This window comes from Myotis nattereri (assembly GCF_964212035.1).
Source record: "Myotis nattereri genome assembly, chromosome: 12".
Taxonomy (NCBI): domain Eukaryota; kingdom Metazoa; phylum Chordata; class Mammalia; order Chiroptera; family Vespertilionidae; genus Myotis; species Myotis nattereri.
The window spans coordinates 77,151,706-77,209,926 of record NC_138087.1 but is presented as its reverse complement, the minus strand read 5'-3'; the positions used below and the strand labels follow the sequence as shown (position 1 = coordinate 77,209,926).

General features: G+C 57.3%; 3 protein-coding genes across 5 annotated transcripts; 1 reads left to right on the top strand and 2 right to left on the bottom strand.

Annotated features, from left to right (window-relative positions):
- Window positions 1-5,806: 5,806 nt before the first annotated feature.
- Window positions 5,807-35,393, top strand: ENG (endoglin). Of its 2 annotated transcripts, none has more exons than XM_081103905.1 (15): window positions 5,807-6,206; window positions 14,700-14,842; window positions 23,812-23,952; window positions 24,958-25,117; window positions 25,738-25,903; window positions 26,198-26,324; window positions 26,753-26,933; window positions 27,188-27,327; window positions 30,598-30,735; window positions 30,960-30,998; window positions 31,677-31,793; window positions 32,120-32,371; window positions 33,009-33,060; window positions 34,048-34,149; window positions 34,391-35,393. In XM_081103905.1, exons 1-15 carry the CDS (start codon window positions 6,140-6,142, stop codon window positions 34,705-34,707), a joined length of 2,142 nt encoding a protein of 713 aa, XP_080960031.1. In that variant the 5' UTR covers window positions 5,807-6,139; the 3' UTR covers window positions 34,708-35,393. The 2 variants fall into 2 exon arrangements, with proteins under 2 accessions (XP_080960031.1, XP_080960032.1); XM_081103906.1 differs by having other exon boundaries at window positions 34,276-35,055.
- FPGS (folylpolyglutamate synthase) lies at window positions 35,385-42,923 on the bottom strand. Of its 2 annotated transcripts, none has more exons than XM_081103907.1 (15): window positions 42,709-42,923; window positions 41,282-41,410; window positions 41,138-41,191; window positions 40,992-41,056; window positions 40,475-40,601; window positions 40,249-40,329; window positions 40,069-40,130; window positions 39,878-39,980; window positions 39,487-39,564; window positions 39,154-39,301; window positions 38,614-38,703; window positions 37,746-37,890; window positions 37,542-37,617; window positions 37,066-37,132; window positions 35,385-36,260 (listed from the first exon to the last, which is right to left on the bottom strand). In XM_081103907.1, the coding sequence occupies exons 1-15, from the start codon at window positions 42,844-42,846 to the stop codon at window positions 35,851-35,853; spliced, it is 1,773 nt and encodes a 590-aa protein (XP_080960033.1). In that variant the 5' UTR covers window positions 42,847-42,923; the 3' UTR covers window positions 35,385-35,850. The 2 variants fall into 2 exon arrangements, with proteins under 2 accessions (XP_080960033.1, XP_080960034.1); XM_081103908.1 differs by having other exon boundaries at window positions 40,475-40,589; window positions 42,709-42,903.
- Window positions 42,924-52,331: 9,408 nt separating this feature from the next.
- CDK9 (cyclin dependent kinase 9) lies at window positions 52,332-56,738 on the bottom strand. Its single transcript, XM_081103902.1, has 7 exons — window positions 56,212-56,738; window positions 55,671-55,752; window positions 54,822-54,912; window positions 54,295-54,461; window positions 54,015-54,186; window positions 53,709-53,857; window positions 52,332-53,244 (listed from the first exon to the last, which is right to left on the bottom strand). Exons 1-7 carry the CDS (start codon window positions 56,649-56,651, stop codon window positions 52,879-52,881), a joined length of 1,467 nt encoding a protein of 488 aa, XP_080960028.1. The 5' UTR covers window positions 56,652-56,738; the 3' UTR covers window positions 52,332-52,878.
- Window positions 56,739-58,221: the final 1,483 nt, after the last annotated feature.

Sequence of the window (58,221 nt, the reverse complement as noted above, 5' to 3'; positions counted from 1 at the left end):
GGGAGCAGAAGAGGCCAAGGCTGTCGCCTCCCAGCCTCCAGAGGGGCCTCGAGTAAACAGGAAGGCCTGGCGGCTCCACGGTGGGGGGGCTTCGGAGGGTGGGGCCAGAGCCCGCCTGGACCTGCACAGCCTGCAGCCTAGAGCACAGGGCCGCCTCCTGGGGCAGCAGACGCAGAGAGGTGGTGTGGCTCCCCCACCCCCACCCCGTCACACAGCGAGGGGGAAACGGGGTCAGAGCCCCGCCTGCCTCTCCTGCTTCTGCCCCCCTCCTGGGTTCTGGTGCGGGGTCTCCTGCCTCCGAGGTGGCCTTCAGGGTCCCTCGACCTTGGGAGTGGGTTCCCCAGGCAGGCCCACTTCCCCAGGAGGCAGCAGCTGCCGGGCCACCCCCTGGGGAAAGAAAGGGAGCCTGTGGGGGGGCTTTGCTCCTCTAGAACGGAGCCGGGAGGGACCACTGACCCCTGTGAGCTCCCTATCCCCGTGGGGAGTCATTCCCCCTCTTCAGAGACCCTGTCCCTGGGCTCAGGGGCCCCCAATACCCACACCTGGGGACTCAGAACCACAGCTTATGTCACCTCAAGCTGTGCAGCCCAGTGGTTAAGGCGTTCATTTATCGCATAAACATATGGAATGCCTACCAGGGGCCAGGCACTATTCCAAGCAATGGGCCTTTGGAACTTCTGTGAGAGAGAGAGGGAGAGAGAGATAGAGAAAGAGAGAGAGAAAAAATAAACAATATATAGTATGTGAGAGGGTGATCTGGGCCATTTGTGGAGGAGGGAGAGGGCTATTTAAAATTCTGTGTTCATGCCCTAATGGTCAGCAAACTGCGGCTCGCAAGCCACGTGCGGCTCTTTGGCCCCTTGAGTGTGGCTCTTCCTAAGCCTTAGGAGCACCCTAATTAAGTTAATAACAATGTACTTACCTATATAGTTTAAGTTTAAAAAATTTGGCTCTCAAAAGAAATTTCAATCGTTGTACTGTTGATATTTGGCCCTGTTGACTAAATGAGTTTGCTGACCACTGCCCTAACCAGTTTGGCTCAGTGGATAGAGCGTCAGCCTGCGGACTGAAGGGTCCCAGGTTCGATTCTGGTCAAGGGCATGTACCTTGGTTGCAGGCACATCCCCAGTAGGGGGTGTGCAGGAGGCAACTGATCGATGTTTCTAATTCTCTATCCCTCTCCCTTCCTCTCTGTAAAAAATCAATAAAATATAAATAAATAAATAAATAAATAAATAAATAAAATTCCTTACTGACCATGTGACATTTGATCTGCAACTTAAAGGGTGAGGAGCAAGCCCTGTGGTTATCTAGGGGGAGAGCATTTCAGGGAAAGGAAACAGCAAGTGCAAAGGCCCCGAGGTGGACGTGTGCTTGGCACATCCAAGGAACAGCAAGGAGGCTGTGGCTGCGGTCGTGCAGGGGGGTCAGAGCAGAGGGGGAGGTTGGTGAAGGGAGGGGGAGCCTGGCTTCTGTGCTGAGAAGTTGCCCGCACAGGGCGCTGAGTGAGAAGGGATGGGAATTTTGGGGAGCCGCCCACAGGATTTGCTTGTGGGTCAGATGAGGGGTGTGCGAGAGAGAGTCAAGGTCACCTCACCCTCAAGGCTTGAGCCGCGGAGGAGGGAGCTGTCAGTGTCTGAGATGACGGACTGAGGCAGGAGCAGTTGGCGGAGAAGGAGTAGAGCCCAGAGCCCAGTGTTGGACGCGTGGAGTCTGAGCTGCTCACTAGACATCCCGGAGCCAGGAGCCCGGAGGAGTCCTGGCTGGAGTGCTGTATCTGGAACATAAAGTTGGGAGCCGTCAGTAAATAAAGGGAGTTAAAGCCACTTGGACGAGGCACCCCGAGCAGCACTTCTCGGACGGACGTTGACGTCCTACCAATGCCCTGGAGATCTGGCTAAGACGCAGGCCTGGGCAGGCCCGGAGAGAAGCTGCCGAGACCACCCTTTGAAGACCACGGCCTCAGGCATTGCATTGTGCAGCCAGGGCCTCAGGGCGCGTAATGAGCTCCACAGAGGGGCTGGTGCTCAGGATGGAGAGAAAATGGAACAGGTCGGGCTCATGTCACACGGGTATCCATCGGGTCACAAAACCTTGTTTCGGTTATTTGAGCCTGAGTCCCGGGGACGCGATGTTGTCATGGTCACAAAGGTTTGAGAAAACCTGACTTGGGGGTGAAGGTAGCAGAGACGGGGGGAGGCCCAGGAGCCAAGCGTGAGAGGATGAGGAGGAACCGGTGAGGAGGCAAATCAGGCGACCCGGGAGGTGGGAGGGAAACCAGGACAGAATGTTCTAGAAGCCAAAGGAGGAAAGAGGCCTGGATTTGAATGATCCTCTGCTTCTCCCCAGCCCTGTTGCCATGCCCATCTGAGCCTCCGTTTCCCCCCTTGTGAAATGGGGCCATGACAGTCTCAGCTCGTTGAGGTGGCTGTGAGGTGGCACTTGGCGTGGGGCTGGGCCAGCGTGTGAGTGGGGGAGGGACTCCCGTTCTGGTCCTGGGCTTCGAGCTCCGCCAGCCCAGCAGGCTGCCCTCCCATTGTGCAGATGAAGAAGCTGAGACCCAGACTATGGAGGGGTCTTGCCCGAGGCCACTCAGGGCAGAGCCGGGAGACCCTGACTCCCGGCGATGCTCTTCCTGCCCGTGTGGGTCTGACCCTGCGGTGCTCTCCGGCCCTGGCTCCTGGCCTGTGCTGGAGCCGGACAGCCGCCTGGGGGGGTCCCTGGGGGCCGCCTAAAATTCCTCCCATGGCCAGTGGCCAGGGTGGACGTGCTCCGCGCCTTCCTGCAGCCCTGGCCTTCCTGGCCAGCGAGCGGGAGGAAGAGGCAAATTAGTGCACCTGCCCGCTGTGGGGTCCAGGCCCAGGGGCCTGGCCACTGGCCACATGTCTCTCTGGCGTGTGGGTAGGCGGCACCTGAAAGCATCTGGTGGCGGGAGCCCCGCAGGAAACAGATGGCACGCTCCACTGGGGTCGGGAGGGTTTGATGTGGGGTCTGTTTACACAGGTGCGGGCCGGGGTGGGGACGCCAGGGGGACAGTGCTGAGTCCCCGGCGGGCAGCGGCGGGGTCGTGGCCAGGCTCAGCCGGAGGGGCCACGTGGAGAGGGCTGGTCAGGGCCATGGCCTTCGGTGCCCCTGCAGGGAAGGAGCCAGAGGAATGAATCCTCCATCCCATCTCCCTCCTTCCCCTCTGATCTGTGCAGGGTGAGGGGGGCTGGGAGAGGTAGATGCGTCCATCTGGGGAGAGAGTGCATCCGGGTGGTAACTTCCTCAAGGTCTGCCCCCAACTGTGAGACCAAGTGACCATCAAACTTTCCGGGGACAGGCGGTCCAGGCTGGGAACCGGTCCCTTCACTGGGGAAGAGGAGCAAGGTCTGCCTCTCGGTGCCTCCGGTTCCCTAGGCCTCCATGGGCCCCAGCTCTGCCTGGCCTTTCAGGACACCGCATGCTTTCGATAACTGTATCTCGAGGGTCATAGGGTGCTGGGCTCTGTGGTAGGAACACAGCTCTGCGGAGGCATCAAAGCGGGGAGGCTCACAGAGCACGACCCCACCCAGGCCGGGGGTGGTGCGGGTGGCTTCCCCTCCACCCCTGGGGCCCCGATCTTCTCCTTCCTCCTCGGGGTCTCTGGGGGCAGCTCCAGGCTCTCCTGTGGCTCCTGTAGATGTTCTCTCCCTGGCCGTTTCCTACACGTTCGTGGGCATGTCCACCTGCAGCCTCTCCTCCTCAAGAGAGCTCAATGGGCCTTGCTCACAGCACGGGTGGGGATGGGCTGTGCAGGGTGGAGGGAAGGGGAGGGCGGAGGTGGGAGAAGAGCTTCCTAGGGGATCCCTGTTTCGGCCCCAGGTGCCCTGACTCCCACTCTGGACAACAATCCCCCTCATCCTGTGACACCCACAGCCCTGGCGACCTCTGTCCTCATGGTCAGCGCAGGGGGCGTGGCAGAGAAGGAGATGAGCCTGGAGGAGGCAGCCCTGGGGTCTCTACTCTCCACCCCAGGGGTCTTTCACTTTTCAGGGAGCAGTGGGTTCCTCCTGTGAATGGTGTAATGGCCCCGGCCTGCAGGGTGGCAGTGAGGATTCAGAGCTGATAAGGTGAACGCCTAGGGCGGGCCTGGTGCACAGGGAGCGGTCAGCGCCTGGGGCTGGGTTAACTGTCCCAGTCTGGAGCCTGGGGACACCTCACAGCCACCCCTTGTCCCCCGCGGAGACCATCCTCTCCTTGTGGTGCCCCCTCCCCTCCTGCACCCACAGCAAAGGGCAGAGGACCTGCTACATTCAGGTGACGCCCTCCATCCCATGCTGGCCTTCCCGGCCAGCCGGGCATGGCTGGATCTTGGATCTCCTGTGACCGGGAACTAGCCGGGCAGCTACAGGGCTGGGCGAGCGAGCCTTCCCCAACTCCCTACCCAAGGAGCCACACCGGCCCTTCCCAGCCTGGGGCAGCTCCTGGGGGGGCAGCACACTCCTGCCCGCTCCTCCCAGAGGCCCCCAGGCCTCCGGCCTTCGCTTCCCTCCCTGGCCCTGGATTTCGCCATCTGTGACTCAGGACAGGTATGACGAGAAGGACCCCCTGGCCCCACCCCCTCTATGGGTCCTGCCAGCACACATCAAGGTTTATTTTCTCAAAGCCCAGCCCGGCCAGCACCTTCTGCTCCATGTGTCCCCTCCCTGACCCCCTGTGGCCTGAGGATAAAGTCCTGGCATTCAAGGCCCCCTCCCAAAGCAGGCCAGAGTCTGCCTCTCCAGCTTCCTGTCCCCCCCACCCCACTCACCCAGTCTTTCAAAGGCCGGGCCTAAATGCCACCTCCTCCAGGCAGCCCAGGCCTCCTCCTCTGAGCTCCTTTGGGCCTGACCCTAGGTGCTTCCCATAACGAGCACCACGATGGACAGAGTTGGCACTTACTGTTTGCAGAATGAACAAGGGACCGTTCTGGGCTTGTCTCCAGGCTCAGGGAGCACTGCTGAGGAGCACTTCCTGTGTGCCAGGCCCAGGGCTCAGCGACGAAGTGCCCCCACCTCTGGGAATCTCACAATAGCCTGGCGAGGAAGGCACTGTTGCACCCACTTTACAAACAGGGTGACCGGGGCTTAGGGGGCTTGTTCAGGGTCTCATAGCTCAGGGAAAGCAGGCAGGATTCTGAACCCAGGGCCATCTGGGTTCAGAAACGCCATTAGAGTGAGTCCTTTCATTTGGGGCTGCCTTTTGTCTCTGAAGGATTTTCCGCCTGTGGAGGGGACAGGCACAAAGTGTGGATCTCTGGGCAGCTCCCCAGTTCTCTCTGGGCCTTAAGACCCAGTCCCAGCAGCCATGCCAGGCCATGTGCCATGCTGGGCCGCAGTTTCCCGGCCGGATAAACAAGGACAGCCGGTGTCATGCTACGCGTTAAGCCAGCTTTGGTGCCTAATGAGATCTGTTCGAATCCCAGCTCCACTGTCTTTCTGGGCCAATTATCTGACTTCATTAGGCCTCTGTTTCTTCATCTGCAAAATGGGAACGCTGACTTCACCGGGCTGTGAGCTCCACCTGGAGCGCCTGGGCGAGGGCCTGACTCCTGAGAGGTTCCCTCGGTGGGCTATTAGGGTGATTGTTTCCATCTGCCCCGGGGGCTGCCCGCCAGCCCAGGACAGGGTGGGATGGGAGGGTGGGGTGCATGGGGAGACAAGACTGGAGCCTAGGCCCTCCCACCCCACTGCCTCCCCCCTCCCCAGGGCCCCCCACCCAGCGACAAAGCTCAGTGGCACTTCCTCTCCCGCCTGGCAGGCCGCCTGGCCCAGCCCCTTCTCTAAGGAAGCGCATTTCCTGCCTCCCTGGCCTGGCTGGATGAGCCAGGAGCTCCCCACCGCTGCCGGCCAGACCCCAGCCTCCATCTGCAGCCCGGACCGCGGCCGTCCACAGGAGCCCAGCAGCCCCTTCCCACTCGCCCCGCGGCCAGCGACGCCCTGCCCGGCCCTGCGCCCTGCGCCCACTTCTTCTGACCAACTTGGCCGCCACCTTAGAAGGCTGGAGCAGGGACGCCGCCGCTCCGGCCGCCTGCTCCCTTCGGGTCCCCGCCTGAGCCCACGCCGGCCCCTGCTCCTGCCCGCGGCCCTGCCCCTGGACACCGGATAAGGCCCAGCGAACGGACCCCCGGGCGCACAGCATGGACCGCAGCACGCTCTGCCCGGCCGTGGCCCTGCTGCTGGCCGTCTGCAGCCTCAGCCCCACAAGTAGGTGCCCAGGGACCCGGGGTGGGGAGGCCATGCTCGTGCGCGGTGGAGCTGGCCTGGGGGTGGACAGCCCACAGCAGATGCCATAGGGTGACCACCCTCCCGGCTTGGCAGGAGCAATAACTTCCAGCCCTGAGAGTCTCGGGCGAACGGAAGTGAGTTCTGTCCCTTACCCCTGGCCTCCGGCCTCCGGCCTCCCGGCCTCTCCCCAGGAAGCCCAGCGCGCTGTACAGCCCCCGGGAGTCTCCTGCCCTCTCTGGGCTGCCGTCTCCCACCGGAGGACCGTGTGGGAAGGAGGGCGAGAGGCCTCATGTTTGGATCGGGCTCTGGGCTGTGGTTAGTTCCTGGTGGTGTGATCTTGGGGAGCTACCTCGGGCCTCTGAGCAAAGTGGGGATGGTAACAGACTCACTGGCTGCTGGGAAGTCGGCGTTGCGTTGCGGCAACGCCTGTAGTGAGATGGCTCAGCAGGCTGGCTGCTCCGTGCTGTTTTATTGCTGCTGTTTATTGCTGCTGTTTTATGATTAGCCTTCAATCAATCCTCCACCCTCGCCTTTCCTGGGGCTGTGAGCCGCCCCCAGACCCCTTCTGAATGGAGGGCTCTCCCGGCTACTACCCCTGCTCTACTTCCCAAGAAGCCTGCAGGTGGGGGTGCAGTCTCAGATGAGGGTTTGAGGGGGGAATCCTTGGCCTGAGGGCTTTTCCAGGGGGTCATGACCTCAGCTGCCTTAAACTCCCCATGAGGGGCCATGGGGAGTCTGCATCCACTTGCTGTGGACGCCCCTTCAGCCACCGCGCACCCAGAAACTCCCAAGGATCTGGGGCCGGTGAGAAGTGGAGCAGCGGCCTCCCCTCCTCGCCTTACCCCATCCACAGCATTTTAGAGGCCCCAGTCCTTGGTCTCTGAAGTTCTTATCGCCGCCTTGGCTGGCGTGGCTCAGTTGGTTGGGCCTTTGTCCCGTGCACGGAAGGGTCATGGGTTTGATTCCCAGTCAGGGCACATGGCCAGGTTGCGGGTTCCATGCCCAGTCTCGGTGCCTACGGGAGGCAACTTATCAACTGATCGATGTTTCTCTCTCTCTCCCTCTCTCCCTCCTTTTTCTCTCTCTCTAAAATTAAGAAATATTTCCTCGGGTGAGGATTAAAGTTCTTACCAAGGCCTCACTGAGAGACAGGACCCGAGGAACCAGAGCCTCAGACACTCAGTGACTTAGCAGGGATTTGACCCCAGGCCTGTGGCTCCGTGGAGCTCTTGCTCCTAACCAGGGGGTTACAGCAACTCCTTTGGATACAGCTCCCCGTCAAGATGGCTGCCATTATGGCCCCATTTTACAGGACAGTAAGTGGAGGCTGAGGCCCACCAAGCTCACACAGCTGGATAGGAATCCTACTTGAGCTCTCCGGGAGCTGCCCGCCTTTCTCCCGCAGCCCCCACATTCCTGGCTTCATGACATTCTCTTCCTCTTGGTCGTCAGAGAAAGATCCCTGCAGATCCTTAGGGCCTGGTTTTATAGGATCCAAGGCAGTGGTGTGATGGCAAATAATTAGCAGGGAGGAGGGGCAGGGGCTAGCACTTGTTAATTCCTGTGGCTGATTCCAGCTACCAACTCACCAAACTCAGAGTTGGTCCCAGGTGCCCAGAGGGCACCCTTATCTCGTATTTCCATCACAAGCGCCAGATGTAGATAACCTCAAAAGCACAGATCATAGTGAAATGGAGTAAAATAATTAGGAAGTAAGAAATTTGATATTTATTGCCTTTTAAAAAAATACAACTTATTTCCTTGTAAGCGTATTAAATTTTAATACTGTTTGACAGCCAATTGGAAAATCTCTTGATAATTTACCAGTCTGCTCCTGCGAGCAGGTGCTGGTACCCAGGGTCCCAGGGCCCCAGGGCACTCCACAGCATCCAGCCCAGCTCCTGGTCTGGGAAACCGAGGCCCATGGAGGGCAGATGGGGGTCTGGCCAAGGCATGGAACCCAGATCACCATCCCATTCAGGCTGGAGGGGGTGCAAATGGGTCCAAACCAGGTCCCGCCTTCTGGGGACACAGCTGGGCAGAATTAACTTGTAATAACAGCCCAACCTTCAGAACTCAGCCCTGGAGAGGTCCCTGCCCGGCTCTTTAAGGATGTATAGTGCCCAGGTAGCTCAACAAAAACTGGAGACGGCCCAAATGTCCATCAGCCTGGGCCCCGTTAAATGAATGATTACGCCGTGGAACAGCCTGCAGCTATTGTCAAGAAAAAGCTAGACCTGTGTCTACACTGCTGGGGATAGGTATCTGGGACACATGATTCATTTCCCTAAGGGGAAGACGGCAATAACGCACAATATACGTAGAGGACCCTGAGGTCCCTGCGGTGCTCGCTAGCATCAGGATTTCACCTTCATGACACACGTTTCTGTTATGTTGGAATGTTTTGTTTTGTTTTGTTTGTTAGTCCTCGCCCTAGGATATTTTTCCATTGATTTTTAGAGAGATGGGAGGGTGGGGGAGAGGCTGAGAGAAACACATCAATTGGTTGCCTCCTGCACATGCCCTGAGGGGGGCTGAGGATCAAGCCTGCAATCCTGCAACCGAGGTACATACCCTTGACTGGAATAGAACCCGGGACCCTTTAGTCTGTGGGCCGATGCTCTATCCATTGAGCCAAACTGGCTAGAGCTTGATGGAATTTTTTTTTTAAATATATTTTATTGATTTCTTACAGAGAGGAAGGGAGAGAGATAGAGAGTCAGAAACATTGATCAGCTGCCTCCTGCACATCTCTTACTGGGGATGTGCCCGCAACCAAGGTACATGCCCTTGACTGGAATCGAACCCGGGACCTTTCAGTCGGCAGGCCGACGCTCTATCCACTGAGCCAAACCGGTTTCGGCAACATGTAGAGATTTTAAAAAGCAATTTAACTATATATTCACTTCCATTTGCTTCTCAAAGGAAATAGATAACGGAAAAAAAAAATGTTAGCATGCTGGTGTTTCGCTGACTAGTTTTTCTCTAGCTTTTAAAGGTAATTTTAATGCAGGCAGATTAACATTCAGGTGCCTTGTGTACCCCTCCCATGTCCCAGAGGTTTCTATGTTGCATGTGGACTCCATACCCATCCCGTTGTGGTCTGGAATCTTCTCTCCCGTAAATGTGCTTCCCACCGTTGACCTAATAAATTCACTGTTGTTGAATATCTAGGTGATTTCCCCTCTGGGGCTAATTATAAATACCACCTCCGTGCACATTTTTGGTACATGCACCTTTTCCTGTATTTGGTAATATTTCACTTGGATAGAGTCCCAGAAGTGAGGGTGCTGGGACTGTTGGCCCATGTTGGGTGGCTGGGATCAAAGGGTGTTTTTCTAAGTGTGGATGAGTGTTCACTGGAGGACAGGCCAGAGGCTGGACCTGGAGACCCCGGGTGGGGGTCGGGACTCTGGAGAGGGGGCTAGTGACACAAGACAGAGACCACACATATCCATGTCTTAGGGGCTGCATTCTGTGGCAGCTCCCCTTTTTGTTTCTTTCTTTATATTATTATCATTTAATCTTCGCCTGAGAATATTTTTTTAAAAAATTGATTTTAGAGAGGGAGGAAGGGAGAGAGAGGAAAAAACACATCGATGTGAGAGAGAAACATGGATCGGTTGCCTCCAGTACAGGTGCGGATGGGGATCGAACCTGCAACCTGGGTATGTGCCCTGAGTGGGAATCGAACCTGTGACCCTTTGGTGCACAGAACGTTCCTCCAACCAACGGAGCCACTCTGGCCAGGGTAGGCAACTTTCCTTTTGCCAGGAGGAAAAAGAGGTTGGGACAGGAACTGTGTGAGCCAGGACAAGTTAGGGCCCTGGAGCCAGTGGGGATATGGCCATTAAGACTCTCCCCTCAGCCAGGCAGATGGTGACACTGACCCAGAGGGAAAGAGAGAGCCATCTCTCAGGTCACAGAGGGGTCAGTGCTGGGCCCGCTGAGGACAGGCCTGGTCTATTTGCTCAAGGGCGAGAGGGAGGGAATCACTTCTGTGTCCACAGTGCATCAGGCCGCTCTGTCTGCAGATCCAGTTCACAGATGAGGACACAGGCTCGGGGCCAGCGACAGGTTCAGATTTCTTTTTCTTCATTTTAATATGTTTTTATTGATTTCAGGGAGGAAGGGAGAGGAGGAAGGGAGAGGCAGAGAGAGATAGAAACATCAATGATCAGAGAGAATCATTGGTCGGCTGCCTCCTGCACGCCCCCTCCTGGGGATCGGGCCCACAACCCGGGCATGTGCCCTTGACCAGGACCGAACCGGGGACCCTTCAGTCCGCAGGCCGATGCTCTGTCCGCTGAGCCAAACCTGTTAGGGCGACAGGTCCAGATTTCAACCCCAGACTGTCTGCTCCCAAGCCCGGCGTCTTTTCTCTGCATCTTTTTGTTTTTTCTTTTTTCTCTGCATCTGTGGGGGCCTGGTGTGGGGAGAGCTGATTGCCCCGGCTCTGGGCCCTCTCCTCCCAGCTCCAGCCCAGCGCTGGGCATCAGCCCTGGAGGCTGAAGAGGACCCTCATCCAGGCCTCAGCTGACGCCAGTGCCTGGGATAGGATTGCGGGGAAGAGACAAATATAAGAGCCCGCATGGATTCAGTGCTTGCTGTATGCCAGACGCTACTCTGTTACGAGTACTATCAGCCCTTGTCAAGTTCACAAAAGCCCGATGATACAGGCGCTCCTGTCTCCCCCATTTTACAGCCGAGGAGACCGGGGCACAGGCCAGTGAAAGTATTTGCTCGAGTAACAGCCCAGATATGAGCCGCCGGGGCTTGAGCCCTGGGCCTAACCACCGTACACGCTGCCCCAGGGAAGGTGGCAAGGATCTCTCTGTTGCCAGGTCTTCTCACCCTGGGCACTCGGTCCCTTTCCTGCTCCTACCGTGGCCCTCCCACCAAGAACACAGCTGGGTCAGTTCTGATGAGAAGGTTTTCACAGCAGGGTTTTGAAGGATGAGTAGAAGTTGACTAAGTGGTCAAATAAAAGGAGGCCATTGATTTGGGAAAGGGCACGATGACAAAGGCAAAGAACCAAGTCTGTTTGAAGGCAAAGCTCACATCTACCCACTGACTGGGCATAAATAATTGTGACCCCAATTGCCAGTTCCTGCTTAGCACTGTGCACGTATCCTCTTAACCAACATTCTCACCAACCCCGTGAGAACGGTATTATGATGATCATTCCCATTTTATAGACAGTAACACTAAGCCATGGAAAGGAAGCTGGAAGGTGGCGGAATCAGGATTTAAACCTTTGACATCTATCATATCCCTGTACTTTAATAGATATATTGATTTCAGAGAGGAAGGGAGAGGGAGAGAGAAAAAAACATCAATGATGAGAATCATTGACCGGCTGCCTCCTACATGCCCCACACTGGGGATTGAGCCCGCAACCCAGGCATGTGCCCTGACTGGGAATGGAACCGTGACCTCCTGGTTCATGGGTCAACACGCAACCACTGAGCCACACCAGCCAGGACAGAGCCCTGGAGTTTTTAACTCCACTTTAGGTTGTGGGATGCGGTCCTGCCTCACTGGGGAGTTATGAGAAAGATTGGAGAAAGGTGTGTGGAGGCCTTGCTAGTGGCCAGGCCAGGGGAGTGGTTGAACTAGGAGCTGGGGAATCTGTGAGGGTACAATTGGGCCCTGAGAGGAGCAAAGGGTGACTGGGTGACTGAAGAAGAAAACGGCAGAAAAGACCTGTCATCAAGGGTCTGCCCTGATTACTCAATAGCCACAGACCACTTGCTGGGTACCGGCTCTTTACATGGGCTCCTCACCTTGCGGACACACAGCCTGCGAAGTGGGTGCTGGGTGCTGGGTGCTGGAGCCGGGCTGCCCGGGTTCGAATACAGGCCCTGCCACTGAGTGGCTGGGTAAGCTGGGGCTCAATCTTGCACCTCCCTGAGCGTCAGTTCCCTCGTGTGTCAAATGGCTGTAATCACAGTACCCACCGCGTAGGCTGCTGCGCGGACCGAACGAATGGGCTCCTGGGAAGCCTGGGGCAGGGCGTGGCCCGTGCGCACGATGGAAGCTGCTTTGCAGACGGGGAAACCGAGGCTCAGCAAAGTCAGGCTTTTGCTCAGGGTGGCCGGCTTGTTAAGAGGCAGAACTGGGATTTGACCCGGGACGTCTGACCATTGTCATCGGTGGCCTCCCGGGGTTCTAGGTGTGGCATCTGGAAAGCCCGTGGGTCAGGGAGCACAAATACCCACGGCTGCCGGTCAGGGAGGAGGAGGAAGGGGACAGAGGTGGGAAGGTAGCGCCCCAGTTTCTCACTAGGCGGGCGGCCCCCCAGGCCCCCAGTGGCGCCTCCTCCGGCGCAGGTCCCGGGAGGCCCAGGAGTTTCCCTTGGTGCCAGGGGATTGTTTTCAGCTCTGTCTGGGCCCGCCTCCGGCTCCAGGAGACAGGCCTGGGCGGCACACTCCCTCCTGTCTCCCCATTCTCGTCTGCGGGGTGGGGGCGGCCAGGATTCGAATAGGCCCCAAAATAAATGGGCCTCTTATCTGATCTCCCGGCCTGGACTGTTATCTGATCATTACATAATGGCCGTGCGCTGACGGCATGGAGGAGGTGGAGCAGGCGGCCCCGCAATCGGGCAATCGGCAATCTGGGAGGAACTGGGGTTCCTGGAAGTCTGGGGAGGGGGCAGGGAAAGTCCGAAGGGAAGGAGGAAGGCGCTGTGCTAATCTGCGGACCAGACCCTGGTCAAGTGGGGAGAGGTGGGTCCGAGGCCCAGCCTGGTCAGCCACGTGCAGTGCGGCTCCGGCACCGTTAGCCTCCCGCGCCTCAGTCTCCCCATCTGTACAATGGAAACAGCCAAGAAGTGTGCTCAGTGATTGGGAAGGGAGAGGGTGGGGAGCTCTGGGAGGCTTGGTGGGTCACGGGGGTGGTGCCAGGGTTGAGGCTCCTGGGATGAGGGAGTTGGCTGGCCTGACTCCCCCATCAGAACCTCCTGGAGTCTCTCACCTGCAGGCCCCCCCCGCCCCCCCGCAACCCCCACCAGAGAGTCGATTCTCCAGGGTGAAGTCACTCAAGTAAATGTGATAGAAGGGCGAGCAGATGCTCTTTCTCCTGGAGTCCTCCCGGCCTCTCAGGTCGTGTTTTCTCTTCTTACTGTCCGTTCACAGACAAGGAAACTGGAGCCCTAAGTGGTGAATTCATTCACCACAGCCCCAAGGCTATTGGGCCTGAGATTCACACCCAGGTCAGCCTGGCTCAGGGGCCTTGCTTTTCACCAAAACGCCGCGTTCCGCAGGCTCCCTGGCGTCCCTGGCACAGGACAGGCCCCGGCAAGGCCCCGGCAAGGCCCCCGTGGTGGCCAGATGTCCTCGTGTGGTCGTCCCTTCCCAAGCCGCTGGGCAGGTGGCTGCGCGGCCCGGGGGCCACCCATGTCCTCCTCTGACCCCTGGTGGTCCTGAGCCCCCGCGGGCGGAAAGGTGGGGGCGAGGCGGGTCGGCCGAGCGGCTGATGCAGAAGAAGCCTCCCCACTCCCTGCCCGGAGCTGGCGTCGGCTGGACGGCTGGACGTGCGACCAGTCCCTCCTCGCCCAACTTTGATCTCCAAGAAAACAGGAAGTGAGCGCGACAAGATGGAGACACAAACTTCCAAACAGTCTCCCCTCCTCGGTCCTCCTTCCCTCCCCCGGAGCCCCCCTTCCCCCGGCACATTCCTCAGGACGAGGTGTAGGGGCCTCATTTCCTCTTCCTCCTCTGCCGGGTCGGGGTGAAATTCCATTCCCGTCCCTCAGGACCCGCGCTTCCGGGCTGCCCCGTGGCAGGCCCTGCGCCTCCCCTACCCACAGCCGCCTCCCCTACCCACAGCCGCCTCCCCTACCCACAGCCGCCCCCCCTACCCACAGCCGCCTGCAAACCTGGGCGGCCCCCCTGCCTCCTCTTCCCCTGGGGCCCAGACACTCTCTGCTCTCCCTGGCCCATGCCTCCTGGCTCCCTCGAGGCCAAGAGGGGACGTTCTGTGTTCCCATCTCAGCTCTCGCCTTCCTTCGGAGTGAACAGGACTGCAGGCTGGGGTGCCAAACGCGTGGGCCCCCCGCAAAATTAGAGTTGCCAGGTGTAGCAAGTAAAATATAGGGTGCCCCGTGACACTTGAGTTTCAGATACACAGTGGAAAAATTTTAGGGGAAATACATCCCATGCAATATTTGGGATATGCTCATACTTCAAAAAATTATTCATTTTTTTACTTACTCAACTCTAACTGGGTGTCCTGCATTTTATCTATCAACCTTACACCTAGGAGCACTGTGACTTCAGGCAAGAGACTTTTCCTTTCCGAGCCTCCATTTCTTCATCTGTGGAATGGGTATAATGATATCCACCTCGCAGGGTAGCTGTGAAGATGCAATACAGCCCTTCGTCAACGCCAAGCACCCAGTAGGCATTCAGAAAGTGGGCGGCATCGTCACCACCTTGTTCTCACCTGGCCCTCTCTCGGCTTCTCTGACAGGTCTTGCAGAAGCAGTCCGTTGTAATCTACAGCCTGTGGACAACGAGGTGACATACATCACAAGCCAGGTTCCTCGGGGCTGCGTGGCACAGGTCCCCAATGCGACCGTGGAAGTTCACATCCTCTCCTTGGAGTTCCCGAGAGTGAGTGCCCGATGGCAGGGCCGGGTGGGGACTTAGAGGCAGGCCCCCGCCAGTGGGACGAGGGGGGTCTTCCTTGGGGCTGTCCCTGGAGCAGTGGCCGAGGGGACCCTGCCAGGAGGGAGACCCGACCATCTCACAGGGCCTGGAAAGGGGGCATTTCTGGGGCCAGCGTTGGGGCAGTCCTCTGGCCGTCTCCACGAGGCCCAGGTAGGAAGGGCTGGGTTTGGCCGGTAATCGAGTGGAGAAGAGCCAGGTGGGCAGCGGAGTGGACCAGGTGAGTTGTGGTTCATGTGCCCCCAGTGCTGGGAGCTCCTCAGCAGACACAGCCCCGCTCGAGGCAGCGCTGACTTTGAGAAAGTTCTTTCCTCCGTGGAGCCTACATCTCCCTCCCTGGAATGTCCTTCTCCGAACACCTGTGGCCTGGCAAGCAGCCACTCGCAGACTGGCAGCCAGTAATGCCAGCGTCAGAGACTCTCCCCCCGCCCCCACCCGAGAACCCTCCTGAGGCCCACCCCTGAGTTCTTCTAAGTCCCTCCGAATAACACACGTACCAAGTGTTCACTGTGTTAGGTACTGTTAGGCCTACTCTGCACAGGAAGTGAGTTCACAACCATGATGTATATCAAATCTCCCACGGGCCCATCTGGCAGGGTCTGCTATATGAACCCCATTTTTCAGAGGAGGAAACTGAGGCAGGCCTAGAGAGGTGAAGCAACACGTCCAAGGCCGGAGTTCACACTAGATCCCCAGGGACTCCAAGCCAGGCCGTCACCTGGCTCCCCAGAGGATCTCAGCGTTCAGGCGTCGTCTGGCCGCTGGGGCTGGTGACCACACCTGGCCGATGCGGCCTCGGGTCCTGATAGCGATTCGACGGTGTCAGCTCAGAGTGAACTTGTGGCCAACTGGCCCCCGAAACTGTTAAGTTGCCCTGCGTTTGTGTGATGATAAGACAGTGCCCAGACCACCAATATCGGGGGGCCTGCTCCCCACCGCCCTGCCTGCCATGAGGACTGTGGGGCTCGATAATCCCCAAACAGCAGATAGTGCCGAACACACGTTATGTGGTTTTCATGGCCATTGTAGTTTTTTTCAAGTTGGTGATGATGTGGGAAATGAGGTTGCCCTCTGCAAGTTCACTGTGCTTGTTCTACTGTTCGGGTCTCCGTGCCTCCTCTGGGTGACGGGACTCCCCCTCCTCCGCCTTCATCAATCCACGGTGAGCCAGAGCCAGTCAGAGAAAGGCCACCTGCCAAGCACCCAGGTCTGTAGGAGGCAGACGTGTGGACAGCCAGCCAGGGCCCAGGCGATTGATGCCTCCTTGGTCAGCACAGGGCAGGGGTCCCCCCGGTGCTGTGGGGTTAGGGAGGGCTTCCTGGAGGAAGCAACAACAGTAAAGCGGCCAGAAGCTCAGGAGAGAAGGAGGCGGAGGGAAGAGCAGAGGATGCAGTGAATGCACAGGCAGGGAAGTGGGCCGAGGGCATGTGGTTCGCTGTGGCAGGAGCATACAGTTCGCCTCGGGGCAGGGCTGGGGAGATGCAACAGGCCCTGGCGTCGCATTAAGGAGTTTGGTCTTTATCCTGTGGACAGTGACAGTCATTGGAGGGTTTGTAGGGGAATGGCCGGGTGCCCCTGTAACTCAGGTCATCCGAGAGCTCACGACAACAGAACCTCCCTGGCCCCCCCTGCCTCTTCCAGAGAGCTCAGTGCATGGGACGTCTGGCTTCTGATTCCAGGGGCCGGGCTGCAGGCTCCAGGACTGCCAGGCATGTGCGTTGGAGGGGTGGGAGAGAACTGGGATTGGAGGGTTCAGGGCTCCAGTCCCGGATCCGTCACTGGCCAGCACCTCGTTTACTGCCTGACTCGTTGAGGGGGTCCTTCTCCCCACTCTCCAATAGACGCACATTTCTTGTGCTCAGGGACTCACCAAAGAGTATCGGGGTATCGGGATCCTGGCCAGGGCCTGGCATGTGCCCAATGGCTGTTGCATGTCTGAGTGAGTGAAGGAATGAAGACATACATGCACTGCTCTGTGACCTGATGAAGGGCGTAAGACCATGGGCTCTGGAGCCAGATAGCCTTCGAATTGAACTTTGGCTCCTCCACTTATGACAGCGTGACCTTGGACGGCTTTCCCACGGGGGATCTGGAGACCCTAGTCCCCCCTCTCAGGGGCCTGTGAGAATCCAGTGGGACAGTGCAGGCGACACACTGAGCGCAGGCCTGCCCAGGGCTGCCCGACACCCGGTGGCCGTGCTTGTTAGTATACCGGCTCCTCTCTGAGCTCTAGGTCCCCCCTGTAAATACCTCATGCTGCCAGGCCGGCTGCAGAATATCCTCATGGCAAATCAAAAACTCAATGTGATCCCCAAAGGTTATTGCTATCAGGCAGCTGAGGCTGGGCCTGTGCATCTACTTTCAGAGGAGGGACCTGAGGTCCAGCCTGCTGCAGCCCCCCCACCCCCACCCCGTGCTCCTGGCCTCCCTGCCCTGAGGGCCAAGCCCAGCAGTAGGTCTCACAGGATCCCCCTGCTGTGACACCGAAGGGCCTGTGGCTTCCTTGGGCAGCACCTTCCTCCCCAAGCAGCACCCAAGAACGAAGTCCCCAGCTCCATAGCCCCCCCTGAACCAGTCCTTGCCAGGCGCCTGCTCTGTGCCTGGCCTGAGCTGGGCACTGATGGTGCCGAGAGAAAGCGGACCTGGGCCCTGCCCTTGGGCCACTTCTAGGCCACGGTGGGTGTCACAGCCCTGGGACTGAGTGATGGAATCGGCGAGGGGGGACTGCGGCTGGAGGGGCTATGGACCCCGGGAGGACAAGCCCTGAACGTGGAGGGAAGGGGACTTCAGGGAAACGGCTCCCAGTGTAGCCAGATAGAGAGGGAAGTCAAGGGCATTCCAGGCAGAGGGCACCGCCTGAGCAAAGGCTTAAAGGCAGGAGACACGAACTGGCAGCGGTCGCGTGGGTGGCGGCCATCTCAGCCACCAGCCCACACTCTCCCGCCTACGGTCGCGTTCTGCAGGCGTTGGCACAGCGACTGGCTTTCCCGTCCATCCCGCGTGGCCTCTGAATCTTCAGATTTCCTGTGCGTGGGCGGCACATGAATTGTGGCAGCCAAGAGCCTCAGGGAAGAGAGGTTCAGAGAGAGAGAGAGAGAGAGAGTGTTGGGGAGGTTTACAGGCAGACAAGGGGGCCGCTGGGCTGGGGCTCTATCTCGCTGGGTCCCCGAAGGGCAGGCCGGAGCCTGGGTTCCGGGAGGGGGCCCAGGGTCACATCCTGACCCGCGGAGACAGGAAACCAGCCTGGTGTCTCAGAGATTCCCGTCAGGCTGACTGTACTGATCTGCTGTCCTCCCAACAGACCCCAGGCAGCCAGGCCAGAGCCGGGACAGCCAGTGATTCACCCCACTTCCTGGTAATCTGGGGGAGCAGAGCACACCCCCCACAAGCTGATGGAACCTGCTGGGCTTTTGCACTGTCTGACTCCTGGCCTGAGGGGCAGGCAAGGCTGCTCAGACACAGGGAGAGCAGGAGGGGCCCCAGGTTGCCCCAGAATGTCCTGGGAGGTCGTGCCCTCCGACCTGGGCAAAGGGGGATCCGCCCGGGTCCCACAATTAGATCCTCTCTGACCCTCTTCCAGCTGTGGGTACCTAGGACTCCAGAGATCCCTGCTCAAATGCACCGAGCCTACTCCCAGAGCGGCATGGGGTGTTTCTCGTCCCATCCTCTAAGCCTTAGCGTCTAAGGGGACACAGCATGGCTGCCAAGGTTACTATTGCAGGGGTGGGAATGGCAGAGCTGGGGCATCCAAGCTGGGTTTTCCACATGCGAACGTGTGGAGAGAAGGGGGTGGCTGGTGCCCAGGGCCTGCCATCTGTACTCTTGCCCCAGGCCTTGCAGATATCAGGGGCAGGCTTGGTGGAGGGGCGTGGTTTGGGGGTCAGAGGCTGGGCAGGGATGGCATCTGCTCTCACTGCTGTATCCCCAGCTCAGGGCCAGTCTGGGAATAAATATTGGGAGGATGGATGGATGGACAGATGGATGGACGGGTGAATAATGGAAGAAAGGAGGGGAAATATACACACATGTAAACATTCGCTGTTGGCCATTCCCGAGGGGTGAGTGGTGTCCCTTGTCCTTCACTATGGGTTGTTTGGGAGTGTTCGTCTTGTTCTCTGCCAAGGTCTGAAGGACAGAGCTGTGCCTCCTTTCTGTCCCCCTTTGAGAGCACAGAAGCCCGAGCTGGGCCCATTTGGGCCCCTTGGACGGGCAAATGAAGTGGGGGTGCGGGGGGGGGGGGCTGACCAAGGGCCCTCAGTAGGGACGGTAGCATATCTCCCAGGGGGGTTCTGGAAGCCCACTCTATGGCCACTTGGCTGGAAATCCCGACTCCCAGATGTCAAACACTGGAACCCCCAGGCGGCAGGATGGAATCCAGGGGCCACCCCGATCCCAGCTCCTCCCTACACAGGTGGGGAGACTGAGGCTCAGAGAGGGGGTGCCACAGTGAGGTGTGACTGAGGCAGGTCCCAGTTCCAGCTACCTGCCACCCACCTCCACGCTGACCTCCGCAGGGCGCAAACCATGGCATCTCTGGACGAATGGGCAAGGAGGGAATGGGCGCGAGTGAAAGCAGCCTGCTATGTGTTTAGGTGGGCACTGGACAACTCACTTTGCAGGCAGAATCCCACTGAAGCCTCGCAAGCCTAGGAAGTGGGCATATTGTTCAGCCCATTTTCCAGATCAGGAAACCAAGGCCCAGAGAGACATAACTGCCCAGGGTCACTGATTTGAATTCAGATCAGTGTGGCTTTGACCCCTTCCCCTGCCAGCCCGCCTGAATGTACCATCTGAGTCTGCTGGGCTGGACAGAGGGACGTCTGGCTCCAATCTGCCCGGCTCCAGTCTGGCCCTAGGAGGGTGGGAGCTGCAGGCAGCCCCGAGGCTCCACTCCTAGAAGAATTGCTGGAAGCAACTTTCTATAAGTGGCTACTAGTACTCAGGGCCTCCTCACCGAAATCCCCCCTTCCCGCCACCGACCGCCCAGCCAACAATGGCATCTGTGGGACACTGGCACAAAAATAGAAACGTGGTCTCCCGCCCACCCATTCAGGGAAGCGGCCGGGGCAGACCCAGGCCGGCCCGGGTTGCAGAGCTGCGGGTCAGGGGTGGCTGGCCCTCCCGCCTCGGCTAGGCTCCCGGAATTCCCAGGATGCCTTAGGAAGACTGGGCGCTTGAGGGTGGGGGGCAAGGCAGGCCCCTTTCTCGGCCTCTGGGCTCCGGGCGGGGAGGGAGGGGAAGTCGGTGCGTGTGAGTGACAGTGCCGATGAGTCAGGGCCACGGGCGGGAAATGTTTGCTGTGGAAACCCAGCCTGAGCTTTTCTCGTAACCAGCTGAGCTCAGCCGGGCCCAGGAGCTCAGAGACCCCGGGAGCCCCGCTTTCCAGCTTCCCCGAGTGTCCACTCTGTTCTTTCGCTGTGTGGCCCTGGCCCAGGACTATGTGGCCTCAGGCCCCACCCCCTCCAGCCCCCCAGATCCACAGGGTGAGAGCGGAGTGGGGGTTTGGAGTGTGAGCTCTGGGAGAAGAGCTGGGTGTGATGACAAAGGTTCCACTTTTCTCGTCCCCTCACCCTCAGCATGACCTCACCCTGACCTCCACTTCTCTTTTCTAAAAAAAATACGTTTTTATTTATTTTTAGAGAGGAAGGGAGAGGGGGAGAGAGAGGGGGAGAGAGAGAGAGAGAGAAGCATCGATGAGGGAGAGACACATCACTCGGCTGCCTCCTGAACGCCCTCTACTGGGGACTGAGCCCACAACCCGGGCATGTGCCCTGACCAGGAGTCGAACCTGGGACCTCTTGGTCCATGGAACGATGCTCAGTCCACTGGGCCACACCAGCTGGGCTCCGCTTCTGTTTTCTTATTTCCTTTATCCAGAGCCCCACCTGGTGTTGGCTCCTAACCTCGTCTCACCCCCGTTTCACAAATGGGGAAACTGAGGCACAGAGGAGCAGGGACATTTGCAGAACAGCAGCAAGAATGAATGTTCAGGAGGCTCTTTCCTCCCAGCCCAGCAGCTGCACTCCCAGCTTCTCTGTCACCTGCAGTGCTCTCGGCCTGTGGGGTTCACCTAGGGCCAAAGGATGGACCTCCGGACTTTGGGGCCCGTCGGTTTGCCGTGTGTGGGGTCTCAGGGCTCACTCCTCTGGGTGAGGAGAGACAGATGGGGCAGATTTGGGAAAGAGCAGACTATGCAAGCTGCCCAGAGGGCCAGGGGCTGTGGGCCCCTCTGGCACCAGGCCGACGCACTGGGTGCCTGACTTCGCCCCTCTCTGGCAGTTCCCTGAGCCTCACTTGCTGCATCTGTAAAATGGGAGCATACCCAGCCCTGCTTCGGTGAGGACGTGTGCATCACGCTCAGTACAGGGCCAGGCACGGATCAGGCTGCCCAGGTGAAATTACTGACATTTAGTGGTTGTGCATTTGAACAGCTTTATTGAGATAAAATTAGTCCGTTTAAAATGTGCAGTTGAGTGGCTTTTAGTTTATGCACAGAGTTGTGCAGTCATTTTCCGTTGTTGAAGCTGACAGTACACACGCAGTCAAGGTAAGGAAGCTGGGTGCGCCCATTGTCAAGGTTCTGGCAGCTCGGCTGTGCAGGGCCTTTCTCCCCATGACCAGGTGGGTCTCCCTTCTCTCCCATTAACCTTAAGAGGTGACACAATCCGGGGACAAAATGGCAGTTCTGATATTTATATTTGTATCTCATATTTGACCAAAATATGATATTAAATCCAGTACTTAATTTTTAAAGTCTTTAGAATGCATATTTTTGTAAATTGATGAAACAAGAGATTTCAAAAACCAAAAGTTATAAACCCATCAGACAACATTAATTTTAAAAAAATTGTGAACTTATAAACTCATTCTGCTATAAATTAGCATAAAAATAATTCTTCAAAAATAAGCTACCTAAATAGCTCCCTAAAATGAAAAAAAAAAAAAAGTTATTTGTGAAACACTGAACATGGAATGTTATTTGCTCTTTTGTCTTAAAGCACAAACGTACAAACAAAGAGTGATTATGGTGTCATGACTGAGGAACGGAAAACATTTCTCGGCAAATTTTCCAGCAGCTAAAACATTCTGTCCAGCTCTGTGACATCATCTGGGGAAATGGCCAGGAGATAATTAGAGGTTAAATAAAAAATTTTCCACTGATCTCTCCATCTTGAAATCTCTCCCTCGTTTTTGATAAGTTTGAGGAGACGTTTGGGGTCAGGCTGTGTCTTTGCAGAGATTTCCAGCTTTCGAGAGCAGCTGGAGTTAGGGTTTCAGTAGACTCTGGGTCAGAAAGTCTTCGAGTCGAGCAGAGAGTCCTTCAATGGAAGCTTTGCCTTTGTGGATTGCTGCGTTCTCTTCTCTTCTTGGGAATAGGAAGGCATAGGAAATGTGGCTGGGCAGGCCGTGGTTGAGAGGAGAGGCCTGCCCGGGACCACATCCTAAGCTCCATACTTATTTGCTGTGTGTTCCTGGGCAAATGACTTCACCTCTCTGTGCCTGTTCTCTCATCTGTGAGAATAATAATGGTACCTACCTCTTAGGGTTGTTCTGAGGATTAAATGAGTCATTGGATGAAGTACCTAGAACAGTCCTGGCACATAGTAAGCACTGTATGTGTTGTTGTTATTATGATTATCTGTTGTTGTTATTTGTTCTTCTGGAAGCATTCTAAATACATACACCATGATCAATTAAAAATGTTAATGCAGTACCTATCTCTCAAGATATAAATGATCACAACTTCACATTCTTAAAAATATCAAAACAGCCCTGACCGGTTTGGCTCAGTGGACAGAGTGTCGGCCTGTGGACTGAAGGGTCCCGGGTTCGATTCCGGTCAGGGGCATGTAGCTTGGTTGAGGGCACATCCCCAGTGGGAGATGTGCAGGAGGCAGCTGATTGATGTTTCTCTCTCGTCGATGTTTCTGACTCTCTATCCCTCTCCCTTCCTCTCTGTAAAAAATCAATAAAATATATTTTATTTTATTTTATTTTTTTAATATATTTTATTGATTTTTTACAGAGAGAGGAAGGAAGAGAGATAGAGAGTCAGAAACATCGATGAGAGAGAAACATCGATCAGCCGCCTCCCGCACATCCCCCACCGGGGATGTGCCCGACCAGGTACATGCCCTTGACTGGAATTGAACCTGGGACCCTTCAGTCCGCAGGCCGACGCTCTATCCACTGAGCCAAACTGGTTTCGGCGATAAAATATATTTTAAAAAATATCAAAACAATGGTAGTATATTGACAAAAAGATAAGCATTTTAGCACTTTAACATAATAAGGTCAGCCTGGCTTGTGTTGCTCAGTGAATGAGCATCGCCCTATGAACCAGCAGATCACGGTTTGGTTCCTGGTTAGGGCACATGCCCGGGTTGCAGGCTCGATCCCCATCCCCAATAGGAGGCAGCCGATCAATGATTCTCTCTCATTGTTGATGTTTCTATCTCTCTCTCCCTCTCCCTTCCTCTCTGAAATCAATAAAAATGTATCTTTTTAAAAATAAGAAGGCCAACAGGAATATTGTAAACTGGGGAGGAGATGATGCCTGGATACTGCTGCGCAGGGACAGAGGGAAGGCACAGGGCGGCCTCTGAGTCACACAGACGCTTGCAGGCCTGGGACCCAGCAGGCGCTCACCAGGAATAAACCTTGGTCAGGCTCCTCACAGTTTTTTCTTTATGTCTTTGGATTTGCTGAGACGAATCTCCTTCATTCATGCAGCAAGTATTTCCTGAGCACCTCTGACAGGGCCAGGCACTGTGCTGGGCCCTGGGAGGCAGGTGGACGGGCCGGGCAGGGAGAGCTGAGGAAGGCCGATGGGACAAGGGTCGTCACTGCTGCTCTGGGGGGCACAGCCTGTGTCCACCTGATTGGCCTGTGTGTGTCTGTGTGTCTTTCCCCAGGCTCTGTCCCAGCTGGATCTGACTGTCCAGGTGTCCAAGCAAAACGGCACCCGGGCCCGAGAGGTGCTCCTGGTCCTCGACCTAGACAAGACGGTCCACCTGCGGCTGCAGGCCCCCGGAATCCCGCTCCAGCTGGCCTACGTGAGTGACCCCAAGCCCTACGCCGAGGCCCGGGCCACGGGGGGCCCCTGCCTGGTGAATCCTGTGGGGCCCAAAAAGCAGCAGGGTCAGGGGTAAAGAGTTCAAATCTGGAGGTGGGATTCCGGTGGACGGGCAACCCTGGCCAGCTCCATCTTCTCACGCAGCCTGTTTTCCCATCTGTCAGGTGGGAGAATTGGACTCGGGGACATCCCATAAAATAATCTTGTCGCTGTCTTGGAAAAAATCCCAAGTCGTATATTTGAAAATATTGAAGTACAGAGAAAAAGAGTCAGGAGGAAACCTAACAATGCATTAACAGTAGCTGTGGCTGGAAAGTGGGAGTGTGAGAGACATTTATTTTGTTCTTTGCACTTGGTTGAATTTGCAAGACTTGCTCTAATTAACAAGGCCTACGTCGGAGAAAAATTATTTTTTAAAGAGAAGAGGTAACTGGCGGGGATGCCCAGCGAGGGGGCTCGGGGCTCCTCCCTCCGCCCGGGGGGGCCCTAGGAAGTGACCCCCAGATGTGAGCAGCTGTTGTTTACGGCCAGAGAAAGCGGGGTGGGGTGGGAGGACTGAGGCAGCAAATATAACAAGGAGGGGGGGGGGCAGAAAGAAAAATGGAAATGGAAAAAGGGCCCGTGTGGGAGGGACAGCCAGACACCGAGACCAGAGGCAGAGGTGGGGGAGATAGAGACGGGAGGACAGAACCAAATCCAAGGCCCCGAGGCAGAGTGAAGTTGCGGGGCCCGGGGAAGAATCCAGGCTGGCAGCAGGGACAGCACGGAGACAGACAGAGGTGGCCAGCATGAAAGATCCGGCGGGAGGAGCACCGGGAGCCACCGGGAGCCACGGGGAGGGTGGAGCGAGACCAACCCCATTCGGTGCACCCCTCTGCTTCCTGTGCCCAATCAGCTGCCTCCCCAAATTACCTCCCGACCTCCTGCTTGGGACAGGGGACTCAGGCCCAGGAACAGCACCCTGAGTCTCCGCGTGTCTCCCCAGAATGACCAGTATGTCATCGCCGACATGCCCCAAGGAGTCAGCGCCGTACCTCTGACGGCCGTCAAGGACCAGCTCCGCACCTGGGCAGAGTCAAAGGGAGCCATCGCCTCTGTCGCTGAGCTGAACGACCCCAAGAGCATCCTCCTCCGGCTGGACCCAGGTCAGCTTCCCCAGCAGCCTCTCCGGGCTCCGGGCTCCGGGCTCCGGGCTGGGGGGATCGGGATTCCTGGGCCCATCCCGCAGATGGGGACCCCGAGCCTCCAGCAGGGACGTGATTTGCCCCGGCTGCAGAGAGCAGGCCAGTGCTTCACCGGGACAGTTATGACCTCCAGCAAATATGAGTGTGGACCGTGGGAAACTGCGACTTGTGCCGATTATTTATTGTGCACCTACTGTGTGCCAAGCCCGGTGCTAGGCATTTGGGGACTCTCTGGGAACAGACACAGTCCCTGGTGGGGAGATAAATACACAGATAAGTCCATGACGTGGTTTCAGGTCTTGGGCAATGGGGTGCTGCTGGTCGCAGGGCTTCATCCCTACTGTGTGCCATGTTCATCCCTTGTGTGAGCCTGTGTTGACGATGAGGAAACAGAGGCGGGGGACTTGCCATGAGTCTCTGGGCAGTGAGTGGTGGAGCGGAGATTTGAACCTTGGTCCTCCCACGCCCCCCACTTCCCATGCTCCATCCTGTGGGCCCCAACTTTACAGTGGGAAAGGGGGGGCCTCTGTGTGAGGTGCCTGGCTGCTCCGGAAGGGGACTGAGTGCGCTTGTCTCTGCAGCCCCGAGGTCACTGTCCTCCTGCCGTCCCCAACCCAACATGGACATGGGCCACAGGCTCGAATGGTGGCCGCACACGGAGGGCTTGGTCCGCGGCTGTGCCTTGGAGGGTGTGGCTGGTCACAAGGAGGCGCACATCTTGAGGGTCCTGCCGGGCTCCGAGGCCAGGTAAGGGTGCTGGCCCCGCCCCAGGCCCCGCCCCATGGCACCCCTCCCCTACTAAGCCCCGCCTGTCCAAGTCTCAGCCCCCCCCCCCCCAAGAGCAGAGTTGCCCCACCTACCTCTGGGCCCCGACCCTATGAGCCCAAGCCCCGCCCGTTTCCACATCCTTTCCTCACACCCACGTCCCACCAGGTAAGCCTGGTACCCACTTGGCCTGCCCCCCACCCACCCCCCCACCCGTCAGGACCCTCCCATTCCGGCCTTCCCGCCAGCGCTGACGGGCGGTCTGTCTGCCCGCAGGCCCCGGACAGTGACGGTGGAGGTGAAGCTGAGCTGCACTTCAGGGGATCCTGACGCTGTGCTCATCCTGCAGGGCCCACCCTACGTGTCCTGGCTCATCGACGCCAACCACAACATGAAGATCAGGGTAAGTCTTGCTCCCAGACCCAGACAGCCGCGCAGCCCTCCCCAAGGCTCCCGAAGGAGAGGACCAGGTGCCCTGCACCAGCTCCCCAGCCCTGAGCCTTTGCACCTGATGATGACACCTCGGGCCCCACCCTGTTCCTCTGTTCATACCTATCCTTCCTTCAGACCTAGAGGCCGCCTCCTCCAGGGAGCTCTCCATCATCCCCTTGGGAGGCCCTTAACCCAACCCACAGGCTCATGCAAAGTTCCTAGAAAAGCGGACCCCATGCTGAGTAGCCAGTAGGCGAGGGGAGGGGGCCCAGGCGGAGGAAGCAGCAGGAGCAAAGGGGAGAGCGCCGAGGCCTGGCAGGACCCTGGCTGGGCTGCGGCCCCCGGGCCAGGCTGTGCCCTGATTCGGACCCCCTGCTCCGCCTCGCTCCCTGTCATTAGGCCACTGGTAACTACTCCATCAAGATCTTTCCAGGGAAGAGCTTCAGAGAAGAGCACCTCGTGCTCCCAGACACACCCCAAGGCCTGCTCGAGGAGGCCCAGAGGCTCAACGCCAGCAAGGTGGCGTCCTTCGTGGAGGTCCCTCTGGCCAGTGCCATCTCTCTTCAGGCCAGCAGCTGCGGTGAGCACGGGCTCCTTTCCCTTGCCCTCCCTGGCCCGCCTTGCCCTCCTGCCTTCCTCTGCCCTCTCCCCGGATCAGGTGCCACCGTGTGGTGGGCACACCGTTCAGCTGTGTGAGTGGCAGGTCGCATCAGCCTGTGAGAGCCCCATTGCTCTCTCCTGCAACACGGGGACAGGGAGAGTAGCTACCCACAGACACACTGAGTGACTGCCCCTCAGGGACTGTCCACCTAGCCCGCCTCTGCTGCCCCGCAGGTGGGCTGCAGACCTCACCCACACCTGTGCAGACCACGCCTCTCAAGGAGACCTGCAACGAGGAGCTGCTCATGACCCTGCTCCAGCCGAACTGCTCCGATGACACCATGACTCTGGAACTCAAGAAAAACCTTATGTGGGTAAGGGAATCCCTGCGCCTCTGGCCTGGCCGACAGGGCAGCTGGTCCCTCCTCTGACCGAAGAACCTTGGGGCCCTAACCCTGGATTTCTCACATCCTTCCCAAGTTTCGGTTTTCCCACTTGTAAAATGGGGTTGAAAATGGTACCCACTATGCGGTGAGAATTAAATAAGGTCTGACATGCTGAGCCAGCTGTGGTGCACAGTAAGTGCTCAATAAATAGCTACTTGGTCGTTGTCAGTATTCATTCTAAAAGCAAGCTGAGCTGGGTGCTCACTTAGAATACCTCCACAACATGAAGAACAAGGATATTTATTTAAAAACGAGAGGCCCAGTGCACGAATTCGTGCACAGGTGCGTCCAGCCAGCCCACCCCTGATCCATCCAGATCGGGCCTGGCCAGCCAGGGGGGAGGGCCGCAGGCGGTTGGTGGGCCGGCCCCGCCCCCTGGTCAAACTCCTGGTGGAGGGGACAATTTGCATTTTAGCCTTTTATTATATAGGGTTATATAGTATAACACAGGCTTTAAAAAAATGTGGAAAAAGTAGAAAAGAAGAAAATCTCAATCTCTCCATCCAAAGACAATGGCTACCAACATTTTGGTTTGTTTCTTTCTAGAATGTATTCTCTGTGTGTTTCTTTATATATATATATGTGTGTGTGTGTGTGTGTGTATATATATATATTTCAGAGAGGAAGAGAGTGGGGGAGAGAGATAGAAACATCAATGATGAGAGAGAATCATTGATCAGCTGCCTCTTACACACTCCACACTGAGGATCAAGCCCACAACCCAGGCATGTGCCCTTGACCAGAATCGAACCTGGGACCCTTCAGTCCACAGACCGATGCTCTAGCCACTGAGCCAAACAAGCCAGGGCCTCTGTATGTTTCTTATATGGTGGAATCATATATATGCACTTGTTTGTCTCCAGCTATAGTCTCTTAATGTATTTTTAGAACTTTGACATATGCACTTAATATCACACTTAATGAGCACATGTTATTCCATCATATTGACAGGCCATCGTTAATCCCTCCTCCCTTGTTAGACATTTAGCCTGTTTCCAGTTCTGCAATATTATAAATATGCAGAAAATGTCATTGTGCAGACTTTTTAAAATATGGGATTGTTTTCTTAGGCTGGATTTCCACATTAGTGAGATTGCTGGGTTAAAGTGAGTGAACTTTCTGGGAGTTTTGATACATGTTGACAACCCACTTTCCAAAAAATGATTCCAATTTTTACTGCTGATTTATGAGAGCACCATGATTCTCTCTCTCTTGACTATAATTTTTGTTTAAAAAAACCTTTGCCAGTGTGGGAGGTGGAATGCGGTGTTCCAGTCTTATTTTAATTTATACTTCTTTGCTTAGCAGTGAGTCTGGGCATGGCTCCATATGACTGATAATAACCTAAGGGTCTTTATCACTATGGCTTGGTATTTTTCTTGATGATTTTATGAGCTTTTTACATACAGGGGGGAAAAAATGTGGGCCCTTTGTTCTTCATTCTTACCGAAATAATTCCTCCTGGTTTGTTATTTAAATTTTGGCTACAGTTGTTTGTCACATTTTGGATATTTGAAAAAATTGGGCCATTCTAGCTTCCCATCTTCCCTTTTGTGACGTCTTCTGGCTGTTCTGAGGCCAGAAACCTTGCTGCTGGAGCCTTGGAAATCATCCATGTCCTCTGGGACTTGTAGGACATTTAAGTCTGTGGTTAAGTCCGTGTGGGAGTTTTTTTGTGGGTTGTTTTGGGGGGAGGGGGTATAGAGGCCTATATGAAGCTCCATCTGTCTGCTGCCTCCTCCCCTGCCTGCACCTGCCCCAGCAGATGTCAGGGAGGTGGGGGAGGGAGGTGGTGCGGTGACCAGCGATAGCTGCCATTACTGTTACCCAGTCCCAAGGGGCTTGAGACTACGTTGTCACCCATCCACCTTTGGAACATTACACTGCACTAAAAAGAATGTGCTAGATCTATACATGTAGACACAGAGAGATGCATATAATTTATCGTCCAGTAAGAAAACTAAGCCACCGCATAAAGGGCAGTACGGTGCCATTTGTTAAAAACGCAAAAAAAATAGCCCCGGCTGGTTTGGCTCAGTGGATAAAGCGACGGCCTGCGACGGAAGGGTCCCAGGTTCGGTTCCAGTCAAGGGCACAGGCCCGGGTTGCGGGCTCGATCCCCAGTAGGGGGCGTGCAGGAGGCAGCCGACCAATGATTCTCTCTCATCACTGATGTTTCTCTCTCTCTCCCTCTCCCTTCCTCTCTGAAATCAAAATAAATAAATAAATAAATCCACACATTTCCTCTGAGTGCGTATGTCTGTATAGAAGAAAACACAAAGAGAGGGGCCTGAACAGATTCACCCCCAAACACGGGCAGGCAGCCGCTCATGGGTTTATGGAAAGCGGTCAGCGTGCATGCGGATTTGAGTCCCAGGCCCGCGGTCACTGGGGCCTCACCGTGCAGAGCCCTTTGTATTTGGTGGGTGATGTCTCCTCAGGTGTCCTGGGCCTCAAGGGGCAGTGGCAGTCAGGGACAGCGTTCTGGGGGGTGAGCTGGCTGAACTCAAGGGGGGCCTCTAACCATCCACTCACCTCTAAGACTCTGAGATTCTTTGATGCTAAAAATGCAACTGAGAAATTTTAAGATTTGATTCTTCTAAAACAGGAGCTGGCAAACTAGGGCCCACTGCCTGTTTCTGTCAATAAAGTTTTATTGGCACACAGCCACACCCATGTGTACATAGGGTCTCTGGCTGCTTTCAGGCTTTGAAGGCAAAGTTGGGTAATTACAACAGAGACCACCTGGTCTGCAAAGCCTAACGTACTACCTGGCCCTTTAAAGAAAGTTTGCTGAGCACAGGCAGGCCCAGGGGCCCATGGTTCTGGGATTGGATTATGCTGATGGGGTCTGCATGCCCCTGGGGCTGTGAGCCATCATTGTATGTCGAACTCACATGAATTTTAAAATCCTAATAGTTCTGCATTTACTTTAATATATATTAGAAGGAAAACAGTACATAGTACATCAAACACACGATGTCGCACATTTTATTGCTTAAGACAAGATTAAGTACAAAAGCAAGTCAAATTCAGGAACGGTATAGTCTTAAACGGTGCAGGATGACAAACTCTAACAAAAGCGGAGAGGGAAGCGGAGGGCTGTGGCCCTGGGTTTGGATCCGTCCTCGGTGCTGGGGGTGGACAGGACCCAGGGAGCCGGGTGCCTCCTGACGGTGTCCCCCAACCCTGGCCTAGTCTCTGAAGTGCGACATCAGCAGCCTGACCTTCTTGGACCACCGCTGCCAGGCCGAGGACAGAGGCGACCAGCTTGTCTTGCACAGCGCCTACTCCGGCTGCGGCATGAGAGTGACAGGAAGTGTGGTCAACAATGAGGTAAGAGCTGGGGCAGGAAAGGGAGCGGCCTACTGGGTGCCCCCCTCAGGCACCTCCTTGACCTTCTGGGCTGAGGGGCTTTGGGGAGAGTGGGCGTGGCGCTCAGTAGGAAGACAAGGCCCAGGTAGCCAGGGGTGGCTCCGCCTCCCCTTCCGTAAACGGTGAACTGGGTGGGGTGTCCTCCGTCATTTCTGGCTGACCAGCTCGGGGCTCTGTCTCTGCAGGTGGTCGTCAGCCTCCTGTCAAGCTCATCACCGCAGCGGGTGAGATGGATGGTCACCGTGGGAACATCTGGTCCAGGTCCCGGGGCCCCTCCAGGCCTGGGGGGGAGCAGGCCTCAGGGAACTCGCCCTGACCCTGGCACGCCATGTGTCCTCAGCGGGGCTCAGCCTCCCCTTCTGTAGAGTAGAAGCAGGACTGTCGAGGGTTATGTTCTCAGCCTCGCGAGTCAGCAGGTTCTAGCATATATTGGCTGTGTGGCCTTGGGCCCCAAGGTCACGGGTGTGAGCCGTGGCATAAGAGGGGACTCCCTGTGGGGGTGCCTATGAGCAGCCACTGAGAGGACACAGGGCTGGTGCAGAGCGGATTCTTAGTATTAGTTTGGTGTGGGCTTTTTGTTTGTTTTAAATATATTTTTATTGATTTCAGAGAGGAAGGGAGAGGGAGAGAGAGATAGAAACATCAATGATGAGAGAGAATCATCGATCGGCTGCCTCCTGCATGTCCCACACTGGGGATCAAGCCCACAACCTGGGCATGTGCCCTGACCGGGAATCGAACCGTGACCTCCTGGTTCATAGATCGATGCTCAACCTCTGAGCCAGCCAGCCAGGCTGGTGTGTTTTTTAAAGATGAGGGTGAGGGTCAGGCATCTCTGGCCCATGACCCCTGCTCCTATCCCCACCCCACCCTTCCTGACCATCTCCCTCCGTCTCCTGCAGAAAGCAGTGCAGTGCATCGACATGAAGAGCCTCTCCTTCCAGCTGGGCCTCTACCTCACCCCACAGTTCCTGCAGGCCTCCAACGCTATTGAGCTGGGGCAGCAGGGCTTTGTGCAGGTACTGGACTTGACCGCCCAGGGCTGCCCACTCCTGGGGTTTCTCAGAACCTTTCTTCCCACCGTTAGTACAGAGAAGAAGAGAATTCAACTTTTCAGAGAAAGGAGGGAGCCAGACGGAGCGTGACGGAGGGGAGAGATAGGAAAGGCAGAGCTCAGAGATGCCGAGTAGAATGTCACCGCCTCCTCCAGGCAGGCCCACGGCGGTCCCACCATCGGGGCTCAGGGCAGGAACTCTAGAATGAATCTAGCTTATCTCATGAGAGCAGGCAGGGTGAAGCGTTCAGAGTAACCGCTCATGCCTTCACCCCTTGCCTCCCTACGCAGGTGAGCATGTCCCCGCCGACCCCCGAGATCATGCCCAAATTGGACAGCTGCCAGCTGGACTTGAAGCCTGAGGCGGACACCGTGGAACTCATCCAGAACCAGGCAGCCAAGGGCAGCTGTGTGAGCCTGCTGGACTCCAGCCCCCATGGTGTCATGCGCTTCAGCTTCCTCCTCCGTGGCCACGTGGTGCCCACGCCCAAGGCTGGCACCCTCAGCTGCACCGTAGCCATGCGTCTTCGGACTTCATCCCTGGTGAGTGGGGCCTAGGCCAGGACCAATGTCAAGGGTGGCTTTCGGGTGTGGGGGTTTCAGGAAGGGACACCACAGACCAGGAGGATGTGGGACCAGTTGGCGAGGGGCAGAGCCAGTCAGGGTGGCTCCTGGCTCTCAGGGGTGCTCTTTCTGCAACCCCACAGCCTCTGATGACTTTGCTGTGTCTTCAGCATTGGTAGGCTATGTAGCTGCAACCGTCCATTCATCCACCCACCCACCCATGAAGCATGATCACCAGTGTAATCTCAGGGAACAGGAGGCCTCGGGGGAGAGGGTTCAGAGAGGAGACAACCTTCTGATTTTCTGCATTTATTAGTCACAGCGCTTCACCGTCCAGTGGATCCCACTCAGGCGCTCGGCCTGGACACAGTCCTCTCAGGCCCTTCGCACAGAGGGCCTCTGGTCGTGTGAAACATTCCAGTAGCAGCCAGGGGTTGTCCCCCACACACTCCCATAGCACAGATCTCCCAGGACCAGCTCGAGGGCTCCCAGCTGGAAGTGGTGGGTGGGATGCCAAGCCAGGGCCCAGGGGGGGCTGGGACTGGGCCGGGTGCCAGCGAGCAAACCCGAGGCTCCCTCAGCGGCTGGGCCGCACTCTGCTCTCTTCCTCCCCCAGGTCCGCAGGACCGTCGCTATGCGCCTGAACATCGTCAGCCCCGACATGCCTGGTGAGCTCCCCCAGGTCTCTGGGGTTCGTGGCTGAGGTCAGAGTGGGCACAACAGACGACCCAGAGGGATGGGGCCCTAGGCGCACAGCAGGGAGGCCCCGAGAGAGCAGCCCTGGGGCGGGCAGGACCAGGGCTCCCCGGCTGCCCACGGTCGGAGCCACAGCTGTGTCTTCCGGATGGACAGCCTCCTCTGCTCCTGGCCGCCCTGTGGGGCAGGACTCTTGACCCCATGGTGGCTGGTTGACCTCATTGGGGGGATGGGGCCCTCAGACCCCCAGTACAGAGGATGGCCCTTCAGCCCAGCACCCTCCAGCCTCTGTTAGCTCTCTCTGGACCCAGGCCCCCACCAGACAGAAGAGTCCCTGAGCCTGGAGGCAGATGTGGGGGGACCCAGGCCAGGCTGGAGCCCCACTCCCAGCCACAACAGGGAGACAAGGGCTGATAACCCCAGCGCATGGACAGGAACTCAGACCCAAGGGGCGGCTGCCTGGCCCGATCACACAGGAGTCAGGGATGTGGAAGGAATGAGGCTTGGAAAACTCAAGAGCAGAGCTAGAGAGGCCTCAGAGCTGGTCTGCCTGTTGCTGCCGGGGTATCAGGCTCAGAGGGGGCAGGGCCGGACCCAAGGTTAGACAGCGAGGAGGGACGGGCTCTGGAATCCCGGGCCCCACTTTTTGCTCAGATGATGCCAGCCAGCCTCCCTAAAATGCATCTGCATCAGCACTGGCAGGCAGGGCATGGCCCAAAAGGCCTGGATAGGCCCTCTTGGAAAACGGTCATAGCAACCACAGCAAGTACCAGGCATGGGTGTGTTGAACCCATTTGCTAGATGAGAAGACTGAGGTTGCTAGAGCAGTCAGGGCAGAGGGTGAGCTGGGACTCACACCAAAACCTGTGCTCCTGGCCAGCACAGGAGCAGGGAGCCAGGGAGGAAGCCAGGGTGGGGGCAGCAGCGCTGACCCAGCTGTCCCTCCCTTGGTTGCACAGGCAAAACCCTCGTCCTGCCCGCTGTGCTGGGCATCACCTTTGGCGCCTTCCTCATCGGGGCCCTGCTCACCGCTGCGCTCTGGTATATCTACTCGCACACACGTGAGTATCCCAGGCCCCCACCATGAGTGCTCAGGACCCCTCTACCACCACCCGGGGGAGCCCAGCAAAGCCTCTGGGGGAGTGGGGAGCCCAGGCCGGGGCCCTGACCTCCGCCCCTGCTCCCAGGTCCCCCCAGCAAGCGGGAGCCCGTGGTGGCAGTGGCTGCCCCGGCCTCCTCAGAGAGCAGTAGCACCAACCACAGCATCGGGAGCACCCAGAGCACCCCCTGCTCCACCAGCAGCATGGCGTAGTGCCCAGCCTGGAGCCCCGGGGGCCGCCCGGCCAGCCCTTGCCCAGCCGGACAGACTGAGCAGCCACCAGCTGGGAACCACTGATCATGAATTCACCCCAGGATCCCAACCCTTCCACTCGACCAAGGATGGACCCTGCCCGCTGCCTCTTTCTCAGAGGCCTGCTGCCAGCGGGGGCACCAGCTTGGAACACCTTGGGGTTCCCCCACCCCACCCTGCAGAACCTTCAAGCTCCGTGGGCCTGGGGTACGGCTGCCCAGGACCACAGAGAGACAGAACGCTGCCCTATATGTCCACATTGTTGTAGAAACCCAAGCCCCCGTTATCCTGACCGGATCCAGCCCTCGATGACCTGGGCTGGGCAGGAGGTGAGAACTCAAAAGACTCTGCCCAGCCTCCTCCGTGACCAGCCCTAACCGCCCGGATCTGATCCCCGCAGCACAGCTTTGGGCCGGCACAACTTTGGGGGGCAGGGGAACTGAAGCCTAGGAGTGCCCAGCCTGGGAACGGGGGAGCCTAGCTCCTTCCTGCAACTGTCACATGGAGACCCCTCCCTCCTTGCCCATCAGGAAGGCAGCAGATAGGAGCGGCCAGGCTGCCTGACCTGGGCCCGCCCCGATATACTCATCACCAATAAATCAGACCATGAAACCAGTGCTGGGCTGGGAGAAGGGAAGGGGCCCCTAAAACGATGGGGGGAGGCAGCTCTGGGTTCAAATCCTGACCCTGCCACTTACTGGCTCACTGTGGGCAGTGCCATGGCTTCTGTACGCCAGCCACAGTTCCCTCGTCTGTAAAGTGGGAACGAGAACTCTCTGTCACAAGGGCTCCATGGGGAGGTCTGCAAAGCAGTGTCGACAAACATCAGGCCAGAGGCTCAGAAGGGAGGGGCCAGGCTCCTACCCAATCCATCCTCGGTGCCACCACAGCCCCCATCCCCCTATTGTCTGCTGAGGGAGCTAGAGGACAAAAACTCAATCAAAGTAAAGATTTTAATTTAATCCAGCCACCCTCTGTCCCCACGGGGCCCCAGGCAGGGACCCGCTCCTTTCCCAGAAAGCCACTGAGGGGAGGGAAACTAGCCACCTACACCTGGCAGGACCCTAGGCCTGGCCAGGACGCAGTCTGGTGGGAGCTGGGCTGGACAGCCGGGCCTGCTCTCCCAGGAGAACTGCTTCCCCCTCCCCCAGGCCCACCACACCCGCCCGCCCGCGATATCAGCAGGGAGGGAGAGGCCCAGGCACCACAGGCTCAGAGCTCAGAGACAGGAGGTCCGATCTCCACCTCCCACCCACCAGCCATCTATTTCACCGCCCGAGCCCAGGCCCCTGGGCCAGTCTAGACAGACAGACAGAACCAGGAAAGCAGAAAACCCAAGGCACCTGATGTGGGAGTTCACGGAGACGCAGGGCGGGTGTGGGAGGCCCCACCTCCAACCCCACCGCCTCAGCTACTGCGACAGGGAGGGATCCAGCAGCTTCAGGACGCCGCCCACCAGGTGCAGGCTTCCTGTGACCAGCACGTGGACGGCAGCAGCCTCTCGGAGCACGCTGGCCCCGCTGCTGGCCACAGGGTGGGCGAGAAGGTCCCGTGGGGAACTGGGTGTCTGCAAGTCGGGGTCCCGGCCCTGGCTGATCCACTGCAAAGCATGGGAGATGCAGCTGAAGACGAGGGAGCTGGTGCCGTGGGCGTGGGGCAGGCGGGGTGCCAGCAGCAGGGATGCCGGCCCACCAGCCTCCGGGTCGGGGGTGCTCCAGAGGTCCGGGCTGGCCGCCGCCTCATCCAGGCGGCTCCAGTGCTGCTGGTGCTCCAAGCAGCGGAGCAGCACCTGGTCCAGGGTCACCATGAAGTTCTGCTGGTCTGCAGGACACAGGGACGGCGCGTCAGCGAGGCGGGTGGGGGAAGGCAGGCACGCTGCGGACACCTGCTTAAGTCAGGGCCTTTCCCAGGCACTGTCTGTCCTCAGAGGGGACACTATGAGGAAACAGGTTCAGGGACTTGCCCAGTGGCTCAGAGCTGGTGACGAGCAAAGCCAGGCAGCTGAGCTCCAAAGCTGGGGCTTTGCCCACGGAGCACATCTCCCCTCTCCCCACCCTCGCCTCTGCCTTCACCAGACAGGGGCCGTCACGGGCGTGTAGGAGCCTTTCCAGAAATGCTGGTTCCTGGGCTCTCCAGACTCTCCCCAGGCAGCCTAATGTGGGGCCTGGGGAGCTGTACTTTTTATAATATTATTTCAAAAAAATGTTAATGGGACCCATAGTAAAAAAAATCCATTTTACAATGGCAACCCAGTACTCACATATGTGTATATTAATGTCTGGAGCAGAATCTTCATAAAATAGTACCTGCCCTTACTCTGTGCAAATACACGGATATTTTCCATTCGATTTCATTTAAAGTACAAAATGCTGGTTGAGACCCACTAACTGATTTCAAGGACCATCAGTAGGTTTAACCTGCATTTTGGAAAATGTTTTCCCTGATAATTCTTTTTTAGTATTGCAGCCACGTGCTGAATGTATCAAAGGGTATTTATACAGTAAGACAAACCCAGCTCCTACCCAGACCTCCCGTTTGGAAGCCCCCACAGTCACCAGCAGAGCAGCCCACCTCAGGGCCCTCCACGCCCTGCCCACCTCAAGGGACCATGTCTGCCACCTCTCACCTGCGTTGCCCGTGGATGCCACCTCCGTCAGGTTAGGGCAGAAAACAGCATAGTCAAACTGGCAGGGCTAGAAGGCCAGGGTAAAGCTTGGTGTCAGAGTCCTGAGAGGATGCCCACCCCCACCCTGTCTTCCCCGCGGCACAGGGCGTCCCCCCCCCCACACCCATCTCTGGAGATGCCCTCCGCTGGGGTGATGCTGCATAAACCCAGCCACAGCACTTCAGTGCCACCCCCTCTCCCCCCAGCTACCCCAGTACCCCCTGCCTGGCCTGTGGCCTGGGCAGTACAGCCCATTGTACAGAGGGGGAAACAGAAGCTTGGGGGCCACCTAGCTACTAAGCAGGCTCCAATTCAGGGATTAGCCCCAGGCTACAACTGAGGAAAGGAGGTTCAGGGGGAAGCCACCACCGGATGTGGGTGTCACAGCCAGAACAGGGCTGGGCTGCCTGCCGCCCAGCCCCCCGCCAGCCTCTCACCCGCAACAGCTTCAGCAGGGGCGCCGGGTCGCGGTCACCCGTGGAGTTGAAGAGCAGGACGCGCACCTCAGGCCCACTGCGAGGCGAGGGGGAGACGGGAATAGTCGCACCTCCCACCTTTCCCGCAGAAACTTCCCTCCCTCCACCGGCCAGCCGGCCCTCTGGGCCCCGGACACCGGCCCTGCCCCTCCGCCCGGCACTCACCTCTTGTGGCGGCGGCGCAGCGCCTGGCGGAACCAGCGCACGCAGGCCTGCACGCTGCTGGAGGTGTGCGCGCCATCCAGGTACCAGGTGAGGGGCCCGCGGCACAGTATCTGCGTCCGGCCTGGCCACTCCGTGTCCCGAAGCCCTGGGGGACAGGCAAGGCCGCTCTTCAGACTCCCATCTTCAACTCGCACACAACCCGCCCCACAGCACGCACCCCACCCGTCTGAGCGCTCCAAGGAGCTGATCAGCCCAGGAGCCTATGACAGGTGCCAGAGGGATCAGCAATTCTGCTGCCTCTTCCAGGCAGCCCTCAGGGGGGCTACTATCACATATTAGCCCTTAGCTCAGAGACATTAGGTCACAGAGCATGAGTCTCGGGACTGGGATGTGATTCAAGATCTACCTGGCCCCAGAGCTGTTTCATGGCCCGACATGGGCCTGGCACACAGTGGAGCACCGGAACCATTGGCTGAAGGGTTTTAACAGCCATGAGCACCTACTATGTGCTGAAAGCTTTGGGAGAAGAAGCCTGACAAATATCACCGTTCTTAAGAATCTCATGGTCTTGTGATGATGATAAGAATGACTGTAACAGCAGCTCCCACTGGCTGGGCACTTTATCTCATACTCGACAGGCTCTGGGCTCAGTCCCTTGGTGATGTCACCTCACAGTGGGTCCTATAATCATCTCATCTGGCAGGTGGGGAAACTGAGGCTCATAGAGAGTTCGTGAACTCAAGGTCAAGGAAGCTTACTGACTTCAGAGCCCTTTCTCTTGGGCACCATTATCGAGTGACCCCACCTCTCAAAGAGCAAAGTGAGAAACATCTGTGGGGACCCGGCTGGGCAGGAGGGTCTAACTCACCATGCCGCATGTGGGATGTGGGCTGGAACACGGGTGCCAGAGGCAGCTGACACAGCAGGCTTGGCCTGGAGGCTTTCAGCTCCCCAATGCCTGGGGGCAAGGGGGGGCGGTGTGGGACTGAGTGTTCTCAGAGCCTCTGAGGCAGGCTCCACGGGTCCCTGCCCACCAGCCCCCAGAGGCAGGCTCCGCGGGTCCCTGCCCACCAGCCCCCAGAGGCAGGCTCCGCGGGTCCCTGCCCACCAGCCCTCAGAGGCAGGCTCCGCGGGTCCCTGCCCACCAGCCCCCAGAGGCAGGCTCCGCGGGTCCCTGCCCACCAGCCCTCAGAGGCAGGCTCCGCGGGTCCCTGCCCACCAGCCCTCAGAGGCAGGCTCCGCGGGTCCCTGCCCACCAGCCCCCAGAGGCAGGCTCCGCGGGTCCCTGCCCACCAGCCCCCAGAGGCAGGCTCCGCGGGTCCCTGCCCACCAGCCCCCAGAGGCAGGCTCCGCGGGTCCCTGCCCACCAGCCCTCAGAGGCAGGCTCCGCGGGTCCCTGCCCACTCACCTTGGTGGTCCTTTCGCTGCAGCCAGCAGCGGGCCAGCTGCAAGGCCAACGCGGCATTGGCCCGCTGGTGCTCTCCCTCCAGGCCCAGGGTCAACGGTGGCCCCCCTTCCTCCAGGGCTTCCAGCGGCGGACACAGGTAGAGGGGACACTGCAGAGGAGTCAGAGGAGCTGCTGCTGCCTCTCTGGACAGGAGGCCCTTCCTGATGTCGTCAGCTCCTCCATCTTTCCCCACCGGCAAGAGCCCAGCCCTGCTCCTAGAACCCAGAGCGCTCCGGCTGGGTGAGCAGCGGCCCAAAAGGATGAAGCGGCTCCCCAGCACTTCCAGTCACTCACTGCGATCTGCTCAGCACGCTCCCTCAGCACTGCCAGGGGCCCATCAGGCTGGGGCACGGTGAAGGCAGGGACGCCATGCTGTGGAGGACGGAGAGGAGACAGGGCGGCTGAGGGTCCTCCACCTTCATCTCCGGCCCCCGCATCCCTGGGTCGGAGCGGCCCATTCAGCCTCCCCCATAGTGCTGACGGGAACCACTTGGTGGGGAGACTAAGATTGGAGATGAGGCTCAACTTGCTCCAGCCACATGCAGAGCTGAGACAAGAACCCAGACCCCACTGATGCCCAAGTCCTCTCCTGAGTCAGGATGGCAAGGACCCTGCCCCACTCCCTCTTCCCTGAGCTCTAAGGGCCAGGCCCATGTACCTCCCCACCCTGGGGCTGCCCCATCACCTTGAAGATGCCCCCTTTCTGCCATGCGATCTTCTCCATCGTGTCCCCCAGAAGGCTAGTGTGGTCGATGCCAAGAGAGGAGACCCCACATACCACAGGCTTCCTGCAGAAGACCAAAGGGCCCTGATGCCCCTGCCCTGGGCCACCTGGGCTAGAGCCCTTCATCCCGCCCCCCAAGCAGCCGCCCTCACCTGATTATGTTGGTGCAGTCATAAGCCCCACCGATACCCACTTCCACCACTGCCAGGTCCACCTGCAGAGGGTCAGAGGGCATGGCATGGGGTACAGGGCACCTGGAGGTCACGTGGGAGCCCCCAGCCTGCTTAAGATTCCCCTCCCCGAGGCCTTAGACACAGGGAGTGGGCACAGACCTTCTCTTGCAGGAAGACATGGAAGGCCATGAGCGTGAGGAAGCGGAAGTATGCAGGCATGGAGACACAGCTGCTGCTGTCCTGTGGACAGAAACACGCCAGAGCCTGAGGTCCATGCAGCCTCTGCTCTGGGGAGGTGGGGTCCTGAGAGCGCAGTGCCCTCTGGGCCCCTCCCCCTGCTCCAGTGCCCGCTTCTGTCCCCCCACCAGCCCTGCTGTATGGACACCTTGGTCTCCTCCAGCCGATGGTAGAGGCGCCAGAAGTGCTTGGTGAAGTGCTCGGGGCTGATGGGCTGCCCATTGATGCGGATCCGCTCGCGCACCTGCACCAGGTGGGGAGAGCTGCCGGGAGACCTGAGGTCATCAGGACTCCCTGCTGGAGCCCCCCAGGCCTCCCCCCGACCCTCCCCCGCAGACCTGTCTGTCAGAAACACACATCTGATCGTGTCACTGTCCTGCTGAACACCCTCCTGTGGCTCCCCGCCCTCAAGACAGTCCCAGCCCTTCAGCCGGCTCCCCAGGCCCAGGTGAGGCTGATGTTACTGGCCTGTGGCTCACCGCCCCCGAGTCCCTCGATAGTTCCCCGTGCCCCAGCCCCTCTGTGCATCCCTGGGTTGGCCCACAAGGTTACATAGGCTCTGGTCAAAGGCTGGGTTTTTATCCAAAAACTTATTTGAGGTGTTGGCTGGTTCTACAGCCCCCCAGAGAGCTGGGAGACAGATACATCCCTCCACACCTCAGTACCTAAAGAATCCCGTCTTCAGGCCATAGTTCCGGAGGATCCGTTCAGTGAAGGCACAGGTGGAGCCCTAGAAAGAAAAGTTCTTGTCTGGGCAGTCCCCACCCCACCCAGTGGATACGCTCTCCCTCCCCCGGATCCCGCCCTTCACCTTCCCCTTTGTCCCAGTAACGTGGATGATGTTCAGCTGGTCCAAGTCCTCCACCTGGAACAGATAGACAAGGTCCTCAACTTAGCAACAGGACTCACAGACAAAGAAAAACGGGGGGGTGGTCACAGGCCCTGCCCACGTTACCTGCAGCCCACTCCGTGCCAAGTACAGCTTCATGGTTTCCAGCTGTGTCTGGAGGTCACCCCGCCGGCGCTTCACCTCCTCCAGGTAGCTGGCATTGGTCTGCAGGCTGTTGAGTGTGCGCACAGCATCCTGGCAACAACAGTCCCCGTGGCAGGTTAAGGATCACTTGGGGTCCACAGGGACGGGGCACCCAGTGTACCAATGGCCAGGCCAGGGCACCTGCCTGCCGGACCAGCCCTGTTGCCCTGCTTTGAAGTTAGACACGGGTGAGAGAGAAGTGGCATCATTCCAGCTCTGGCGCCAATGGGAGCCTAAGGCAGCTCAGCCCCACCCAGGGAGTGCCAGACTAACGGGATTAGCCTTGCTTTCTTTCGGTTTCAGTTCCCCAGGCCGCACCCCTGGGGCCTTTGCTCTCATTCCCTCCAATGGGGTCCACCACTGTATTGGGCCCCTTCTGGGGTGGGACTAGAACCACAGAAGGCTCTAGAACTGGAGGTCTAGAACTGGAGGAATTAGCATAAGGAATTCCTAAAGTCTTCCTTCCATGCCTAACCCTGATGATTGCGGTTCCATATTCTGATCAAAAGTAAAGCTGCCTGAATATGAGGTAGTTTCTCAACTATTAGTGGAGGGGTGGTATCCCCACTTGAGATAAGGTGATGGCTGTTTAAATTTGTGTGTGTGTGGGGGGGGGGGGGGGGGAGTGGCCTGAAGGGCTATTTTGTGTTCATGTGTGCAAACAGAATAAATTGGCATTCTTGTGCTGCTCCCCACCTCTCAATAAACAAAACAAAACAAAAGAGGAGTAGAGCTGCTTGAAGCCACCAGGTGGAGAAGAGGAGGAAGTTGGGAGGGTGCAAGGGTGTGCCCAGGGTCACCCAGCCAGGAAGGCAGGTAGGGGAGCCTCAGGAGGGCCCACACTGGAGGTAAGAGTGGGGGTGCTATTTATTTTCCCTCAGGACCCCAGGACCCTCATGGTTGGTTGGAGGCCCCACCCCATCAAACTGGTGCCACCTGTCTGGCTGGCATCAGGCTCTGGTCTCCGGCAACCGGCCCTTGGCATAAAGCCAGGGGAAGTTTTCTGTTTTCCAGATTCTCGCCCCACCCCCGCCCCACTGCCCCCGATTCCCAACTCCGGAGATTCTGGGACCCCAGGACCCAGCTGAGCGACTGGACCTCTTGGTCCTATCACCGGGCGCCCCTTCCCACTGCACCGAGGGGCACTTCCGCCTCGGAATCTCCAGGCTCGGCGGGGCAGGCCCCCTTCCCGGTCCCAGTCCCCACGCCGCGACTCCAGGCGGTCCCCGCCCCCAGCTCCGCAGTCTCAGGTTCCTGGGTGCCCTCCCCGGCGGGCGGCCGGGAGGCGGCGTAGCCCGGGCCCAGCCCACGTGTCATCTCGGCCGCCGGCCGCCGCCGCCTGCGGGTACCTGGTATTCCATGCCCGGCTCCTGCGGCGCGGGCCGCGCGCTCAGCTCCCGCCTTCCCGTGACCCTGGTCGTTACCCCGCGCGGGAAAACCGCGGCCAGGAAGAGACTCGCGCGCCGGTGGCTACGCGCCCGCGACATAGTCCGGGGCGGGGAGCCTCACGCGGTGCCCGAGCCGGAGACGCCCCGTCCCACCCCGGCGCTCCTCGCCCCGCCCCGCCCCGCCCCGCCCTCCACCAATCAGCGCCGCCCAAGGAGCCCACCGGGGCCAATGAGAACCCGCGGATGCCATCCTTGTGAGGGGCCGTCTCCCAGCCCGGGGCGCCCATGTTTCTGAGGGGCAAGTACCCCCGGGCGGCCTCTCCCCTGGTAAACTTGCACCGCTTTTGTCATCCTCCTCCCAAGGCCACATCCCTCAGAAGAGCCATTCGCAGCCAGCAGCCCGCAGCCTCCGCTCCAGGCCAGAACCGGCTCCGAGCCGGGTGAAATGACCGGATAGCAGTCACTGCACCACGGCCCCCAACGTCCCAAATCAACAGAGACCACAGGCAGCGGGGTGCGGTCCCCGCCCTCGCGAATCTGACAGCCCGATTGTGGGCAACAGAGCAAAAACCAGGCCCCTGCGCTACTGGCGTCCCCAGCCGCCCCTGGGCAGCCTGGGAAGTCTTTCTGGAAGGAAGCAACCTCCTGGGGGAGGCCGGGGGTAAGGGGAGTCAGCGCGGGGTAGGGGTGGGGGGCAGGTTTCTGGCAAATGGAGGGAACGATGTGTGAAAGGCACCCAGGAGCTGCACTTCCGCCTGGTTGAGCCCCATAGTGCCAGCACGTGCAGCCTGATAAGACATTTGGAGGACAAAAAAACGGTTTTAAAAGAGATGACAAGGTTAGGTTTGCACGTGAAGAGTTGCTGTGTGGGGGAGCGCCTTTCTCCTCCATGGAAACAGTAGTATGGAGAGTCCCTTTTTGACAGCTGAGGTCTAGGAAGGCGGGTAGGGGTGGCTGCAAACATCCCTGTAGAGAAGTTCCCACAGATGAAAGGCAATCCGTCAGAAAACGGATGGAATTTCAGGACCTCTCTCCCTTTCCTGCAGGCATGGGGGTAACTATTTATGAGATTGATTTTGAAATAAACAAATGAGGTGTTGGGAAGACTCCTTAGTTAGCTGGCTGGATTTCCGCTCTTCACATCAGGGCCAGGTGGGGGCACCTGGGAGATAAAGAGGTCCTTTCCTCTCTTGGTTTCTTTTTTTTTAATAATTGAAACTTTCTCCATACATACACATGTATATAATTTAGAAACTGCATAAAAATGATCATAAACAAGTTTTAAATTTCTTTTGCTTACCCCTCCCCTCACTTCCTCCTTTGGAAATCATTGACAACTGTGTGTCCCAAGTTTTCTATGCTCATGAAATCAAAGACACACCTAGCTATTTATAGGGCCTTGTCAATGCAGATGATAATTTTTTGTCAACTTTTTTTTATTGTCTAAAGTTTTACATATGTCTCCTTTTCCCCCCGATTTGTCAACTTACTCAACAATAGGCGTATAAGGATTCTTCTAAGACAAGGACTTAGCAAACAGTTAAGTAGCACTTCTCTGGCCAGGCACTGCTCTAAACACTTCCTACCTAGTTGCTCATTTAATCATCACAATCCTATGAAACAGGTGGTAGTAATATCTTCTTTGTTTCACAGGTGAGGAAACTGAGGCACAAAGGAATAAAGGGACATGCCCAAGTCACAAAATTAAGATTTTTACTCTGGCACCGGGAGTCCTTGTTCCTAGCCTCTCTGCCCCGTCCCACTCCAGGTGCCAGCATCCTAACTCCCCTCCCCTCAAAGCTATCAAAGTTCTGTTTCTTGTGATCTTCCCAGAGAAATTTCATGTATCTATAAACAAAAACAAATATATAGAGATTTTTCTTTTATAGTCACAGGTAGCAGACGATATAGGCAGGTCTGTGTTGTACTTTTACCACATGCCTTTATATCCTGGACCTGATTCTGAGCCGTGTCAGTACATGAGAGCCGCCGCATTAGCTGCCTGGTGTGGACGTACTACTGTGTATGTGACCAGTCTCCTGCGGAAGGACATTCGGGTTTCCAGGATTTTGGCATCACAAGCAGTGATGTGCCAGGGTATCTGATGCATAAATTCCAAGACAAGCAACTGCTGGGTTGACGGTGATGTGCATTTGATACTTTCATACTTACTGCCACACTGTCCTCCCCACCCCCGCGGGCATGAGCCAGCCCGTTCTTCACCCACACAGACGTTAGCCAACCTTGACCCTTGTCAATATCACATGTGGAAAAATGCATTCTCGGGTTAGTTATCAGTTGCATTTATTTTATTTGGAGGAGGCTGAGCACTTTACCTTATTTTAAAAAACCTTTTGTATTTCCTTCATAGTCTGCTCACCTCCTTTGTATCATTGCTTTTCCTTTGAAAAGTCAGAGGTGTGAACTGTGATATGAGACTGTTAAGGGGTCAAACCCGTTGGTGAGACAGCATGGAGAATGGGATCCCACTTTTGCTAAAATAATAATTTAGAAATAGCCTGGAAGTTATTCCCTAAGTGGGAACGGTGATTAGCTCCAGGTGGCCAGGCTAGAGGTGACTTTTGCCTCGTTTTGCTTCTGTGGATTTTATAAAATTTCCCCTGGAGCAGGCATAATTAGGAAAAAGAACGGACGATTCCTACCATTCTGGATGGCTGCACCTCGGCGCACCTCTTGTCTGACTTTCTGGTCCAATAGGTCAGGACACTGAGACCCAGCGAGGGGCCAAAACTGCCCTGGAACCTGGTGTGGCTTCCCAGAAGTTCCTGGGTCCCTACTCATGACCACGAGGGGGCCTAGGAGGGCACCAGGCGTGTGGTGCGGAGCGTGCAATAGCCAGGCCACAGAAAGGCTGGCTCAGGCCTGCCTTGTCCCCTCTGAGCCGGGGAAAGCCTTCGCTGCTGGAACCGGAGAGCCGTCTTACTGCTTTTCAGAGGGAAAATGCTTTTTTTCAATTTGTTATCTCACCCTCTGTGACCATTGTCTGTGGCACCTGCTCCCTGGGGGTAAGATTTTTTGCGCCCCCTCCTGGCCAGGCGCTGTGCTGAGCCCATTTTACAGGCGAGGAAACAGGACCTGAGGAGCCACCTGCGAAGGGGACCAGCCAGCAGGTGCAGCTCCTTTGATTCCCGTAACTACTGACTTAGCCCCTCTGATCAAGCTGGGGGATCCCTGGCTAATTTTTTTCATTTGTAACTTGGATTTTCTTTTTCTTTTCTTTTTTTTTGTTTTTAATATATTTTATTGATTTTTTTACAGAGAGGAAGGGAGTGGGACAGAGAAGTCAGAAACATCGATGATAGAGAAACATCGATCAGCTGCCTCCTGCACACCTGCCACTGGGGTTGTGCCCGCAACCCAGGTACATGCCCTTGACCGGAATTGAACCTGGGACCTTTCAGTTCGCAGGCCGACGCTCTATCCACTGGGCCAAACCGGTCAGGGCGGATTTTCTTAAATAAGAGTTAATGTGAGTGCATTCTAGACACCAGCATGGTGCAGACACCCTTCACATGCACCTGTCTTCTTGGATCCTCACACCCCCTGCAAGGAAGGTTCTGTTCCAGGACCCATTTTTCAGAGGAGACGACAAAGGCCTAAGAGGGGAAGTGACTTAATCATTCACTGGGCACCAGACTCCACCCCCAAGCCACCCCCTGGACACTGCCCCACTCGCTGCCCTGTGCCCAGTGAGGTGACCTGGTCATCCAGTTAACAGAGCTGTGGCCTTGAGCCGGCTCTTACTTCAAAGGGAGGACCCAGGGTTGGTGAGGAGCCCTGTGAAGTGCAACACTCACCAACCCTGGGGGCTTCCCTCAGTTCGTTCTCCCCCAAAAGGACCCACACCATGTGACCTGGGCAAGTCTCCTCATCTCCCTAGGGCAGAAGTGGGCAACCCCTGGCACGTGTGCCAAACATGGCACGCCAGTAACTTTTGCTGGCACGCAAAACCCTCTCTTATAATCTTCCATTTACAATTGTGAATCTTTGTTCTCAGTGATGAATTTTGTTGTCTCATAATAGGAGTAGCCTGACGGATGAACCTGATATAAAATCTCTGTCATCAGTGATGCAGCAGCAAAAGTCCCACTGATAATATCAAACGGAGTCATAAAGTTTTCTGTCGGACTATCAGTGTACATGTATACATTAAAAAATAAATGTATTTTTCATCATCATATACTGTGTTTTTGTCGCTCGAATGAATTTTATTATTTCTTCAAGGTTCTTCACATACGTACACCTTAAGAGATATCAAGTAGGCGTAACATGTTCTCAAAAAATTAGGATTGGCACGCAGAAGAATTTTGAGTCAGACATTTTGCTGGTTTTGGCACTCACTCACAAAGGTTGCCCACCCCTGCCCTAGGGCTGTAGCCTCAAAGTGAGAGGGCCTAGATAACCGTTAGGAGACACTGTTTCCAAACCCTGGCGTCTGTGCCTGCCCCTCCTCTGCTGCTGGGCACAAGGTTCTGTCCAGCGGACTAGGAAGGCATGGCCCAGCCTGGCGTGCAGCCCCAGGCAATGCTACTGCAGCCTGGCATTCTCGCCTTGGCTTCAGACTGCACAGGGAGGGAGGGAGGCACCTTCTTGTGATACCCATTCAACAGAAGTGGCTTGTCTAGTGTCTATCAGGACATGAACCTGGGTCCACGCTCATCCCTTATAGCCAAGCCCAGGGTTCCCATGCCCAGCCCTAGCCAGTCTCTGCCCCAGCCAAGCTGGAAGGCTTCCGCTGCTTGGTGAGCCTCCTCACCTCGCTGAGCCCTGCTGCTTCATCTGGAAAGTGGGGGTTGCAGTGGTGCCCACCTCAGGGAGCTGCACGAGGCTGAGTGAGAGATGCTGGGCCCAGAGCACAGAGCCAGGGCTCTACCATGTGCCAAGGTTAGAAATCTTTAACAAACTAAGTCCTTAACGGCTCTTAACCACACCTCCCAGATCTATAAACTGCAGGCAATAATGGTTTCAGATCTGTAAGATGCAGATAACAGTGGGCACAGGGCCAGTAGGTAGTGAACACTTGATCCATGTTGCCTTTATTGTTATTTTTTTTGCAGGTTACTGAGATCATCAGTGGTGTTTTGTTTTTTTAATCCTCACAGGAGGATATTTTTCCATTGATTTTTAGGAAGAGTGGAAGAGAGAGGGAAAGGCAGAGAAATATCAATGTGAGGGAAGCACATTATTGGTTGCCTCCTGCAGGCGCCCCGACCAAGGCCTGGGCTGGGGAGGAGCCTGCAACCAAGGTCTGTGCTCTTGACCGGAATTGAACCTGGGACCCTTTGGTCCGTAGGCTGACGCTCTATCCACTGAGCCAAACCGGCCAGGGCTGTTATTATTAAAATGAGACTAGCAGTCCTCTTCACAGAGTAGTCCTGAGAGTTTAATCAGATGAATCCAGCCTACAGACTCAGGCCTGGAACACAGGCCCCTGGAGGTAGCTCTGCCAGCAGCCACGCCTGCCGGTTCTGCTCTGAGACCCTCCACAGCCACACTGGGTGGGGCAAGCCTCAGGGCCCCTGACCACCCTGAGACCAAGGCTTATCAATGACAAGGTTTTCCTTGAAAGTGTGGGCTCATCACTGCTGATGATCTCGGACCCCTGAGGCATATGCACACCAATTTGTACAAAAGAAAGAAGAGAGGCTTAGAGAGGCAGGCCCGGCTGAGCCCAAGGTCACAGCGCTCTCCTACCTGGAAAGAGGCAGATGTAGCCGAGAAAGGGCCCCCGGATGCGCTCGGCTGCTCCATGCTTGCTTCACACCACAGCTTCTCAGCCACTGGCCAGGAAGTAGCGAAGGACCTGGCACCTTTCATCCCCGGCCTTCATGCTCCCCACCCAGGCGGGCAGTGACCGCAGGCCACCTCTGCAAGTCCAGGCTTTAGCTGGGCTGGAGACGGGAGGGGGAGTTGAGAGGATACCCAAGATCCGCCTTCTCCCCACCCAGAAGCCCAGGGCCTCCCCTGTGCAGGGAGGAAGGTCTCACCTGATAGGTTCCTGCTCTCATCCTGGGACCTGCCCAGGGACCTCGTGTCCTTCCTGGAGGTTTCCAGAGTGCAGTTCCCATGAGTTAAATAACAACTGGGTGGGGGTTAAAGGTGAGAAGGGGGGCGGGGACACTGCAGGGAGAGGCACGCGTGGGAGGCTTGCAGCGCTAGGCGCTGGCTTTGTTGGGCCTTTTATCACAGCCTTTCTCCCCTTATTGTTAGGGCCCATTTGCCCGGGCCCTGGCCCGCTGGGATCCCTGAGGACGGGGAAGTAGAATTCAGGGGTGAGTCTAAGCCTGCTGGGGGGAGCGGCTGTGGTTCTCCAAACCATTTGGTTAAGAAGCCAGGACACAGACCCATTTCCCAGCCTGCAGGGTGACAGAGGGCCCGAGGGCCGTCCAAACACAGCCGCTAGTCAAGACCTTTCCTGTTTACACATCTCTTGCTGCCTGACTCACTCACTGCCTTGAGATTCACAAGTGCCAGACACTACTGTGCCTCAGGGTAATGTTCTGGACACATACCTCCCTCCACAGACTGGGATGAGTAACAGGGCCCATGCCTGCCATGGTCCTGACCGCCTCTCTGGGGTGTTCTATGGAGAATTGGGGTGTGGGGGAGCTTAGAGCCAGAAGCTCCAGGGTTTGGGCCCTGCTTTGGTTGTTTTAAAATATGGTTTGAGTGCATGAATAAAAACATTAATTCAGGGAATATAAGAAAACACGGGGAGAAAGAACAGAACCACTCCAAGTAACCACGGGCAGGTCTCGTGATTTTTCCTATAAAATGGGCTCAAGTGGCGTGTTTCCCACCTGCTGCCTTTGGAACCACTTCCCAGCACAGTGCACATACCTGGACATTCTCTCCTCGCCCAGCTTCAAGCCCAGGGCCTGCCCTGTCCTGGCTGCACCGATCCCAACCAGCCGCTAGAGGTGCCCTTCCCCGCCGAATGGGGTTAGGATGTACACGGGGTTAAAGCACTGCTCTTATTTAAGCTGATGGAGGTTTATGCTTTCCACATGCAGGGCTGCCCTGAACAGGGTGGGTGCACTGGGCGGAGGTAGCAGGAACAGGTTAGGGGTGTGGCCTTTCAGGTTACAGCCCTGGCGTGGCCACATGGCCCTTCTATGGGACAAGAATCCCACACGCCTTCTCTACCTGGCTCTCGTAGCCTAGGGCAGCGGTTCTCAACCTGTGGGTCGCGACCCCTTTGGCGGTCAAACGACCCTTTCACAGGGGTTGCCTAAGACCATCCTGCAGGTCAGATATTTACATTATGATTCATAACAGTAGCAACATGACAGTTATAAAGTAGCAACAAAAATAATGTTATGGCTGGGTCACAACATGAGGAACTGTATTTAAAGGGCCAGAAGGTTGAGAACCACTGGCCTAGGGAGACTCGCTTGTCCCTAATCCCCCTCCTATTCACTGTCCTCCGCTCCCTTCCTCCTGTTCTCATGACCCTGCTGCCCCCAGCAGGTCTTGGAGGAAGGACTCCACCCACTGACCGCGCCGCAGGTAAGCCCAACCGTCAGCCCTCACTCTCTTTCGGACCCATCAGAACTTGTGTCAATGACCACTCCCTCCCCCCAAAATCACTGTCCCTTACCTCCTGGAACCCACTCTCCCTCTTGTCACTTCTTACTTCATCTGCTGCCCTCAATCCCCAGACGACGTCTAACACTGGCGTGCCCCGTGGGCCTTGTCTTGCCTCCTCCAGTGGGGACTCCATGAGAAAACAGACTGGACAACTGCTCCTAAGACATTTCTCCAAGTGGAATCGCTGGGTCCAAGAATAAGAACCTTTTATAGAAACCTGATCCTTCAGAGAAAAAACCCGTACCTTGAACAATTAAACTGGCCCTGTGAGCTTTCCTGCTAGTCATGTCATTTAACACCTGGCCACCTTGTTGCTGTAGCTGTGGACACCGTGCTGTTTTGTCCTTTGATGACCAGTTGTACTGAGTTGAATAGCATCCTCCCAAAATTCATGTCCACCCGGAACCTCACAATGTGAGCTTGTGTGAAAAGGACTTCACAGACAGAGTGGTTCAGATGAGGTCACACTGGGTCATGGGGAGTCCCAAATCCAGTGGGGTGTCCTCATGAGAGCACAGAGCGTAAGGCCCCCACGTGCAGACAGACAGAGGGCTATGTCTACAAGCCCAGGACACCAAGGCCGGGGCAGCCACTGGGAGCGAGGAGGCAGGGAGCGGGCGCTCCCCCCAGAGCCTCCGAAAGGAACCACAGCCACACCCAGATTCCGGACTTCTGGCCTCCAGAGCCAACAGAACAGAGGTTATTGTAAGCCACCTGTCGGTGGCAAGTGGGTAGGGCAGCCTCAAGAAACTAATCCTTGCCCTAGCCCAGTGGTTCTCAACCTTCCTAACGCCGCAACCCTTTAATACAGCTCCTCATGTTGTGGTGACCCCCAATTTCATTGTTACAAATTGAACAGAATTAAAGCACAGTGATTAATCACGAAAACAATATGTAATTATATATGTGTTTTCTGATGGTCTTAGGTGACCCCTGTGAAAGGGTCGTTCGACCCCCAAAGGGGTAGCGACCCACAGGTTGAGAACCACTGCCCTAGCCGGTTTGGTTAAGTGGATAGAGCACCAATCTGATCGGCCTGCGGACTGAAGGATCCCAGGTTCGATTGCGGCCAACTGCACATGCCCCAGTTGCTGGCTCCATCCCCAGTGGGGGGTGTGCAGGAGGCAACTGATCAATGACTCTCATCACTGATGTTTCTGTCTATCCTTCTCCCTTCCTCTCTGAAATCAATAAAAATATTTAAACAAAAAAAGAAACTAACCCACTAGCCAAGAACCTTTTTACTCCCACTGGTATGAAGCTGTGAGCTGGGCCAGTTTTCACAAGGACAGTTCTGGTGAGAGACCTTGCCAACCTTTCCACCTGGGCCCTTCAAGTGGCCTCCACCTGGGAAAGAATAGAGAATTCACCTCAAACACTCCTGCCCCCAACCTGACTCAGGACATGCTGCTCCTCCAAGGGTCCCAGCTCTGAGCCCCAAGATCCAGCCTCCACCTTATCCAAGCTACTGCCCTTCCTCAAGCCCTACAGACCCTTCAGCTCGCTGGTCATCTCCCCTCCATTGTCTCCCAAGAGCCTGAGGAACTCTGCAAGCTCCAGGTCTAACTGTTATTCCATCGATAGTGCTCAGCCGCCCATGCTCATGGGTCAAGTTTGAACACGGCTGTCTGTCAGCCACAATGGACTGCGCGAGCTGGTCTCTGCCCACGCAGCTCACCAGACCCTCTCCAGTTCCCTCGCCAAGGAGCCCTCTTCTCACCTGTCTTCCCTCTGACAGAGCGGAGGAGCCGGGGAGCTTCATGGTACATGCCCTTTGGGAAGCAAGATGGCAAGTCTGGAAGGTACCAGATGGGGAAAAAAAAGACAGAAGTCCTGTACCATTATGTCAGGGAAGATGAACTGGGACAAAGATGAATTAAGATCTGACAAATCAAATTTCAACTGTGAGGCCCAACCTATTGGCTGCAGGGTAAGAGCTAGGAGCCTGAACACAGAACAAAGCATACAGCCACTTAGTGGAAAAAAAAAAAGAAAAAAAAGTCAACTTTAATTGTAACTGGTCAAACTGTGTCCAGGAATGTCTTTAAACAACCGAATAAAACAAACATGATAAAATTCTCCTACTGAAGAAACCAGGTTTTTGCCAGCCCCAGCGCCTCTGAGGCTCAGGCCAAGAGCAGCCCATATTCCGGCTGGTGTCACCCATGCAAGTTTCTTAGGCCACGAGAAGAACCAGGGATGGATGAGGACCTGTCCCTCCCCCCATCATGCTGGGAACCCAGAAAGTCACTGGTGGGGTGCACCTCTCCCCCACCCCATCCTTGTCCTAAGGTAAGTGGAGACGCTCTGGACATTCTCCAGAGCCAGGGGACCAGGGAGGCAGCCTCAGTGCCCCCTGGACATTGAGCCAAAGCTTTACTCCAGTCCACTCGGATGGCATCCAGTGCCCAGATGGGGATAAGACAAAATATGCACTGGAGAAAAAACTCAAATGCCCCATCATCTCCACAGCGCGAGTCACAGGGCAGAAGAAGACAGGAAAGGCAGCAGCGCCGCCACTCAGAAGACACGCTCGAACTCCGTCTGGTTGGTATTGGTGGGATTGCGGCTCTGGTTAGTGGAAGGCTGGGTGATCTGGCTGCCCTTCCGGCGTGGTGGCGCCAGGTACTCGAACATGGATGTCAGGTGGGTGGAAAGCATGCCCTTGAGGTCCGAGGGCATGGGGTCAGACCAGAAGAAGTCATGGTTGAGGGCATCGTCGCTGTCGATGCGCTGCGCCGGGTCCAGCACCAGCAACTTGTCGATGAGGTCCAGTGCGTAGGGGTCGCGCACATAGGCCTTCAGCCTATCCTTCACCTTCCGCTTCTGGCCCTTCACTAGTTCCAGTTTCTCAAACAGCTCGTACTTGTCCACATTTGGCCACACCTGGGGGAAGGCATGGAAAGAGGATGAAGTTAGTTCAGGAGACGAGTGGCTTGTCCATTGGTCAAGCATCTGAAGGGACTAAAACTTCTCTGTTCAGATGCTTCCACACCACCCCTGGAGGGTGAACTCGACCACTCTAAGGTCAAAGTAGCCATGACCATGTGTTGGCCCCGAGTGCCGGCCCTTTTACATAAATCGCCTGGAGCATGTGCCACAGCCGACACAGGCCGCTGTTCCACAGCAGAGAAACTCGAATCAGGTGAGAAGTCCAAATGCCTTGCCCAAGGCCACGGAACTGGTGATGGAGCAACTAGCCTGCGCGGCTCTAAAGAGCAGGTCCTGTCCCTCCACCTGCCCCCTCTCCAGAGAGGAGCTTTCCTTCTGTCCCACTCCCCATTCCTCCCCTGCCAGGGAGACTTCTGGGCTCTGCCTCCTGCAGGGGCCCAGGCAGCCTGGCCACGCACCTCAGGGGTGATGGAGCCACAGAGCTGGCTGATGAGGGCAAGCTGGTGCTGCTCCGTGTTGCCCTGCATGATAGGGCTGCGGGTCCACATCTCCGCCATGATGCACCCAGCACCCCACAGGTCAATGGGGGGGCCGTAGTCGCGCTCCCCTGGGAAGAAGAGCGCAGCAGGAGGGCCCCTTGAGCCCGAGGGCCTCCTGAGACGCAACGCCTCAGGGCCGGCGGCTCAAGAAGCCCTGGCAACGGGGGGCTGAGGCCAGGCTAAGTGCCTAGCCCCTGCCCCCTTTGCCCACTCGGGGGTCCTCACCGAGCAATAGCTCCGGGGGCCGGTACCAGAGTGTCACCACGCGATTGGTATAGCGGTTGGGCTGGCTGTTTTTGGCCAGACTGAAGGCCCTGGCCAGCCCAAAGTCTGCCAGTTTCAGCACCCCATCCCGGGTGATGAGCACGTTAGCTGCCTTCATGTCCCTGTGCAGGATCTGTAGGAAGGGCAAGAGGGCTCCGTCAGGTTCCCAATGGCCCTTTAGCCACACCCACCCAGCAGTGGGAGCAAAGGTCAGACCAAGCCTGGGTCTCTCCTCCCCCACCTTGTTCCTATGGATGTAGTAGAGGCCATTGAGCAGCATCTGCATGACCTTCTTGATCTCAGACAGTGTGAACTTGACTAGCACGTTGCTCAGCAGCCCAGCAAGGTCATGCTCGCAGAAGTCGAACACCAGGTAGATACTGCCTTTGCAGCGGTTATAGGGGGAAGCTGAGGCAGGAAGGATGGGAAAGAGGGATGGGGGTAAGAAGAAAGTAAAAAATCCCATACGCAACTCATTTTTCCACAACCAGCTCCTAAACCCCTCCAGCCCACGGACACCCGGCATCCGTCTGTGCGTTCCTTCACTGGTCAAGCATGTCCTGAGTGCCTCCTCGGGGCCGGGTGCTGTGGCAGCCCTGGAGAAGCACCAGCTACGACGAAAGGACCGGAGAAAGCAGTCACGGCAGGTACGCTTGGGTTAAGAAGAAGCAATTGAAGTGTGTCCAGATCCAACTTTGCCAACAAAGCCTGAACTTATTCCCATTTTCAGATGAAGAAAAGGAGGCTTATAAGAGCCAAGCAGCTTACCTTTGGTTCGACAGATCTCAATCAAGTTGACCACATTCTCATGTTTTAGGAGCTGGAGGATCTTGATTTCCCGCAAGGCCGTGATGGGGAACTGTGGGAGAAAGACAGAGGAGCGTCCAAAGGGAGGAAGCGCACTGTGGACCCAGGAACTGGCCACAGAGTCTGTACTACGGGGCACAGGTTGGGAGACAGACTAAAACCTTGGGCTCTGAAATCAGCTATCGCAGACGCCCTATCTGAAAAACAGGTGTAAAGCAGTATGCACTCCTCAAGGAGTTGGTTTGAGACAATGAATCGAAATAGTGACACTTAATCACTTCACTATTGGTCACTAAATGCTCCATTGCTTCTTTAACCTTTAAATTTTGGCTCTGTGCATGTTTAACTAGCCGGGCACGAACAAAAACAACAAGAACTATCAATAAATGTCCTTGCTAAGTAAGAAGTAGGTCCCGGGAAACTGGACTAGGGGCTAAGTGGGGAGAGGGACCTGCTCTTTTTCAGTTGAGCACTAGACGCTCTTTTAAACCCACTGCATGTACTTTTCATTTTATATTAAGCAAAATGAAACGCTAACGAAAAAGGGTTTTAAAGACTTCCTAATTTCATAAACCGCTCTGCACTCGGTGCAAGCATGAGCTCCCCCTCCTGGCCCTAACCATAGTTGCCGAAGAATAAAATTTCAAAGACTTGAAAACATTTGAACTGGGAAATTTAATTCGGAAGCCAAGCTCCCTGCACCATGGAAATTCCCGAACTACTAAACATCCGCTAGGTCTCCACGCGGGAGTCCTAGGAGCAGCAAGGTGGAAACTCGCGTCGGCCGCCTGCCACCGGACCCGTACTCACCCCCTCCTTCTCGTTCTCCATCAGGACTTTCTTCAGAGCCACCTTTTGGCCGGTCAGGCGATGCTTTGCCTTAAACACCTCCCTGCAGGTGGAGAGGGGGATCCAAAGCCCATCAGGCCCCTTTCGCGGGCCGGCCCCTCCCCCCCAGAAGAGGAGGGCAGGAAAAAGGGTCTCCCGGGCGGGGCGGGGCCTGGTCCCGAGGGCACCCGGCTCCCCCGCCACGAGCTCTTTGCGGTCCCTCTCCGAGCCCCTACTTCCTCCCCGCAGTCTCTTCTCACCCAGGCCGCCCTCGGAGAGATCCTGCCCCCCTCCCCAGCTCCTCTCTGCAACCCCTCCCCACTTCCCATCACGGGCCTCAGGCTCCTCCCCGCCAGCCAGCTCCGTCGGGCCCCGGCGGGATGGAGCGCGGCCTACCGAGTCCAGGAGACAAGTCTAGGGCTAGGTGGCCTCCTGACCGCCTCGGACCCGGCACCGTGCATCCCGCCGTAGGCCCTGAGGAGTGCAGGCCCAAGGCACCCAGCCCCTCCGGGCCCAACCTTACCCAAAAGTGCCTTGGCCGATCTTAGTGAGCTTCTCATATTTGGTCACCTCATCACAAAAGGGGCACTCCACTGAGTCGTATTGCTTTGCCATGGCCGCCTCCAACGCGCCGCCGCCGCCCCCAGCCGCCGCCGCCGCCGCCGCTCCCGCTCCGGGTCCCGCCGCCGTGCTCCAGGCCCCTCCGCGGCCGCGCCACTTCCGCCTCCACGGCCACTTCCGGCCCCGCGGCGCCGACCCCGCCTCTTCCGTTCGTCGGCCGCCGCCAGGCCCCCTGGGACTTGTAGTTCCCGGGAGGCCAGGAGGCACCGGAGCTGCAGAGGCGCCTCCGCCGCCACCGCTGCCCCCGCCTCCGCCGCCGCCACTGCTGGCGGCGACCCCGATCGGGGGCGCGGGGAGCCGAGGCGCCGGGGCTGGGGCTCGAGGCGGTGCGTCCCGCTGCATTGGCCCGGGCCGCCGCTGCTGCCGAAGCCGCTGCCGCTCTGGCGCCCGATCCCGGGCCAGCCGCAGTGCCCTGCTCCTCCTCCTCCGACGGCGCCGCCTCCGCCGGGCTGCGCGGGGCGGCGAGCGGGGGGGGCGGCCCCCAAGCCGAGGCCTGGGGGCTCCCTGGCCGGGGTCGGGCCCGGGGCGGCCGGGAGAGGGGGCGAGACGGGAAGAGCCGAAGAAGAGGCAGCCCCAGAGCCCGGGAGGGGGCGCGTTATAAAGGGGGAGGTGCCCAGACCTCGCCCTCCCCTCCCCCTCCACCCGCCCCCTCCCTCCCGCCCTCCGCGGCCGCACCTGCCGCCGTCGCCCGCCCGCCCGCCGTCCGCCAGCGGCCCTCGGCGCGTCACCGCCCGCGGCTCCTCCTCCGCCTTCGGAGGTGGGGCCCACAGTCGACACCTGGCTGCGGGGCGCCTCGTCGCGTGCCTCAGTTTACCACCGCATTCCAGCTGCCGCGGGGAGCCCCTTCCTCCCCGGCTCGGAGTGTCCCCCCACCCCAACACACACACACACACACACACACACACACACACGCGCGGGAGGTAGCCTGGGAGCGGCCTCAGGTCCTGGGAGGAGAGAACGGCCCCGCCACCGCCTCCCCAGGCCTCCGCCACCGTTGACATGGCAACGGATAGCCGCCAGGGGGCGCGGCGACACTGGAAGGGGCCCGCGAGCAATGCTCGGGCCTTGCAGCCTTGGACCCCCCTGTTCTCTGGAGACAGAGATGAAACCACAGGACCCTCCGCACCGAGCTGCGCTGGAGCTGGTCCAGCCCTGGGTCAGGAATCACAGAAATATCGAGCATTCACTCAGCAGCCCTGTGTGCTCCAGAAGTGAATCAACAGCCTCAGAGGATCACAAACCCATTTTACAGAAGAGGACATTGAGGTTCAGAGATGAGGTGATTGGCCCAACCAAGTTCACATAGCGACAGGGCTGGGACTCAAGCCTAGTCTGTGTGAAGAGGACCCTCCTGAGCCAGGCTCTTCAGTCTGGCCGGGAATGTAGCAATGGCGCTGCAGAAGGCTACTGTCCTCATGCTAGGCACCAAGCCACCACTCACCCCCCCCCCCCAGTCTCCCTCGGACCCTGTGCCCCCTTCCCCTGACCCAATCTTCCCCCAGCATCTTTCTGATATTCCCCTGGCTCCAGCGGCCTCCTCATTCTTCCTCCAGCTCTAGTTACTCAACCACCAGCCCCAGCAAAGCTGTCTTGTACCTCCTCTCCAGTCCCCTGCCCATGGATGGCTGGGTTCTGGCCTCCCAGTCTGGCTTCTCCGTCAGTCCCCCTCACAGCACCCACCAGATCATTCTGATCATTCTGAGATAGTGTCTGCATGCATTTCCCTCCACTGTCTTCAGGGAAAACCCAATTGTGACATTGGAGGCTCACTCCAGCTCCCCTCCTAGGCTGTGGCCACACAGTCTCCTGTTTCCTAACGTCCCAGGCCTTTCTGCCTTAGAGCTGTGCTCCCTGGTTGCACCCCAGAACCCTCCCTACCTGCAGGAAACCCTCCAGGCCTTGGAGGAGCCTC

Coding starts and splice junctions, on each gene's coding strand:
- ENG (XM_081103905.1), top strand. CDS start 6,140: ATGGACCGCAGCACGCTCTGCCCGGCCGTGGCCCTGCTGCTGGCCGTC. Junction 23,953..24,957: donor TCCCGCTCCAGCTGGCCTAC/GTGAGTGACCCC, acceptor GTGTCTCCCCAG/AATGACCAGTATGTCATCGC. Junction 34,150..34,390: donor GTATATCTACTCGCACACAC/GTGAGTATCCCA, acceptor CTCCACCAGCAG/CATGGCGTAGTGCCCAGCCT.
- FPGS (XM_081103907.1), bottom strand. CDS start 42,846: ATGTCGCGGGCGCGTAGCCACCGGCGCGCGAGTCTCTTCCTGGCCGCG. Junction 37,618..37,745: donor CTGCGCCGCCGCCACAAGAG/GTGAGTGCCGGG, acceptor CTCGCCTCGCAG/TGGGCCTGAGGTGCGCGTCC. Junction 37,133..37,541: donor CCCTGCTGAAGCTGTTGCGG/GTGAGAGGCTGG, acceptor CTGGCCTTCTAG/CCCTGCCAGTTTGACTATGC.
- CDK9 (XM_081103902.1), bottom strand. CDS start 56,651: ATGCAGCGGGACGCACCGCCTCGAGCCCCAGCCCCGGCGCCTCGGCTC. Junction 55,753..56,211: donor ATCGGCCAAGGCACTTTTGG/GTAAGGTTGGGC, acceptor CTCCACCTGCAG/GGAGGTGTTTAAGGCAAAGC. Junction 54,913..55,670: donor TGGAGAACGAGAAGGAGGGG/GTGAGTACGGGT, acceptor TTTCTCCCACAG/TTCCCCATCACGGCCTTGCG.